The 72,089-nt window shown below is 36.1% G+C and overlaps 2 protein-coding genes and 1 long non-coding RNA gene across 5 annotated transcripts; 1 reads left to right on the top strand and 2 right to left on the bottom strand.

Annotated features, from left to right (window-relative positions):
• Window positions 1-8,495: 8,495 nt before the first annotated feature.
• LOC135153719 (uncharacterized) lies at window positions 8,496-13,686 on the bottom strand. Its single transcript, XR_010293232.1, has 3 exons — window positions 13,613-13,686; window positions 11,168-11,279; window positions 8,496-9,049 (listed from the first exon to the last, which is right to left on the bottom strand). It is a non-coding gene; the product is annotated as an uncharacterized LOC135153719 (long non-coding RNA).
• A 9,547-nt stretch (window positions 13,687-23,233) lies between these two features.
• Window positions 23,234-43,783, top strand: LOC135153495 (dihydrolipoyl dehydrogenase, mitochondrial-like). Of its 2 annotated transcripts, none has more exons than XM_064096160.1 (12): window positions 23,234-23,482; window positions 26,700-26,867; window positions 28,562-28,700; window positions 29,815-29,915; window positions 30,711-30,857; window positions 31,689-31,790; window positions 32,689-32,777; window positions 34,469-34,670; window positions 35,021-35,091; window positions 35,890-36,140; window positions 36,661-36,827; window positions 41,566-43,783. In XM_064096160.1, exons 1-12 carry the CDS (start codon window positions 23,435-23,437, stop codon window positions 41,629-41,631), a joined length of 1,551 nt encoding a protein of 516 aa, XP_063952230.1. In that variant the 5' UTR covers window positions 23,234-23,434; the 3' UTR covers window positions 41,632-43,783. The 2 variants fall into 2 exon arrangements, 1 of the variants encoding a protein (XP_063952230.1); XR_010292870.1 differs by having other exon boundaries at window positions 23,408-23,482; window positions 36,661-37,008; window positions 40,796-43,783.
• Window positions 43,784-45,334: 1,551 nt separating this feature from the next.
• LOC135153494 (probable serine/threonine-protein kinase drkD) lies at window positions 45,335-69,592 on the bottom strand. 2 transcript variants are annotated; one of them, XM_064096158.1, is made up of 13 exons: window positions 69,310-69,592; window positions 64,109-64,294; window positions 62,487-62,624; window positions 61,449-61,946; window positions 60,783-60,934; window positions 58,072-58,142; window positions 56,561-56,675; window positions 55,531-55,649; window positions 54,056-54,257; window positions 53,349-53,420; window positions 51,533-51,706; window positions 50,447-50,519; window positions 45,335-50,186 (listed from the first exon to the last, which is right to left on the bottom strand). In XM_064096158.1, exons 1-13 carry the CDS (start codon window positions 69,428-69,430, stop codon window positions 48,973-48,975), a joined length of 3,135 nt encoding a protein of 1,044 aa, XP_063952228.1. In that variant the 5' UTR covers window positions 69,431-69,592; the 3' UTR covers window positions 45,335-48,972. The 2 variants fall into 2 exon arrangements, with proteins under 2 accessions (XP_063952228.1, XP_063952229.1); XM_064096159.1 differs by lacking the exon at window positions 69,310-69,592 and adding an exon at window positions 68,129-68,341.
• Between the last annotated feature and the right edge of the window lie 2,497 nt (window positions 69,593-72,089).

Raw genomic sequence — 72,089 nt, 5'->3', positions numbered from 1 at the left:
TGAAGGGTGACAATGAGGGCTACTGATGCTGATGAAGATAGTCTAAGTGGGCAGCTGATGAAGGGAGGCAATAAGGGCAACTGATGAAGGGTGACAATGAGGGCTACTGATGCTGATGAAGTGAGTCAATGAGGGTAGCTGATGGAGGGAGCCAATGAGGGCAGCTGATGAAGGGAGTAAATGAGGGTAGCTGATGGAGGGAGTCAATGGGGTCAGCTGATGAAGGGAGTCAATGAGGCTAGCTGATGAAGGGAGTCAGGAGGATTGCTGATGAAGGGAGTCGATGAGGGCAACTGGTCGAGGGAGCATGTGAGGGCAACTGATGAAGGGTGACAATGAGGGCTACTGATGCTGATGAAGTGAGTCAATGAGGGTAGCTGATGGAGGGAGCCAATGAGGGCAGCTGATGAAGGGAGTAAATGAGGGTAGCTGATGGAGGGAGTCAATGAGGCTAGCTGATGAAGGGAGTCAGGAGGATTGCTGATGAAGGGAGTCGATGAGGGCAACTGGTCGAGGGAGCATGTGAGGGCAACTGATGAAGGGAGTCGATGAGGGCAGCTGATGATGATGAAGGGAGCCAATGAGGGCAGCTGATGAAGGGAGTAAATATGGGTAGCTGATGGAGGGAGTCAATGGGGTCAGCTGATGAAGAGAGTCAATGAGGGTAGCTGATGAAGGTGGTCAATGAGGATAGCTGATGAAGGAAGTCAATGAGGGTAGCATATGAGAGTCAATGAGGTCAACTGATGAAGGGATCTAAGGGCAGCTAATGAATGGAATCAATGAGGGCATCTGATGAACATGATGAAGGGAGATAGGGAGGGCGGCTGATGGAGTCAATAAGGTCAACTGATGAAGGGAGTAAATGGAGGAGTGCGGGTGAATTAAGAGAGATTATGAGAAAAACTGAGGAAGGGAGCCTCTAAGGCAACTGTTGAAGGCAGACAAGAGGGAAGATGAAGAGAGGCAATAAGAGCAACTGACGAAGGGAGGCAATGACAGCAACTGATGAAGGGAGTCAATTAGGTCAGCTGATGAAGAGAGTCAACGAGTAAAGCTGATGAACGGAGTCAAGGTGGGCAATTGATGAACGGAGTCAAGGTGGGCAATTGATAAAGGGAGTCAATGAGGACAGGTGATGAAGAGAGTCAATAAGGGCAGTTTATACTGATGAAGTGTGTCAATGAGGGTAGCTGGTGGAGGGAGCCAATGTGGTCAGCTAATGAAGGGAGTCGATAACGTCAGTTGATGAAGGGAGTCGACAACGTCAGTTGATGAAGGGAGCCAATGAGGGCAGCTGATGAACGGAGTCAAAAGATTGCAAATAATGTTAATGCTGATGAAGGGAGGCAACGACGACGGCAGCTGATGGTATCGATGACATCAACTGATGAAGGGTGACAACGACGGCAGCTGATGAAGGGAGACAACGACGGCAGCTGATGAAGGGAGTCAACGAGTTTAGCTGATGAAGAGAGTCAATGAGGGCAGTTGATACTGATGAAGGGAGTCCGATGAAGGGAGTCAATGTGGTCAGCTGATGAAGGGAGTCAATGAGGGCAGTTGATACTGATGAAATGAGTCAATGAGGGCACCTGATGAAGAGAGTCAATGAGGGCTGCCGGTGAAGGGAGTCAATGAGCGCTTCTGAGGAAGGAAGTCAAGGAGGGCAGTTGATGAAGGAAGACGTTTGCACAGCGGCAAGCAGTCAGCAGGATCTGGTTGCGGGCATCTCTTGAGTGCGTCCCGTGTACTGGGGCCTGCTTTGTAGATCAGCAGGGCTTTCCTTTTTGGCCTCAGTGACTCGCTGCATCTCTTCCCAGTGAACTTCATATCAGTCCGGACTCCGATGCTCTTTCTTCCTAAAAGCAGCAAGAGCAGAGTAGATGCCGTCACGTAGGTGGTACCACTTGCTGTCAATACTTCATGGGTGCTCTGGTTTTGGCATGGTTTACCTTCTTATTCTCAGTCTCATCTTATGATGATGAGGAAGTGCTATGTGTCACATTCAGCACTGTAAAAGCCAGGACGCTTCACAGCTCTGCACTCCTAGTAACAAGGTCCAGCTGGTGCCAGTCTTGACATAAAGATTGTTTTCAGGAGGCGTGACAGATAGTGGACGAAGTCGGTGAGGGCATTTTGATGAAAGGAGTCAAAGGAATCTTGACAGACATCAGCATAATCATTTATAATGATCGTAGTCGAATTCGATTGACGATGTGAGCAGTTGATGAAGGGGGTCAAAATAATCTTGGTATAGACACCAGCATCATTAATATTGATGATAGACGAAGTTGATTTCCAGTGAGGGCAAATGATCTATAGGAGTCAAAAGAATCTTGAAAGACATAATTAAAGATGGTATACAACGGTAGGCGATTGCCAATGAGGGCAACCAACAGAATCGTGATCGGATAAAAAAAAATAATGAGTATCAACTATCATTTAGGCAATGCAGCTATTTTCTTAACATCAAAAAGTTAATTTTACCAACACAGATTAAGATGAAGCTTAAGCCAGACGTCTAACCGGGGTGCAAATGTATTGATACATTAAACTCAGCTTCGTAAGCCATCTCAATTGAATTCATAGTTTCAGACAGATCATGAAGTGACATTGCTGATTTGCTGTGCCGTGCTGAATTTCGTTAATTTCATGCGTGGTTTTCTGGTCTGCAGGCCGATAGCAGATTTTTTTTTTCAACCGTATCAAGCGAGTGTAAATATTTGGGGCATTCCATACCTGAAACATAAACAAGAATGATAATGAAAAATTGTTGGTTTTGAAATTTGATAAATCAAATTGGTCAATAGATCTATGACGTAAAATTAATGAATTATCGTTTTCACCTTATCATAACCAGTCACCGTCCTGGATTTTTTTTTCATGATGTTAGGCCTATCTGTATTTGTCCGACTTTCAATAGAAAATTATTAATATACCTAAGTTGCTGCTTGCCTGTTAAATGATTGCTTGCATCTAGAATCCTCGGAAATTTGAGTCAAATCAATGTCTCGGCCTATTACTGTATTACGTTATGGGACTGTATTCAAAATCACAATATTCATACAAGTTCACCTCACTGCAATGTTGGAAACCAACATAAAGTTCTTTGATACATAGTATAGGCCTAATAAATATGCTTACAGAAATTTTCAAAACAAATGAAAATAAACTTACCACCATAATCAAAACGAAAGAGACGATGTATGATGACGAAGCACAGGAAAACAATACGATAATTATGCTTTTTTTTTAATTCAGTTTTATTTAATCAGGGTGGCCTCATCAGTTACCAAACTGCTGTCCTTGAGGGCCCTGAGAAAGCGACTCGATGAATTCGATAAAGATGATTCGAAAAAGTCGAATACTCGCAGCATTCCTACCTTTTATACCAGCCAAATGCTTATCTTCAAACGACAGAATTCTTAACGATAGCAAATAAGGCGCAGTATCAAACGTTTTTTTTTATCGAAAATTTCAGACTAAAAATTGAGTAGCGTTTACGTAACAACGCAGCAATCTTCGTGACATGAAGTAATAAATTTTACCGACATAGGTTAAGATCAAGCTTAAGGCAGGCGCCTAACAGGGACCCTAAATGTAAGAATATTTCATACGATTCCTGACATTAAACTTGACCTCACAACCCATCTCAATAAAATTCATAGTTTCACTAATATCACGAAATGATATTGCTGTATTGTTCAACATGCAATTGACTCGCGCAGATTTTTGTTCATTTTCATGCGGGTTTTACCTATAGTTTATAGGCCGATAAAGAATTCCATCTCAACCGTGTGTAGATATTCGGGCATTCCATACCTGAAACACAACAAAAGAAATTATGTTGGCATTAATGTCTCTGAACCTTGATAAATAGAAATGGTCACTTGGTCTAAGTAATGACGTAATATTCATCAATTATCGTTTTCACCTCATCATAACCATAATCATCCTGCAATTTCTCTGTTAGTACGCCTACTTGTGAAAGAGATTATCAATACGAAAATATTAGTAGGCCTATGTTGCTGATAGTCTTATTAATGATTAACATTTTCCCCTTTGTATTTTATTTTGCCTACAGCCTCAAAGATCCACGCCATATTACTGCATTACGTGCATGGGACTTGGTTCTGTATAAATAATGTTGTCGAACAACCTTCAAAAAAATTCATACAAGTTCACTACAATATTGAAAAAGCATATAAAGCGATACGTAATTGGAATGATGTAGGACTATTTATTAATAAAAAGTAATAAAACTAAACTTACCACTATAATCAAAACGAACGAAACGGTGCATGATCATTGACTGAACGCCGAAAACGATATATTGATCGTGCGAGTGAATAGCGAACGATTCGATAGCCGAAAAGCTTCAAACTTGACTTTTTTTACCAGTCAAATATTTATCATCAGAAGGCGGATTGCAAATATGGCGCAACACAAACCCTTTTTTTCGAAAGAGTCTAGAAGTGCACCATTTAAGTAACAACGCAGCAGTCTTCGTGATGTGAAGTAATAAATTTTACCGACATAGGTTAAGATCAAGCTTAAGCCAGGCGCCTAACGGGGACCCTATACATATATGAATTTTCCTACGAATCCTGGCATTAAACATGACCTCACAACCAATCTCAATAAAATTCATAGTTTCACAAATATCACGAAATGATATTGCTGTATTGTTCCTCATGCAATAATGGACTCTCGCAGATTTTTGTTCATTTTCACGCGGGTTTTACCTATAGTTTATAGGCCGATAAAGAATTCCATCCCAGATATTAGGGGCATTCCATACCTGAAACACAAGAGAAACCATGTTAATGAATTTTGTTGACATTGATGATGGCTCTGAACTTTGATAAATAGAAATAGTCACTAGATCTAACTAATGACGTAATATTAATGATATTTTTCACTTGATCATAACCATAATCATCCTGCAATTTCTCTTTTGGTATGCCTACTTGTGAAATAGATCTATCAATAAGAATATATTAGACTATTAGTAGGCCTATGTTGCTGCATAGTCTTATTAATTATTATCTTTTTCGTTTGTATTTTATATGTCTACAACTTCTTTCATATGTAGGATGGAAGATAATTTAAACTAGCTCTCGTCATATCACTGCATTACATGCATGGGACTTTGGTTTTGTATAAAAATATTGTCGATCGAACTTAGAAAAAAATAATACAAGTTCACTACAATGTTAGAAACTAATATAGAGTTAATTATCCATAAGGTAGGTCTAATCAATGGAAAGTAATAAAATTGAACTTACCACTATAATTAAAACGAACGAAACGGTACAAGATCATTGACTGAACGGTGAAAACGATAGAACGATTGTGCGAGTGAATAGCGAATGAACGATTCGAGAGCCGAAAAGCTTCAAACTTGACTTTTTACTATCAGAAGGCCGAATGCAAATATAGCGCGACACAACTCTTTTTCGAAAGAGTCTAAAAAGTGTAACATTTAAGTAACAACGCAGCAATCTTCGTGACATGAAGTAATAAATTTTACCGACACAGGTTAAGATCAAGCTTAAGGCAGCTAGTGCCTAACAGGGACCCTAGATGTATGATTTTTTCCTATCCTGGTATTAAACTTAACCTCACAACCCATATCAATAAAATTCATAGTTTCATAAATATCATGAAGTGATATTGCTGTATTGTTTCACATGCAACTGACGATAGCGCAGAGCTTTGTTCATTTTCGTGCCGGTTTTTTTTAGTCTACAAGCCGAGATTCTATCTAAACGATTCGATAGCCGAAAAACTTCAAACTTGACTTTTTTACCAGTCAAATATTTATCATCAGAAGTCGGATTGCAAATATGGCGCAACACAAACCCTTTTTTCGAAAGAGTCTGAAAAGTGTGACATTTAAGTAACAACGCAGCAATCTTCGTGATGTGAAGTAATAAATTTTACTGACATAGGTTTAAGATCAAGCTTAAGCCAGGCGCCTAACAGTGACCCTAAATGTATGATTTTTTCCTACGAATCCTGGCATTAAACTTAACCTCACAACCCATATCAATAAAATTCATAGTTTCATGAATATCATGAAGTGGTATTGCTACAATTTTCCTTTTTGTCAATTGTCTCTCCTGTATTTTTTAATCAGATTGTGGAAATAAACTTGAATTGAAGTGAAGAATATAATCGACACTTGGCAGAATTTTCTCCATTTTCATGCGAGTTTTTTCCAATTACAGTCTCGAGTCCAAAGACTTCCGTCTCAATGTGTCTACATACTTTGGGCATTCCAAACCTGAAACATAAACAAGAAACCATGTTAATGAAATTCGTTGGCTTTGATACTGATAAAATATAAAGCTACACATGTCTTATTAATGTAACGGCATTGTTAAATCATAATTGATACACTCATTAGATCTATTTTCACGAGATAACAACCATATCATCTTGCCATCTTTGATAATGTTAGACCTATATTTGCTGCAAGCTATTGAAAATAGCGGTATAATGATCATCGTTGCTAAGATTATTTGCTTTTCTACTTTTTACTGTTTCAGCACGGTGTATTAAAATAAAATTAGACCTATTCTAATGCAAGACAATTCGATGTATTGGTAGGCTGATATGTAATTGCAGTGAACTATCAATAGATCTATGTTTCTGCTAGTCTGATGATTATCATTTTCCCTTACGGTATTTCGTTTGTCTCAAGACTTCCTATCTAGAATCTACGGTTATTTGAGTAATTACCCTGTAATGTCACAATACTGTATTACGTGTATGGGACTTTGTGGTTCCGCTAAAAAAACATATTGTCTAAACAAAATCACAAAATTGATTCACTGCAATGTTGGAATAATTGAATGATAAAATGTAAAGCTACAATAGATCTCATTAATGTGGTAACAAACATTGTCAAACAATTAATATACTATGCTCATTAGGTCTAAGATATGAACCTGAATGAATGGTAATTCCATTTCACCAGATAACTATAATCATCATCTTGCAACCTTTTATGATGTTAGGCCAATATTTCCTGTGAGCTATAAAATATGGAACGAAATTCATTTCCTATTCACTTGACAACACTCATCATTAAATCACTATCATGATAAATTCATCCTTAAGATCTTTGCTTTTCTATTTTTTAATGTTTTATCGAGGTGTATTAACATAAGTAGACCTATTCTGATGATGCAAGATAGTCAAAGATTTATCATTGTTCGTAAACATCTATGACCCCTTCCTATTTAGGACATAATTAACGATATCTATATCGTTATCTCTTCAACATGTTCAATAATATATTAACACAAAAAAATTACGATAGTTATATCCACATTTATCATATTTGTATGATAAGATATCCTAAGGTGTTCAATACTACACTATATTCATCCACCTTTTATCTTAACATATTGGTTCTTTTCGACTCACTGTAGCTACACTACAATCTGACAATACTCATCATGAGCCATCTAGTCGCACTCATACTTGAGTGGATAAATAATCACGGGCTTAGAAACTGTGGGACCGTGTGCCGAGGCTAGAAATGTACCGCAATTATATAGAAAAATAAACGATTATATAATAATCAAACCTGTTAACTGCAAAAAAAAAATCATTGGAATTAAACTCACCTTGTTTAAGCGTACGAACAGAACGAACGGATATTTCGATAAGGACAACGAGATGTCCAGATGCGAAAATGATTAACGTCTGAATTATCGATTATGGAATCGATAATAAAAATAATAGTAATAGGCATTTATATAGCGCCAACTATCTAGATCAGAGGCGCCATATTACTATTACCCCGGCTTTAGCTCGAGCGGCCGTTTCCAGCGCTCTGCCTTCTAGAAATTAATCCTGCCGGGTACCCATTCACCTCACCTGGGTCGAGTGCAGCTCAATTTGGGTAAATTTCTTGCTGAATGAAAACACGCCATGGCTGGGATTCGGACCCACGACATTTTTATTGAAAGACGAGAGTCTGAACCACAAGACCACGACGCCCCCACTCTCGTTAAGGTGATTTCGTCTGCCGAATCTTGGCGTTGGAAATCATCTTAACTTAGTGTTTCGAAAAGAAAACCGAACGATTCGAGATATGTCGGGAAAAAAGCCTTACAACCTTTTTTTTTTGAAAAAAAAGTTGTAAAGCTTTCGGCAAACAAACATTATTTTCAAATAACTTGATTACCCGCAGGTGAAAACACAGCAATCTTCTTGATATGACACCTAACATTTTACTGAGATGGGTTAAGATCAGGCTTAAATACAGGCGCCTACAGGGGAGGGGGTCCTATCAATCCTACATAACTTACTCTACGATCCTGGCAATAAACCTAAACTTACGACCCATCTCAATAAATTTCAAAGTTTCATTAAAATCATTAAGTGATATTGCTGTATTGGTCTGCGGGTAAAAGGACTCACTCATACAGGAACTTTTGTTCAGTCTCAGCATTCCCATCTGTATCCATGTCCAAATCAACATCAGCACAAAAATAAATTTCCATTTCAAGATCCAGTGAAAAAGTCTCTTTCCAAAGGTCCACAAACATGTCTGTCAGCAAATGTTCACCAAATTAGTGAGTTCAAATCGACAGATGAATGGTAGAACAACCGACCAGAGACCCATCAACAAACCTCGCGTGAGATTCGGATTAGTCTTGGCGAAGTTCTCCCGTGAAAATACGGTCTCTCAGGCAAACGATAAGTGAAGAGTTTTTCTGTCGAATAAAAATAAGTTAAGCGATTCAGCATCTCAAGTCCTTGATGATAATATTAAATCTCAGTAAATAGTCACGAAGATTAGCTAACTGCTGTAAAAAAGTTTTCTGAAGCACATTGAGGCACTGTCGGTTTTGCTGAAGCGTATTTTGCCTCTCATGCAGACACCTTTACAGAGATGGATTTGGGCGAGGAGTGTGTAGTTGAGATTGTAGTGTGGTTCAAAATAGGCAGAAACAAAGTTCTTTGTAGGAATGTCGCTTGTATTCACTTGAATCTTTACTCCTTCATTCCTCCATTTCAATGAAAACTGTAAACAAGAACATAGTAAAATGCGATTACTATAACTAATAAAAGACTAAAAGTAATGTATGGTGTAAAGGTCCTTAATATTTGTTACCCATAAGACCAAAATGTATAGATTAAGTGGCACGAAATCATATGTAGCCGAAATGGTAATTAGGCTAAATTAAACCTAGACTTATTGGCAATAGGAGTGGTTAGAGACTAATCGGGTGTTGGACCACATGATAAGCTGTAGACCAAATTATGATCAGACGAATCACATATCGAACATAATAGACAAACTATCCACAATTAATTATTATTTTATTTTATAGAGACACTTTCCACATCAACGTTGGTAAAATACCAGTTGCATTATTATGAAGTAAGGTTTATTTTTGCGTCCAAATGGGCACTTTGGAGAACTTATTCATCCCTGGCAACATAGGGCCTTTTCCATTCAAACAGTCTTAAAATTTGTAATTATTGATAGACATTTCAAATCAATAGACACAATGCAGACACACACACCCACATCCCCCACACACGTTTGGTGATTTTCAATTCTTTCATAACTTTTTCAACCAACATGACCAGGATCAGATAAAAAAAACAGTTATAACTAGGATAAAGGATACTCTGGCGTTTCACCAATTAATAGCCCCCCCCCCATCCCAGATATTTAAGCCTTTTGTCTTGTGTACCTATACCTGTTAAAATATGGTCCTAACTTTTCTTCTTATTCCCGATTATGTCTAAAAGCCTGGCAAAAGCTTTGATAAGTGATCAATAGTGTAATGAGGATTTTTTTTTAAAGATGAAAATATTCAAAATCTGAGATATCTGGCACCCTCTCTCAGCAATGCTTTTAGTTTCCTTTTTAAACTCCCCCCCCCAAAAAAAAAAAAAAAAAACATTCGAGCAGTTATCTCACAAATTCAGTGGTTGAATATCAAAAAGCTATAGAAAAAGATCATCTGAAATTTTCAGTCAATTCCATGCTCTGGAATAGGTTTAACATCAAAAAGGGGAAAAAACATGAAGATATTTTATTTTGATCGGGCAGTTGATAAAGATAGAATTTGACTTAAAATTGCAAAATTTATCCTGTAAAACATACTTTCGTTTCATATCCTTCACACCATAACTATTAAAGGGCATGCACATTCGTATAATCTAGTCATGAATTAGAGTAGAGACAGCAGCACTTTTATGGGGGTGGGGCATTTGCCAAAGCTAAATACATGCTTGCAGCACAATAGTGGTCACCCTCTCCCTGTCTCAACTAGAGATTTAATAAGTGGGTTCTTACATGTAGGCTACTTATGGATTTTTTTTGGGGGGCGGGTAGGATTGTGCTTCCCCCTCCCCCTATTAACGGAGGTGCTCCAGGATGAAAATGTGATTTTTTTAACAGATGAATAAAAATCAAACAAATCACTGAAATGCGATAAAAATCGAACAAGGAACAATGAAGACATTTTAAAGGTTTGCGTTATTTCGGTGGAATAGTTCTCTGCATGTCATGAACAAATTGTTGTCATATCCACAATTGTTCTTTCGTATTTTTATTTCAGATTTTGTTCAAGAAGCTTTTAAAAATGATTGACAAACGATTTAATGCATGGAATATTCATTGTTGCAACTTATTTCATTATAAGGAAGACATATATACACACATGTATAAAAATATGAAATAGTTATGATTCAAAGTATAATAACATAAGAAAAAAAAGAGTGGTGACATTTACGTCAGTTCACCTAATGAATAGTCATGAAGACGTGCAGATATCTGTCCTTACAAAATATAGCTAAACTTGAAAATTCAATAACTTGTCTTCATTATTTGTTATCTGATCTTTGTGAATTTTTCAGCATTTTGCTTGGTGGACTTTACACTATTTTAGACAATCATTTTCAACCCAGAGTACCGCCCCCCCCCCCTTCACAGCAATATGAGGATACGCCCTTTAGAGTCAGTATAACACAATCTCTATGGTTGGGGATCAAAGTTTTCATCTGATCATCATTTCCACACCCATATGCTTGGATTTGTTGATTATTACAAGAACAAAAACGGACAGACTTAATTGACTCCAAAATGTGTTTTTAATAGATCAGTGGTTAAAATAAAGGTACTTACTTTAGGGTGACTCTCATGACCAATCTTAACTTCTGTCTTTCTTTGACGAAACTGTCAAGCTTTTCAGAGTCGATTTCCCCTCTCTGTGTTTCTCGAGATTACTTATTTGAACCTGCAGAAATAAGGAGAAAAAATTAGAAAAATATAACGTAAATGCTTATCACTAATCATGCTCAACCATCCTCATAAAATAAACCTCATGAACATAAACTTTATAGACTCCAAGCGTCAATTAAAAACAAATAATGGCGATGATGATGATGATGATGACGACGATGATGATGATGATGATGATGATGATGATGACGATGATGACAATGATGACGATGGTGACGATGATGATGATGATAATGATGATGATGATAATGATAATGAAGTTAGAGAGGTTTAATCTACTTCGACCGGATTTTGAATCCAGGATTTTCCGATGGGGGCGTCATTTAAAAACATGTAATGGCGATGATGATGATGATGATGAAGTTAGAAAGGATTTTGAATCCATGATTTTCGGAAGGGGGAGGGGCATTTCTTATAAAATAATTTAGACAACCAAAAAAGGGGTCCTCACTACCGAATTGAGGTCATTTTGTTCCATGAACAATTTGAAACGCAAAAAAGGCCCCCGCTTGCCTATGCATGACGAATTACACTAAAAATATTTTTGGGGCTCTCAAGAGGGGGTGGGAGGAGCACGGGCGGGATGTGCCCCACCTGGTTCCGCCACTGAAGCAGTCAAACCACCAATGTACAATTTCCAAAGAGCCGAAACAAATGACTACCGAAAGTTTGCTCATGATTCTAGCTGAGAAAGGCAACAATGTACATTGCTTTAAATCAGTTTTGAATATCTTTTAGTTGCTTTATGCCGCGAAGAATAAAATTGCATACCAAGAAAATCCCCCCTGGATTTTAAGACCGAATTAGCACCCCTAAGTTGAGATGAATTTGGCGCCCATAAGCTTTAAAATCAATTTGGCACCTCTTATTTTCCCTGTCAGCTATAATTTTGACAACCAAATCGAGGTCATTTTGTTCCATGGGGGGGGGGGGGGGGGCGGCCGGATGTGAAGACTATTTGGAACCTCTCCCCTATATACTTGGAATAGAACTGGCACCCCTCAAAGCTTGAGATAAAAATTCTGCCCCTTAGTTAAGATCAATTTGGTCCCCCTGTTTAACATCAATTGTACCCTCCCCATCCCCTATCCGAGTTCAAAACCGATTTGGCAGCCCTTACTTTCGCGTCAAATACCCCCAGCACACCCCTCTCAGGATCATGGGGAAACGCGCATGATTCAGGGTGTGTTAAAATAAAGGCAATCCAAATTTCGGCGGCTAGTATGAAAACAATATTAGTTTTTACTCTCTGAAGTACAGTATTTTTTAAAATCCCGATTGTGACTGCATGAAATTCAACAAGCTCTAGAACGTCATTCAAATCATTCTTCCTATTATTTATCCTCGACAGCCCGGTCGTATCCATCCATCCATCTATCCAATTTCAGTTTTTCTCCTAGCCCATTCTTATTACATTCTATTTCCATTTCCTATCTTCACCCTTTCCCTTCTATTTTGTCATCCCTTTATTTCCCTTTTCTCATAATCATTTAGTATTATTCCGATGTGATCAGTTACCACTTGTTCTTCTTTACTTCCCCCTGACTTTATTTCTTCCTTTCCTTTTCTTCCTTTTCTTTTCCCTTTCTCCCCCTTTCCTTATTTTTTTATTTTCCCAAGAAAGGGATGGGGGACTGCCCCTCCCCCGCTTTTTACGCCATTGGTCACGTGTGGTACTGATTGAAATGTTTAGTTTCAAATCTAATATTCAATCATCTGTGAATAGTTGCTCTAAACTTGTATCATTTTTATGCCCCCCTGTTTTTTTAAGTATAGAAGGGTAAAATAATAAGCACATTTTATATTGCCATAATATAACGTTGCAGTCCCTTGCTCTCATGTGAATTAACCCAATACGGTGACATGACATTACTTTTGCTCCGGCGACAATTGCTCCAGTCTTAAAGGGATGGCGATGTGCATATAACCGTTTTAACAAAAATATTGATAAACTTTAAAATGCAATAACTTCGTTATTTGTTATCAAATTTTGATAAAATTTTCAGCATTTTGCTTTGTGAATTTTCCTCTATTTCGATATAAATATTTGTAACCCGGACCATCCCTTTAATATCTCAGAACTTAGGGTTAGAGTTAGAATCGAAATATAAATTTTGATTCAGAATAAGTAAAGTAAAAATGAAGGTTTATTTAATTTTGGAGAATATGAATAGGTTACCAACTGCACCACATCTTCTCAGCAACTGTTTGCTAGAAGCATGGTTCACACACAATCTTATACGAACTCATGGTTTTTTCTTACAATAAATAAATTACAATTTTTCGTGTTATGATAAAAAAAATAATAGGCTCAAATCTACAACTAACCTCTTTTCATCCCTATTCAGCTTCTTCAGATACAAACTATCATTGGATGCAATTTCTGTGAGAAGATTTTTCTCCGCAAACGACGATACACGTTTCGTCGCTGAATCCACCATCTTGCTTCTCCACCATCTAGCCTATGTTATTCTACACACTGTATGATATGTCAGGCAATAGGTGGAACGCACACACACACCCACACAAAGACCTATTCATTGAAATTGAATGACACCCAGGCCCACGCATGGTCAAGCCTAGATAGTCTTTGACTTCAGACACAATTTTTACATGAAGTGAATATATGGTATACAAGAACTTCCTCATTTTAGCAAAATTCATAACGGAGTGTATCGCACAGAATGTTACTAAACGCCGTTAAGAATTGATTTCACATTTTAAAACATACAGGTTTGCGTGATTTACAATTTTTTATTGATTTATTTACTGAATGCTTATTTGCTACCCCAATCGCTTGCCAAGAAACAGCAATACGGTATTGCTTTCCCCGTCACTTCTCTTATACAATATCCCCAAAAGGTTTTATTAACAGAATATATTTGGGTTAAGTTATAATGATGTGTTTCTCATCCATGACTCCACTGTAATTCACATTGCTATAAGATTTTATTAATTTCCATTATCTATCTCTTACATATTCGTTTCGACCCCAAACCTTTGAAGGTTAACAAAATTTTAAAGAATTCACATTTCGTAAAAGAGAGATTCTACATTAATGAAGAAAGATTTATGCTCAAAAATTGAGAATGGATAAACAATGGCGTACATTATTTCATGGGAAAATAATATATAGATAATGAGTTGAATCGTCTCATGCCCTGTGTCTGGCTGCTCCTAAGGTCTGTGCTTGGAGACTAGTCCAGAAATTTTCTGACCCATCACCGAGCTTGACGCAGGTGCGTAACATTCTTGTGTTCTTTGCTCGTGTCACAATCAAAGTTATGTGGTGAGCATTTCTTTAGGATTTCACGGACAAAATGACAAATGAACTTGAAATTCCTGCGCAGTGGCCTAAATTCAGTCCAAGAACGGGGTCGGGGGAAGGGGGAGGGGGACGCGGGGACGAGGGGATGAACTGATTATGTCCAAATATGGGGGTACTAAAAGTCATGTGTCTGAAGGAGTATCTAAAATGGATAATCCTGCAAACCTCACTTTTGGTGATGGATTTTGAGGTCTATCACGAAATGTGTTTTTCGATGGCTGTTATTAATTACAGTTTTCTGATGACCACGTGTGAGCGAGCAAATTTTTAAAATTACAAATTACAAGTTACAATACTCAATTGTGTCTTACAAGGGAGGGGTCTAAGTATATTAGAGACGGAATGCCTTCAAATAATAGGTCTAATATTGCGAAGCAAGCATTCTCAATCATGGAATGGGCTGAAAATTTCAGAATATAATCTTTGTCTAAAGTTTGTTAACATCTAATCTAATCACTAAATTATGTAAAACAATTAGTGCTCTAAGGGCTATCTTTAAACAAATCAAATAAAAATACCGAACGAGGGCGCGAGATTAAAGAAATTTAATCCTAACAGCTGAGAAATGCAGAGAATTGACTTCTAACGGCTACAATATACTTTTGTGATACTATTGAAATATTAGATGATACTCGAGTATAATTCACATTATTGAGTCTTTGATAGAGCTTTGGATGGGCTGTAAAATGTGTATTCTAAGTCGCCTACAAAATGGAGAAAATCTTAAAGATGCGGGAAATATTCATTGCCTACATATCCTACGTCTTCTAATCGTATTGATTTGATCACTGCCATTAATCATTACTCATGATACAATTTCCTTACAGCAAGGGTTATTTATAGCTTAATATATTCATGAAATTTATACAAGCTATCCCCCACCCCCCCCCCTCCAAGTGCCCCCCCCCCCCCCTGTAAAGGATGTATTGATTGGTTTATGATCAAGTTTACAATCATATTGAACCACATTCTCGCCTCTCCATACCTCACAACAACAAAGTTTAATTGCAAAAATTTAATTATCCATAATTCAAGCATGGTTGTTTAAGATTTTAAACACTTGTTTAAACTGTTTAAACAAATACTGTGCGATTCACATAGTAAACAGCATTGTTTAAATTATGTTAACAGTGCTCTTTTTCAACATTGTCACCATCATCCTAATAATATCATCTCCATCGCTATTATTGAAATTATGAACAAATATTACCATTTTGCTTTATAAATGTATTAATTAATTTAATTAGTTTTGATCCAGGGAAGCCATTCTTTTCAAGCAATCTGCTTATAATGGCAATCATTCTCCTGCACTTGTAAATGTTACAATTATTTGGTAGATCTCTTAAAATAGTTGGGCAAAAAATGCCCAACTTTTAACCAACCCTAGACAACATACTGTCCACACAACTATTGGTTAAAATCTGCCCAAATTGGGTAATAAAAACTAATAATTGGGTAATAAATTTGCTAAATTTGATAATAATTGCCCAGAATATACATATATACATTTTTTACCAACATACATTACCCAACACAGTGGACAGTATGTTGCCAAACATTTTAAGTAGGCCTATTTGTTTAGAATGAATTTTTTAGTCAATTTTTTTCTTTAATTCATGCCAAAAACAGTAACCATTATATTGTGTTAATTTTTATGTAATGAAAAACGTAGTAACGAATGCTAGGAGTGCAGAAGAAAACATAAAAATTTAGTCCTTCTATATAGGACAAGGACTACATATAGTGGACCGTTTCGGCAAAACCACATTGCGACTTATGGTGAGCATCATGAGTTGATGAGTTGCTATATCATAGAGATAGATAAGAACCAAACTGGCATACATGTTCCATTGATTTTTATAAGGTGATATTTCAACAATGATAATCCTACGTGCAGAAATTTTGGAATGAAGATTATCTCCTCACTGTAGTAAATTTCTCAAGCCAAGGGATGATCGATTGACAATCCGTGATCGATTAAAATAATTTTGTTAACGAAGTTGTGAAAAAATGGTAAGCTTAAAGTTTGTGCACACAAAACTAAATTCTTTCAAGCAAAACTTAAGAGAAAGTTAAGTCTTGATATTGCACAGTGAATTTTTTAAACGAGAAAGGCTAAGGCCAGGCTACAGTTTCATGGTCCTAATCCTTTCGACTCTAACGTTAGATCTAACGTTCATGTCGCTGACCTAAAGCCCAAGGCATTAAAACCTTATTACTTTTATTAGGACCAATGTCCAAAAGGTTTCATAATCTCATTAAGATTAGAAATATTGCTATATTGTTATACGGATAAAATTACTCACTCAGTCATACGGCCACTTTTGTTCAGTCTTGGTATTGTTATCTGTTCCCTTTGATGGCCTTGCCCTTGGCCCCGATGTCTCCGGACTCATTGCCAGGCAATGCAGGCATCCATGCTCGCTGAGTCAAACACTGGTATAATCAGTTCCAAAACAGTTCTTCATTTCTGATCTATTAAAAAACATCCACAAATATTCATCCATCCAAATGTTCGCGAATAATCAAGTTCACATTGATAAGCCGTAGATCTACAGCTATCAAAAAGTGTTCAGAGATCTATCTCCCGTGAGTACGGTGGGGTTCGGATTAGCCTCCCCGGTGATGATGCGGCACTGCGTGGTCAAGGTCTGGCGTAAACATTTCTCCGAGTCCGCTGACCAAGAAGAATAAGACCAGTCAGAATTTCTGTCCATAAAATCTCTTCAAACTGATTCAGATCAAGTTCTCCATGTAAACGATTCCAGCACTGATCAAAATAAATCATCTGATTTGGGAATGCTGTCTGGGGCACAAATTATTCACGGTTAGTTTTACCAGATTTATTGGGCATCCATCTTCAATCTCGGCCTTGGGGGAAAAAGGATGCAATAATACGCTCGCTCTTTGTGACGTATTAATTTTGTCACAAATCTCGTCGTCTGCAACGTTCAGTGGCGCGAATTTACATAATATTATGATAGAATGTATCTGAACGAAGAATGTATCATAAAAAAGTTGAAAGGACATGATACCATGAAATAATGAATATAATTTTCGGATAAACATTGGGCGAAGATCCAGGGGCGATCTGGCCGTGCCTTAACCCCCGGCTTTACCCATCCCAGCAAACTTAAAAAAAAAAAGGCTTATAGATGTAGGGAAAGGAGATATACATGTATAACAGAAGAAAACAAAAGTAAGAAAATGAAAACGGGATGGATGGGGCCAATAACAAATCTTAGGATTGGTTGAAAATATATGATCGTTAGAGTTTCGTTTGCGACTCTCCTTGATTTGCCTTAAAGAGGAAATTCACCCTGACTTGAAGATGGTTTTAATTAAAAAAAAGTATGAGAAGCACAGGTGGATCCACGGGGGGGGGGGGGGGGGGGACAGCCGGCTCGTGGCTCCTCCGTTTGTGAGGCACAATTAAAGCTTGTAATGTAAACATGTCGTCAAAACACACGTGTGCCCCCCCCCCCCCCCCCCCCTTTGAAAGTGAGGACCTTTTTTTTGGCTTGTCAATTTTTTTATATTTAATTGTACTTAATTTTTCCTCGGGAAAATGAGCCCCTCCCTTCTGGAAAATCCCGGATCCGCCCCTGATAAGAAGAGACAAACTTATTGACATTCCCTAAAAGAATAATAACCTTCTGGCTTACTTCTGTAATGTGATATGAATTTCACATTTTGTTTTGATCATTTTTTTATAGAAAATCTAAACTTTAGAATTATGTTATGTGATACACAGTATGATGTACGTTCAATTATCATCAGATTTATTTTATACTCGCTACATTGAAAAAAATGAAGTCATCGTAAAGAGTAGAATATTGAATTAATGGGATGTATATCACTTGACACTACTAGACATTGACAATTTAATAAAGTACTGTCATTATCTCTTAGCGCTTACATAATTTATTGTGTCCTGAAAAGGCGTTTTTTACATAAATATTCGACGTAATATTTATGTGTTACGCAGGGTTAACGGTAGATTTTGCTGTCATGCAAAATTCGATTTAAATGCCTCTTTAAAACTTGTTTTCTTCAATTAAAAAAGGATTGGGAGATAAAAAGAAGATGAATTGAAAATAGAAAGTCAGTATGCGAAAGGACATTCGTCAGGCCTGGATCTAGGGGATATGAATGGGCCTTGCCCCACCCCAAGACCCTGTTGACGATTGACCCTGTTTCCGAAGGCGAAAAAAAAAAAAAAAGGAGTCCGGGTCCGATACGGTCTCGTTCCCACACTGCTGGCTCACCCCTTTACAAAATTATGGATGTACAGAGAGCATAGAGGAAAATAGAAGAAAGCAATACAACCACCCCTCCCAAAAAAAAAATAGGGGAAAAAGGGGATGGAAAGAAATAGGAAAAGAAAGAAATGAGAGGATGAAGAAAAGAATTTTCAAAAATAGAGTAAGAGCAGTGGCGTAAGTACGGGGGGCACGTGCCTCCCTTATCGGCTGGCAAAAAAATCAAAACGGGAGAAAAGGAGAAAAAGAGGGAGAAAGAAACGTATTGGGGGAAGAAGAAATTAGTGTATATCATATTATATTATAATTAATACATGTTATGTTATATAAGAAATATTTTTTCATAACTTTATGAAACATAATTTGCTTAGGGCCTATGTATTCTTTATTCCTGGTGCTCGCATTATCTGTTTAATGAGATATAATTATACTAGTAATCCTGTTGTACTAAAACATCCCGTTTCAAGTCAATATACACCAAATATATTTCCTCGCACTTCGAGTTATTATTGTTTTATGTAGTCACATTCTTTTCATGACTACTTAAAGTGATTGCCCCTTTTTAAGGTCTAAATATAGAACATTTCCAGTCCGTGCTTACGTTCGGATTAGTAGATTGGTGAGATATGTCTGCTATTCATGAATTCCTATAAACAGTCCTTAAAATGTCCCTTTTTCTGGTCTGAATATCAAAAATGTTTAGCTCGCGCTTCGCGTTCGCATCATTTCGTTCGTGAAATACGTATGGTCTTAGTGAATTCCTACAAATAAGTCTTAGATTACCCCTCTTCAGGTCTAAATTTAAAAAAAATTCAGTTCGCGCTCCGCGCTTGCATTTTGATTAGTGAGATAAGTATCATGTTCATGATTACAATGACTACAAGACGTGCTTCATGTGTTTAGGTGTAATTCTAATAAAATCAGCAAGCACTTAGTTTGGATCAATATTATGTATACAAATTCTAGCTCGCGCTTTGCACTTGCATTGTTTATTTAGTGAGACAGGCACGTATCATGATTTTCAAAGATTGCGTATGATGTATCCTTTTTAGGCCTGATTATTAAAAAAATGGCACCTCGCGCTTCGCGCTATCATTATTTGATGAATGGGAAACATATCCGTTTGATGGCACAGTCCTTAACATGTCTTTATTAGGTCAGTATACGTGGCAATTGAGCGCGCTTCGCGCTCCCACTAAGTGACTCAAATTTTTTGCTGGTGCCCTCATGCCTTGACCAACGGTACGCCACTGAGTCAGAGGGTGTAAGGGAAGATCATTTGTTCATTCTTTTATATAAAAAGGTAAATTTAAGAGCATAAAAGCCACTGCCTCCTCCTGCACAAAATAAATGATGGAGGAAATGAAATGGGAGAATGTAGCCGAATCCAGGGACCAAAGCGGCCGCGGCTCCCTATGCATGCTATAGGATGCGCATAAAAAAAGTAAAAAAGGTGAGAAAAAAGAGAAAAAGAAGAAAATTAAAAATGGAAGGATGGAGAAAATATAGAAGAGAAAGTAGACAAATTAATAGGAGGAAGAATGATAGAGGAGGGGGGAACTGGCACCCGTTACTCGTTTTAAAGTCAATATATGGAACAAGTGAAGTTCGCGCTTTGCTCTTTCTTTATAATTAGTTTTGTAAAAGATAATGATGTGCGTGTTCTGGGGGCCCCGGGTAGGCGAAAAGGGGGCGCCAAAGAGAGAAAGGAATTAGAGAAAAAGAGAAGGGGAGAAAAAAGAGGAAAAGAAGAAGAGAAAGAGAAAAAAAAACGGGAAAGAAAGAGAGAAAAAAAAAGAGGAAAGGGGGCGCAAAATTGATGTTCCACCTAGGGGGGGCGAAATAAATGATGTTTTACTTACCTAGGGGCGCCGTATTGATGCTCAACATGGGGGGGGCACCGAATTGATGATCGACATTAGGGGGGGGGCGCCGAATAGATGTTCGACATAGGGGGCGCCGAATCGTTGTTCGACATAGGGGGATGCAAAATTGAGGTTTTACCTAGAGGCGCCGAATTGATGTTTAACCTAGGGGGGGGGGGGGAGGGGCGCCGAATTGATGTTTTACATAGGATGCCGGATTGATGTTCAATCTAGAGGGGAGCCGAATTGATGTTATACATAGGGTGCCAAATTGATGTTCAATCTAGAGGGGAGCGTAATTGATGTTCGACATGGGGGGGGGGGCGCAAAATTGAGGTTTTGCCGAGGGGCGCCGAATTGATGTTTGACATTTTATTTATTTATTTATTCATTTATTTGTTTATTTATTTATTTATTTATATATGAAGAGTTTAGTTGCAAAAGGGCTTAGGTCCACTTTGGACCATTCTGAGAAAAACCGTGTTTTTTATTCTCACTTACTGCAATATTCTTATGAGAAACTAAATTGTCAAGATGTACTACCCTATCATGTGAACATAAAATTGGGTATAAAAGAAATCTGTCTCCAATTTTTTCCTATAAATTGTTTTAAAAATTATTATTGTGGACCTAAGCCCTTTTGCAAGTAAACTAAAATGAATCCAATCTATTTTGATTAAAAAAGTGATTTTTCTTTGCCACTTTTTTCACGTTTTCATGTAAATTTCAAATTGTCTTTGTTTTCATCAAAGCGACTAAAAATTTAGAGGTTTTGAGTCAGAAAACAATAAAATTTATGAACAATGGTCCTAACCCCTTTTGACAAATGAGCTCTTCAGAAGAGTTTGTTTGCAAAAGGGGTTAGGTCCACTCCAAGAAAATTATTTTGTTTAATTCTCCTATATTGCATATTCTTATGCGAAACTAAATTTTCAAGATTCCCTACCATGACATCATAAAATTGTGTAGAAAAGAAATCTACCTTTATTCATATTTTTTTAAATATTATTTTCCAAAAAAATTCGGGGTGGACCTAATCCCTTTTGCAACTAAACTGAAATGGACCTAACCCCTTTTGAAAAAAAAAAGTGATTTTTCTTTGCCATTTTTGATCAATTTTAAATAGGAATTTCAACTTTTCTTTGGTATCATCTTATAGAGCTACTAAAAATCTATACATTGAGACCAAATAATCAAATTTGATGAAAAATTGACCAAACCCCTTTTGCAAGTGAGCTCTTCATATATATATATATTTTTAATTTATTAATTTATTACACATATTTAAAAAGGGTAGCCCAATCAGCAGAAACACTTGTTTTCATTGGGGCCCTTTATAAAAATACAATGTAAAATATACATGAAAATAACCACAAAGATGTATATCAGCCCAGTACAAACAGACAAAGATGACAAAACAAGACTTAAACTATATACATAGTGTACAGCAATATGTTACAAAGTAAAAATAAATGTGAACATGTAGTAATCTTAGGAAATTGAGCAAAACCAAAAAGGTGAATAAATAAAATGCATGACAAACAACAATAAATACATACATGGAAATACTGCTCGATTCTTTAACAGAATATATTAAACAAAAGAATATAGAAAATGTAAAATTGAATTTGGCTAAGCGAATTAAACTAAATGTGTAAACATTCGCACTCAGTACTTATGCATCCATAGATACAGATATAAAATATAAAATACATTTGTGTGTTCTCAAATAGACATCAACATTATCTGACATAATCTACTATACATGCCCATCAACATCAAATCAAGAAATGGCGGGGGCGCCGAATTGATGTCCGACATAGGGAGTATACCGAATTAATGTTCGACATAATATGGGGGGGGCGGAATTGATGTTTGACCTAGGGGCACCGAATTGATGTTTGTCATAGAGGGTGCTGATGTTTAACCGAGGGGGAGCCGAATTGATGTTCGATATAGGGGGCACCGAATTGATGTTCCACATAGGGTCGCCGAATTGATGTTCGACACAGATATGCCGGTATCCTATTCATAAATCACTAAATGCAGTCCTTAACAAGTTCCTTTTCTGGTCACTAGTACATTAAAAAAAAATCAGCTCGTGCTTGGCGCTCACGTTAATTCTTTAGTTGGATACACATCTTTTTCATGATTACAAAAACTGCTCGGAATGTATAATTTTCATGTCTATTACATGAAATGTCTAAAAGTTTTTAGCTCGCGATTCGCTCTCGCAACATCTCGCAGGATATCCTTTAAACAACAATAGCGCCATTATTGACCACTGAAAAAGCGAGTTCTAAAAATTCAGATTTGATTTTTTTTTCCCAAACCGACCGCTATCTCGCGGAAAAAGATAAAACCTATTAATATAATAGGATATATCTTATCAATCAGAAATCACTTCAAGTGACGGATTTGCTCAACTCAAACACACAACTACTTCACTCAGATGATAATCTCATGGTGAAAATATCCGTTTGTACCAAATGCCCATTTTGACATTGTATAGGCATGTTAAGTGCAGACCCCCACTTTTAACATATTTCAAATATTAAAAAAGACCTTCCAAATTAATTTCATGTTGTACATGAAACTTTGAATCCCATCCATATCCAGTGTCATCCCATTTTTGCAAACAGATTCAGCGCGCGCGCCATCTAGAGGTAAAATCCTTACATGTGCTAATGACAAGATGTCGCTCTTACCTGTCGTAACCCGAGCTGGACGCTGTCTTTCGACTGTAAGTTATCTGTTTTCACACGATTTCGTGTCAGAAAAACTCAACTAACTCCCCGAGAGCTGAATGTATGATCGATATTGTTATGTTGAATTATTATAATTATGTATTACATGGCAAGAGGGGGTGGTGTCGGCTGCTAAAACAAGCAAAGCTTCGATTGTATTGTGATCAATGATGGTGTGTAATTTCTTGTGCACACAAGTGAATTCGTGATTAACACGATTCAGTGATATATGTGTTCGAATAGTAAATGAGTGAATTCACCTGCTACACTGCAGCACTAAATTTATGGCATGGGCTACTACATTGGTGTACAAACTTAGTCTGCACAGCTCAATGCCCCTTGTCTATGTTGTCTGCACTCAACCAAAAAATTACACGGGGGCGGCGGGCGAATTCGCCCCGGAAAGTCCAAAAAGAGCCCCGGAAAAGGGCTAAAAACATTCACACAAGGGCGACTGCAAAACTCATAATCGCCCCCGTCAACTAGGCTTGGGAGCCAGCGCCGGGTAATCGAGTCTACCCGATTCTCTATGCCAGAGTCGGGGAGTCGACCCTGATCTCTGGAGACTCGAGTACCAAGCGGCGGCGGTTCTGAGATAAAGGGACTCAAGTCCTTGCCATGCTCTCTCATTCATGGACGAAAATCGGCCCCAGCGCTAGTCTAGTTCTAGACGATTTTAAACGAATCTGCACCGCGATACATACGTTCTATTCCGTGCGTACGCCCAGCCGAGTGTGCGCGCAAAACCGAGAACCTGTACTCCGAGGAAAAATCTACCCCAGCGCCGACTCCAAGCACTGAGATAAAATAAATGTAGAATTTGGAGCCGAGGAGTCATATACTTCGAGCAGAACGTTTCTCTGCTTGTGTGCTTTAGGCTCAGTGTGACTGCATGTGGTATGGGGATGCATCGTGTGCATTGTGTGTAGTGTGTATTTCTGTGTGTGTGACTGTAAAATGCCAGTAGAGACCACGTGCGCATGTGTTGAGCGACACTTGTGATTGTATCATGAACTGGGATTTGTGTGTGGATTGTGTGAGAAGTTTGGTGAAGGTGTAAGATTTTGGGCGACTTGATAGATGATTGCTCCCCCCCCTCCCATTTATCTAGCCCCATGTCGAGCTGCAGCCACCCATCTTGATCCTTCCCCCCAAAGCTTGTCTCTCCTCATTCCTTCTTTTCTTCCAAACTTTATTTCCCTATTATTCTTGCTAATTTCTCCTTTTACAAGTTGTAATTCACTACGAACTTCATTATAATTTTAATGAAGTGTTTATCACCTCTTGTTTGTTTTTAAATATTTTTATATCTCTGTTCAAAACAAGAGTCTCGTCTATCCCTTTAAAAAAAATCATGCTTTGATTTTTTTTCTTTCATTCTAGTCTTAAATGGGAGTCTTGCCTTATTGGAATATTGGCAAGAAGTTAATAAAAAAATGATGTTATTGTTCTGTCAGTAATAAAAGTAGAGATTCAACTATGGATATTTTTCAGTCATATTTCATTTAATCTTCGTTATTTTAATCCAAACATTCATTTTTTTTTCAATGATGTATTTCACCTTTGGCCAGTTCGCCATTTTCTTAAGTGACTGAAAACGTAGACTAGCCCCTTAATTCAGGGACATCAACCCTCGGCAATTTGTTTACATAACTTTCTTTGTCTCCGTCATGTATTGCACAATCTTGAGAAGCACATGTTTGGAAATCTGATATTCTTGTGGTGGTGGTGGGGGGGGGGGGGGTACGAGATTGCCGCCCTTTTCATTCTGTTTTGGTTTGGCTGCCACATGGCCTCTCTCACTGTGTGGAGAAATTAGGTCAGGTAAAATTTGCAAAGACGTGGATAAGTTCATTCCAATTAGAGGCTGTGCAAGGCTAGGCATTCATGATGGATGATGGAAATTGCCAGTTTACGTTCTGGTAGGCCTTTTTGTCATGAATCTGTGTAACTGATACGAACGCTTAACAATTCAATGACCTTTATGACTTATATCATTATTTTGTATGAATAATTTTAAGTCTTTTTTAAAAAGTGTCATTTAAATAACTTTCAGTCAAATATGTACGAAGGATATTTGTTCAACTTCATAACATTTGCAGGTACCTATATTGTATGATAAAATAAATTACCTCAGAATTGTACAAATTCAGAACTTTCTTTTTCTTTTACATTGTCTTTAGACACGAATACAGATCTTTCTAGATTAATTTGACAAATGGGCTATAACACTAAATAGTAAACACGCAAAGCTCACGTCAACCAAGTATCAAACATTCAAACTTGGATTAATTCATGGAGGTTCTACCTCCATGATTTAATCTGAATAGGTCTGTATTAGGTCCATGAATCAACTCAGATATCGTTCAAGCATCAAAATCCATCTATCATCACAACACTAAAATCATAAACAATCACTTCGAAGAAACAATGCGAAGGTCAAACCAGGGAAGTGTTATACTTCCCTGGTATATGCTAGCTACCGTGTATATATATACACACACACACACACAAACGCAAAAAAGCCGCGAAATAGCTCCAGAAATTGTAGCCCTGGAAAGTAGAAATTGTAGCCCTGGAAAGTGGAAAAAGAGCCCTGGAAAATGAAAAAGTAGCCCTGGAAAATTTTTAAGTTTCTCCAAAAAGAGCCCTGGAAAGAAAAAAAGTAATTTTTTGGTTGTCTGCACTTATGCATAAGTCAGATGCAGAAAAAGTTTGATTTAACAACATGTCAAACTAAAATGTCATTGATTGTCGTGTCATTGACATTGCTAATAATGGTAATGCTAGGTCACATTGCGTTTGATTTGCACACCATGCCCACTCATTCAATGAACAAATTTACAAAGGTCACAATTTTGAGGGTTAAACACATTTCTAACGTGAATGTGATATTGACAGGATCACATACAGTGACTATGAAAGGTGCCTGTTAAAGCATTACAAAAAAAGACTAGACCCTATGTCATAGGCTATGTAGAATCTAAATTGCTAAATACAGATTTACAATTTCCACAGAATTGATTGATGGATATGATCTAAAGATGTGCTAGATCGACACTTATTAAGAATGAAATGCTTGATGATACCTTTTTATAATAAATTTCCTTTGGATTTTAAGATATGAATGTTATTGTGAAAGGGGAGAAATGTTTTTAGATTTGATTTTTGGAATAAATATATAAATCCTAACATTTAATGTTTTAATTTTAGGTAAACCACGTTCACAAGCTTTCAAGATGTACCACACCCGCACTTTGGAGGGGCCAGAGGCGGCACATGTCACAGTCTGAAGCTGTAGAGGAACAGGACTTGGTAGTCATTGGGTCTGGACCAGGGGGCTATGTAGCAGCTATCAAGGCTGCACAACTAGGACTAAAGGTATGGATCTAGGACTACTCAAGTCAGATCAGCCATATTCACGATCCCAGTGCTACAATAGCTCAAGCACTAGTAATTACCCTCTCACTGAGGATATTTTTTGGTACATTATGGAACTTGGTGAAGTTTCCAGGATTAAATGCATGGAAATTTGACCTATAGTTCTGAGCTATTAGTTATCTTATTTGTCTTATGTTGATTGACTTTATATTCATACATGAGCATATTGGGAATAATGGACGATAGATAATATACCTTTAACTTTGGATTTGATTTGACAAAATTACACTCGAGATATGTTTTTGTTATTTGATTATATCCTGTAGTGTAAATAGTCAACTCAGCTCACGGTGATTGAATAACATATATTTAACACCCCACCATTATTAGGAACATACAACTAATTAATTATCTAATGAGAAAAAAAGTACTGTATGTAGGCTTAACACTCTCCAAATAACAAAATTGAATATGAATGATTTAAAGGAAGTCTAAAGAAATTTCCCTGAAAGAAAGAAACAATTAACTTAACATTTACCATCTCGCCTTCCTGCAGGTTGTGGATCATGTTATTATTAAAATGCACTATAATGCTTATCTAATTAATCACAACTATACTGTACGTCTAATTAAAGAGAAATGCCAGTTATGATAACAAAATGAGTTCGAACAGAATCCAATAAAATGACCACCCAAGTGTTAAGGTACATGTATAAATAAAATATATGTGCCAAATGGCTCTGGAAGAAAGTGTGTAAAATGAGCAAAATAAACATGGAACTCTATCAAATGTGGGGTATTTTCCCAAGCAATATTAATACACTGTCCCACATATACTTTTCTGTGTAGGTGATCATAAGTGTTGTCAGTTTTCAACTAAGATTTAATGATTTCACAAAGACAAGTTTATGCTAGTGTACCAGATCTACATGTAGATCTATTATAATAGGGTGACAATCAATCTTGATTTTAAAGACTTTTTCATGAAATATTCATGAAATAATTGTTTGCTGAAACTACATTCTTTAACCTTTACAATTTGTTAACTATGGTGAAAGAGATCGCGCCGTCGACCACACAACATGGACACCAGGGCTTAGGTTTCTTGTTCTTTTATTGGGCGTCATCAAAAACAAAACAGCCTCGGTTAGAACACTAATTCACCATTTTCTTCAGCTTCTTCAGCTACTGTATAATGAACATGTTACTTGACGTTAGGGAGTCCTTGGAAAAGTCCTCTACAACTCAAATTTGAACTTCTTCTGCAGGCATCGTCCTCTAACAACATACAGTCTGAAGAATCCCCCTGCTAGTGCCATTGTCATGAGTCACTGGACACTCTCCCTAGCTAATAACAAAAGAAAAAGTACAAAGCAATCCCCAAAAGGGGTACCTGAATTAAGCATTAGTGACACACCTGAAAAGGTGGGAAATAATTGACCAATGAACAAAGAGATTGGCCAATGGCAGAGAGGAAAAAAAGTTATAAGACAAAGTTGACATAAGTAGAGTGAAATATGAAGTTATACTCCATAGACATTATATTTTGTACATGTAAATGCAAGACATATAACTGGGAATTGAGTATTAAAAATAAGCATCATTTAGATTAGATTTTGAGCTACGACATTATATAAGAAAAATCCAATTTACCAGATCTAGACAAATTAATTTATCTCTATTATTCTCCCCAGACAACATGTGTAGAAAAGAATGATACCTTAGGAGGTACCTGCCTCAATGTTGGTTGTATCCCATCCAAGGCTCTTCTTAATAACTCCCATCTCTACCACATGGCCACATCCAAGGACTTCAAGAACAGAGGCATTGATGGTATGTAATCAATGACATTGCCTGTAGAAAAAAAATTATGTATGCTATGAATATGTGTTTGGATTAGAAAGTTGAACATAATTCTTTGTCTGTGGTGTTAGGGGTAGTGGTGGCATTAAATTCAGTCAAATTACTGCCACACTCATAGATTGGGGAGAGGCAAAATACTCAAAGTGCCTCTTTTTTTCTTCCATTTCTTAAAGCCTTGTAATTATGGTAACTGCAATGGAAATCTTGATTATTCTTGGCTTGTGAGCTCTGTTACTATGGTAGTTACAGAAATGGCAAAGTTAAAATGATTGTATTTTTTACTGTGTCGTTCGCTGTCTTTACGTTCAAGTCTTGTGCAACTTTTGAGACCAAAATTGCGTCACCCGGGTACGCGGTTCTGAAATAACGCAACATTTTGTAAGTGCATGCAGACCCAAAATTGCTTGAAAACATGAATTTGTGTACAAATCCAATGCATATAGTGTTTTTAGCCAAAATTCTTAAATGTGTCCTTATTTTTCCTTTTAGTGATTAAAATCAATTAATTTTATGTTGTTTATGATCAAAATAAAGCCCTCGACAATTTCCATTGAAAAGACAATAAAAGACAGAAAGTAAAAAAACAGAGAAATACATAAGAAATTCAGAAAACAATAAAATACCTAAGAAAATATATGTGATTTTGAAACTTTTTTTAAGTACATTTGATAAGATTTTATAAAGAGTCTGTGAACCCAAAATTAGCATTTTAGGGGCATTATTTAGTTATTAGAGCAAACTTATGATTTTACGCATAAATTAGCATAATTAATTAGCAATGATATTTTTCACAGAATTTGGTCGTCTAGTTTTGTAGATTATGACATGGGTAACATGCGCCAATTTTCGTCTCGATCGCGCGATCGAGGGCCGAGATATAGCCCCCCTCCCAGCCAAGTCTATTTAGGGATAAAAATTTACAAATTTTCGGTTTCCCCAAATTTTTGCCCAAAGTTATACCACGGCTGAGGTTAAATGGACTTCAGTATACAAGCTTTAGAGATTAATATCATGTTGAGTGTAAATTCCTTGTTTGATATGATCAAAATGATTTTTTTTTCTCTCTCTTCATTTATAATTCTAGTTGGTGAAGTAAAGCTGAATTTGCCTCAGATGATGGGACAGAAATCCGATGCAGTCAAAGCACTAACAAATGGTATTGGGCATCTCTTCAAACAAAACTCAGTAAGTTACTTTTTTAGAAATAATATTCTGACAGAATCTGAAACAGATTCTCTAACATGAGTATCTAGAAGAAGTTCTTATTTTATTCATCAACAGTTTGCTCACCTTAGTTTAGATGTAGGATGTACGGCCTAAAAGTGTAAAGTGGAAGCTTTGTACATTTAGATATGTTGATATCATTCTCTTTATGGATATTATACATGTAGATTATTTGACATTGGGTGAACAATAATGTCACAAAATGATACAGTTCTGTCTTTACAGTTATTTTACTCATTGTAAGTAGACATGAGAATTCAGCTATTGACTCTTCTTAACATATCGAGTCTTCTTTCCTTGTACTCCATCCCTGTGGTAAAATCAAAGAAGTCGTCAAGACTAAGAACATCTCATTTCTTTCTTTCATTGGTATCGATAACCAGGATTCAGGGACATGGTAAAATCACTGGACCTAATGAGGTCGCTGTACTCCATCCTGATGGTAAAATCAAAGAAGTCGCCAAGACTAAGAACATCTCAATTCTTTCTTTCATTGGTATAGGTAACCAGGATTCAGGGACATGGTAAAATCACTGGACCTAATGAGGTCGCTGTACTCCATCCTGATGGTAAAATCAAAGAAGTCGTCAAGACTAAGAACATCTCAATTCTTTCTTTCATTGTGATAGGTAACCAGGATTCAGGGACATGGTAAAATCACTGGACCTAATGAGGTCGCTGTACTCCATCCTGATGGTAAAATCAAAGAAGTCGTCAAGACTAAGAACATCTCAATTCTTTCTTTCATTGTGATAGGTAACCAGGATTCAGGGACATGGTAAAATCACTGGACCTAATGAGGTCGCTGTACTCCATCCTGATGGTAAAATCAAAGAAGTCGTCAAGACTAAGAACATCCTCATAGCAACAGGGTCAGAGGTCATGCCATTCCCCGGAATTGAGGTATGTTCTTTTATCCATCCCACCTCCACTGTCCCCGACATATAATGCAAGCACACGTTAGCTTTGGAGATGTAGATGTCATTAGTATGATCATCAGAAATAAAGTATTAACGTTTTGTACAGTGCATGTGATGTTTTGTTCATGTAAAAAAAATGTAAAGGATAATCCTAAAATTTGAGGTTATTGGATCAATAAATATGTGATTTTGATTTAGTTTTTGTCCTTTTTCAATAAAGTTTCTTGGCTTACTTTTGGTTTTCATAGTGATATTATCATCGAATGACAGCTTCAATGAATTTTACAGACATGGATTTGAAGTAATGCTCTTCTGTTTTTCCTGATTTTCATGGATTCCAATTTTTTTTGTTTTTTGTTTTTGTCTGATTGATTAATTGGTGAAAAACTGCAAATTTTCAACATCTCATTAATTCATACATTCGTATTTTGTATATATGATTCCAAAAGATCTCCCCCCTTTGTAAATTCTCCCTGAGAGGTGAATATTAAAATTGGCAGCTTTAGGCCCCCTCTTACAAAGAGTTGTGATTGATCCAATCAATCACAACCATGGAAATCCAGCAACGTCAACATCTAAAATGCATGTTCAAACTATTTCCTAGATATGATGTATATTTATACATCATGTTTTTTTTTAATTTAGTGTGTTTCTCTTTGTTTGCAAAGGACTTTGTGCAAATTTTCTGAACAAGAAATTATGACATTGATAGATTTCCATACAGTTGAAGTTGAGTGGATCAATCATAACTCTTTGTAAGACGTATGAGGGGCCCAATGTATGTATCTGTTGTTGTTTTGAATTCTCTGTGTAGGTTGATGAGAAGTCTGTGGTGTCATCAACAGGAGCCTTATCTCTCGAGAGAGTCCCTGATCACATGGTTCTCATTGGAGGGGGCGTTATCGGCTTAGAATTGGTGAGAACCCTTCTTCAGGGGCCTGTTTCACAAAACTTATTTTAATAAGAAATTTGCAATAACAGTTAAATGCTACTGAAATCCTTCTTTCTGATTGGCTGATAGTAAATTTGCTGTAGAAATTATGCATTTGCTACTAATGTATAACAAGTCTTTATGATATGGGACCATGTAGTCTTGCATTGGACAATAAATAGTTAATTGAATTGCATTGAATGTACCTTTAAAACAAACTTATTCTGACTTTCTACCATAGTAGCCAAAGCAATTCTTAAATTTACTGATGCCACATATAGTATTGTACCATATTCATTATTAATGGGGAGTGTCTCATGAGCTTGATGTATGAGAGGGGCTTAGTTATCATCCTAGATTTTGTGATAATCTCCAATTGCTATCGATAAATTCTTATTCTAATTGACTTTCACATCAAAGGCTTATTGATTCTGAATTCCAAAACTTAAAGCTAAACTTGGTTTCATATTCAGTGTGAGAGTGCTTTTTTTTAGTTGTTTTTTTTAAGCGTTGAAGAGATGTTTTTGGCCAAGGGTTTGTCAGATCTGTATCAGAAATGTGTATTAATAAAATTATCTCTGACTCTTCATTATAAAAAATTATCACTTCTTTTTAAGATTTTGAGAGTGTTGAACTGAGAGGGTTTGCATCCCAGCCATTTATGTGTTCATTTTTTGCTGCATTGACTCGGGTAAGATGAATTGGGTACCTGGCAGGATTGATTCCTTAATGCACTTGAGTGCTGGAATTAAGTCGCAGCTCTAGCTAAAGCCGGGATAATGTAATTGCACTTTCTATCATCTGGGAATTCGCCACGCAATATAAATCCAGCTATTATTAATATTATTATTATATTACTTTTTGAATTCTCTTCTCTCATCAGGGGTCTGTATGGCAGCGTCTTGGAGCCAAGGTCACAGCCGTTGAGTTCTTGGGTCACATAGGTGGTGTCGGTATTGATATGGAAATGGCGTAAGTAGATGGTGGTGATTTTTTACCTGATTGCTAAGAAAGCATGAATGCTTGTAAGCAAGTTTGGTTTTTATTTCATGGAAAAAATGGTTTTATGCATTCGTGTCTCGCTTTGTAGAGACATTTGATGCATGGGACTAGAGTCTGCACATTTCTTGAGATTGTGTGTTGTGAATCTGTTGACGGGAACCATTGGATTGGACGTTGGTTGGTTAAAGGAGAATGAAACCCTTGAAACCAGCTGAATCCATATCAAAGAGAGAAATCAAAGAAACATATTGTTGAAAGTTTGAGGAAGATTGAATGAATAATAAGAAAGTTATGAGCATTTGAATAATGAGATCACTAGTGCCATGTAGATCCTCCCATCGGCAATGCGACCAAGATCTGTGATGTCACACACGTACAACTCCCTCATTACTCTAGTACTTATTTCACTTATATTCTCACTTTTATCGAGTCCATCACATGGTGAGGTGTTCTCTTTATGAGATGACAAGAACAGAGGTTTCACAACATTATATCATTGATGAATCGTTTGTCATATGATTAGAATGAGCAAAAAGAGATGTTTTGGGGTATATTTTCAGTGTCCAAATGGGAGAGTTGTACGTGTGTGACATCACATATCTTGGTCGCATTGCCAATAGGAGGATCTCCATAGCATTAGTGATCTCAACATTCAAATGCTCATAACTCTTTTATTGCTAGTCCTATTTTACTCAAACTTTTGTTGATCTTATTCTTTGATTTTTCTGCTTTCACAAAAGCTAACTTGCTCCAAGAGTTTCATTCTCCTTTAATATCACAGTGATGTTGGGAAGTCGTTGTGGTGTGCCTCTGTATTGCAGCTACTTTGAAACCTACAAACTGAATCAGCTGATCATAGTTGGAAGTTAATCACGTATATCAAAGTGTGATGTTACAGTTTGGTGCCAGGTGTATATGCCCATAACTGGGCACCGATTCATGAATGTTGCCAGCATGAACCAAGTTTTTATCTAACAGCCAAAGGGGAAATTACACCCATCTGGGCATTCGACCCATTGTCTCTGAGCAGTGTAGAGTTGTGGTTTACGGAAAGTTAATCATGACACAAGTCTCAAGGAACTGTGTGAGAATAATTCCTTTAATAGTTTTCTTTACCATTCATGCATAAAGAAAGAACTCAATTCAATAAACATATTAAAGAAGCGTACATTGCAAACAGAATCTTTTATTTTTGGCTTCTCATAATTTCAGCACTGACTTTAATAGACTATGGTCTAACTTAAAACTGACTTCGGAATACGGGCCAATGACAGTTAGACCACTTGAATACAGTATTAAACCTATTAAACCAAGTCATGGTTGGACCATACGGTAATTAGACCAAGTTGCTAGAGAAATAAAAGGGTTTAGCCATGATGGTGTAATAGCCAATCTGAAAATCAGGCCATCAGGGCCTGTAGACAAAGGTTTAATAGGGATTAATCGCTAATTTGAAAGAACAATTCTGATCGGTTCCTTTCAGTCTACTGAGCAAAATGCGCATCCAACGATGATCTTGATAGGCCACTTCATTTAGCAATTAATCGCTAATCTTTGTGTTGAGGGGTCCTGTTCGTCGATCAAGTGGATGATATATAAACCACCAAGAGTATTTGTGATATTGATATTAAAGAATTCTTTTTATTTGTATTTATTTGTAGGAAGAACTTCCAAAGGATCCTCACCAAGCAAGGGATCAAGTTCATGCTGAACACCAAGGTGACCGGTGCTACCAGGTCAGGAGACGACATCAGCGTGTCTGTAGAATCAGTTAAAGATCCCAACAAGAAAGAAGAACTTCCGTGTGACACGCTGCTCGTCTGCGTCGGACGCAGGCCCTACACGAATAACCTAGGCTTAGAGGTGGGTGTTTCATTTAGATATCTTATGGGCAAGGTCAAGTGTTGTAAAAGGCACATTTTTATGTTACCATACAAAGGGGGAAAAAAGGGCACCAAAAATTGTCAAGGCCACTGAGATGGGCATTGAGACCATTCAATTGGGCATTCATGATTAAGGTTGTCAATTGATTTGCCCTGGTATTTGAAAGACACAAGGCAGTGTTTTTTACAGCATCATCATCATTTAATTAGAAATGTACCATTGTTATATTTTTAAATATTTGTTTGCTTACAAGATGCATGAGATGGTTATTGAAGAAGAATTTGTTGATTGTATTATTATCGTGATTATATTTCAAACTTCAATCTTAGGAGCTTGGAATTTCCCTGGATGAGAGAGGGAGGATACCTGTAGACAATCGCTTTGCAACATCTGTACCAAAGTGAGTAATTTTCTGTTATTATTGAATCAATAAATAAATTCATGCATTAATAGTACAGTCTGGGATGGGAAATATGAAAACCAGTAGGATGTGAAAGCCTATGTAGTATGCCTCGCAATTGAGTCTTGGAACTCTGTTGGAATGCTCCCCAGGGAGTGGAGAAAGTGCATACGTAGTATGCAGGCATGCCAGGATCCAACGATCGGGGTAATAATATATCTCAAAGCGTTTAAAGACGTTCCGATGTAATAAGCGCTAAATTAAAGCGGATTATTATCATTATTATTATCACCAGGGGCATTTCATGAGTGATGCAAATCTTTACCATGACTGGTGACCTCTTATGCTAAATGAGATTTTACTCTAAAACGTAATGGATATGCATTACAAGAACTCTGATCAAATGGTTTGTTTAGGTGATTATTTACAAAGATTTTAATATACCGGTACAAAGATTAGATACCGGTAGATAGCTGAAGAGAATAAAAATGATTAAGAATCTCATTTAGCTCCCAAGAAAGGGTCAACAGTCATGCATATAGAGGTGTGTAACAGCCTTATGAAACACTACCCTTGTATAACCCTCAAGTTTGCCGGAGAAGGGTACTTCATAGAGGTGTACTGTATGTTGAACTGTTGGGTAGTCTAGACTATCACATCGATTTTTTTTCCAAATAAATATGATGTGAGATGATCACTTTTGTCATGTGGAAATGTCCATTAGTGTTCCTCCTAACAATGTCCCACTGTGTTTGATAACACTCGTCTATTTGCCCATATCCCTTTGTCCATTCTCAGTGTGTTTGCCATTGGAGATTGCATTCATGGGCCCATGCTGGCACACAAGGCCGAGGACGAAGGTATCATCGCTGTAGAAGGAATGGCCGGTGGGCCTGTTCACATTGACTATAATTGTGTTCCCTCTGTGATCTACACACATCCCGAGGTAGCATGGGTAGGCAAGACAGAGGAACAGCTGAAGGAAGAAGGAATCAAGTACAAAGTGGGAAAGTTCCCCTTCGCAGCCAACAGCAGGGCTAAGACCAATGGTGAGAGCAGAGGCGGAATAGTTTAAAATCTCTATTTGATAATTTGATGTAGTATTTCTCAATGTTCTATGTAAGAAATTTCACACTATTGTCCAAATCCATAGAATTATAAAGATTTTGTAAAAACCTGCTTTAATCAATGTGTTAAGATTAAACATCAAATTGTGTTATACCCAGACTCTTTATGGTACTATACTCATTCTTCTGAGAGCAAATAAAAGGCACTATTTAGTTACAAGTTTGCACTGTCTTTGTATTTTTCACAAATTAACTCTGCTTTCAGAATCCAGCCCCATCCACGAAAGGGTACCCATTTTACAATGTCATCGCAATGTTCCTATGTTTTCTCATCTCTCCTTTAGCTGTTACAAATGGTTTAGTGAAGATGTTAGTTATCATGATATATTTGCGTTGTCCCTATTTTTTCATCTCTCCTTATCTGATACCTATGGTATAGTGAAGATGCTGTTAGTTACCATGATTTAATTTTATTGTCCCTATGTTTTCCATCTCTCTTTAGCTGATACCGATGGTTTAGTGAAGATGTTGAGTGATGCAGCTACCGATAGAATTCTTGGAGCACACATCATTGGGTCAGGAGCGGGAGAAATTATCAACGAAGCAGCATTAGCAATGGAGTATGGAGCTTCCTGCGAAGATGTAGCCAGAGTTTGCCATGCACATCCGGTAAGTCTACCAATGTAATTGAAGAATGTTTTACGGTGTGGAACTTTCACACGTTTGGGCCGATTTACAAAATGTGTTTGTAGTGGAATCTTTCTGATTCATTTTTAAACTCAAGTTTTGCAATCGAAATAAAAAGTGGAGATGTGAATGCAATCTATTCGATAAGTTGGCTTAGCTGCAAGTTTATCTGTCTGTTTTGTAAGACTAATAGGCCCGTATTCTAAAGACAGGTTTAACTTAGACCATGGTCTAACTCTGCTAAAATTATGGGAAGCCAAAAATTTCAATTTTTTTTATTAAGTTGTATGTTTCTTATATTAAAGGGGTGGTCCAGGCCAGGTTTAATTTATATCCACTAGATAGACAAAAACCTTCTCTTTCCTATACTATATTTTTTTTAAGAAATAAGAGGCACAGTTATTTTTTATTGAATTTTCAATTTTGCCAAAATCATATTCTGGCACGAGTCTGTATGATCCCAGAATGCAATGCGCAGCTTTTTCTGTGACGTAGCATCTCCACTTTGGCTTCGCTGGCTGCTGCTACGAGCGCTAGCGAGCTAGCTAGCTAGCTAGCTATCGCTCGCACGTACATATGCGTATAGATCATCAGCGCCGGCCGCTTACGTACGGTATTAGCTACATGTAGTTTTCGACTTGCATTGATTGCAGCCACCGTCGACCCTGTAATTCACAATTTGTTTGTTTCTCGCCGTTTATTTCATAATTTGAACAATTAATATGTCGGGTCCTGCGGGATATGCATTCCAACTAAGGTGGAATGCGGAAGAGTTGGAGAACCGTCGAAGAATAGAAGAAGAAGAGGTGGAGGAAGATCCGATCGTACCGCAGCCAGCGGCCGATCGAGTGGGGAGAAATGACTGGTGTCGGTGCGGGAACTGCCCGGTGATGCCGACGGCCAGAGAGAGCATTTGGTCCTCGCAAACGACTCTACTCGCGTTATATTTGTATGTTTTTATGTCAAACTTGTCAGTCCCAATATTGTGAAGCCACTGGGCACATCTCTCTCGATCTCGGATCGGATTTGGTATAGAAAACGCACTTTTATGGTTATTTTCTCCCGGCCGAACCGAGCAGCCGTATGCCTGACACATAGGCATATTGCAGCTGTGAGACGTCGCGCGCTGGATTGTTGCGAAACCAAAGTGGAGATGGTACGTCACAGTCACGTGACCGATCTCGCTACATGTGCGCGAAATTTAATTCTTTTTGCCCCAAATAACCATTACAAGAAATGCTCTTAAAAATCTCCAAAGTCGAGTAAGGAGATAATACTTTTTGAAATGGCTCCTGTAATTATTTACTACGGGCTAAATATTTTTTGGAGCTGGCCTGGACCACCCCTTTAAATGTGCTCTTTCCTGATTATTCAATGGTGAAGACAATCATCTATTTATATTTCCTAGACAATTATGAATGATTTGAGAGCCAAATGAGCTGAAATATGATATCTCTACTGTAGGTGACTTATGTAACAATTGGCTATCCATACTTAAACCACAACCTTAACCCTATCCAGGCCGGGGGGGGGGGGGGGGGCCTCAGAGGCCCCCCTCAACGATTCGCGCAATATTTTCGCCACGCGAAATTTTTTTACCACGCCTCTTGCTGACTTTTTACTTTCAAGTCTTGCGCAACTTTTGAGACCAGTTTTGCGTCACCCGGGTAAGCAGTTTACGAAATTACGCAACATTATGTAAGTGCATGTCAGACCAAAAATTGCTCAAAAACGTGATTTCGTGTACAAAGTCAATGCAAATTGTGTTTTCAACCAAATATAAATGTATGATTATTTTTAGTTTTGCTGGTCTAAATGTATTTATTTTATGTTGTTTATGATCTCAGAAGAGTCCCCAACAAATTTCAGTAAAAAAACAATGAAAAACAAAAGGTCCAAAAAACAAATAAATACATAAGAAATTGCAAAAAACAATAAAATACATTTAAAGGAGAAATATATTGATTATGAATATGGCCTTATTATATATCAGTGGAGAGGTAATGATGTGAGGATAACCATTAGGTCATTCAAAAATAACGAAAATAATACATAAGGTGGAAATCGCCAATTAAAAAGCGCTAAAATGCCTCTCCGAAATATGCCTCGCATCGGTCTCTGAATTGACTCGAATTTGATGACGTCACTGTCTGTACGAGAGGCGTGATTGGCTCTCCCACGTCAAGCTCCACTTGCATGCAAAACCTGTTGCGAGGGTACGTTTTCTCCACACTGACACTGAATACTTCGATCATGAAATGAAAGAAAACCCAGAAGTTTATCTAGATTTGGATTTTCAAATTGATGATTATGCAGATGAAGAGAATGATGATAAAGTTTCTAACTCTAGAAAAACAAAGTGACGTGGATGGTGGTAAATTAAGGGAATTACGCCGGTGATGATGAGTAGGACAATTCAACTTGCAAGCCGATTCGCTACCAACGCATGCAGCTGCAAGCTGCACCGCGGGTCAAATCCATGAAAATGAATTCCATGCAGCATGACCACATCCAGACAGAGTCTCTTTCCTCTATCAACAACATAATGAGAAGGAAAATAATAAAATAACTGTACTTACAAATAAGTGAATATATCCGAACCTAGGCTGAAGGTAAATCAACTCAAGGAATAGCAGCAGACGATATGCACCGACGATGAATTTCACGTGGCTGGAATAGATTGTCACTCGTTCTGTTAGATAAAATGTATATCTCATTATTTTGACTAAATTACGAAACTCGGAGAATTAGTATTCTACATAAAAATTAACTAACACCTGGTACTATTTTTTGAATTACGATAAAATATTTTTGAAGCAAAGAAATTGAGGTAAATTAAAATAAGATATAAAGGATCATCCACTTAGCCGCATGCGATTGTAAACAAACAATCAAAAGCACATGGCCAGCTTGCTCCACTGAACTGAAAATACGTATTTTCAGTTCAGTGGCTTGCTCGCCCATAGAGTTGGATAAAGCGTAGCTTTATCCAACTTTATGTGCTCGCCTTGCTGATTGTTTACAATCGAATGCGAGCTAGGCGGATGATCTTTTATATCTAATTTTAATTTACCTCATTTTCTTTACTTCAAAAAGGTTTTATCGTAATTCAAAAAATATAGTACCAGGTGTTACTTAATTTTTATGTAGAATACTAATTCTCCGAGTTTCATAATTTAGTCAAAATAATGAGATAGAAATTTTATCTAACAGAACGAGTGACAATCTCCCAGCCACGTGAAATTCATCGTCGGTGCATATCGTCTGCTGTTATTCCTTGAGTTGATTTACCTTCAGCCTAGGTTCGGATATATTCACTTGTTTGTAAGTACAGTTGAGTTATATCATTATTTTCATTCTCATTATGTTGTTGATGGAAGAAAGAGACTCTGTCTGGATGTGGTCGTGATGGAATTCATTTTCATGGATTTGACCCGCGGAGCAGCTATCAGCTGCATGTGTTGGTAGCGAATCATCATGCAAGTTGAATTGTCCGACTCATAATCACCGGCGTAATTCCCCTAATGTATACCTCTATCCACGTCACTTTGTTTTTCTAGAGCTAGAAACTTCATCATCATTCTCTTCATCTTCATAAACATCAATTTGAAACCCAAATCTAGATAAACTTCTGGGTTTTCTTTCATTTCAGGATCGAAGTATTCAGTGACAATGTAGAGAAAACGTACCCTCGCAACAGGTTTTGCATGCAAGTGGAGCTTCACGTTGGAGAGCCAATCACGCCTCTCGTACAGAAAGTGACGTCATAAAAAATCCCCAATTTCGCGGACGTAATTCTGCGTGTTTGAAGCATTCAGAGAGAGAACTTTAAACTATCAATTAACTGAGTTCCATCGGTCTCCACGATAAATGATTTACACCGTCGTGTTCTCCTTATTTTCTCCTTTAATTTGATATATGATTCTCCATTTTTACGATTTTCAATATAGTTCTACTTTAAGAAATTGATCTGATATCGCAATTTTTTTCATGCACACTCGCTAGGAAACACCAAAAAGAGTTTTCATACTGAAAATTAGACCATTTGGAGCTTTATTTAGGGAGTTAGAGGGAAAAGTATGATTTTGCATACTAATTATGCATAAATTAGCATAATTGCTTAATAGCAATTTGCATGAAATAAATTACTACACAGTTTTGTAGATTATGTCCAAGACAACCTGCGTGCCAATTTTTCGGGGCGCGATCGCGCGGCAAACGGAAGAGATCTTAAGGGGGGGCCTGGAAGGCCCCCCCCCTGGCCATATGAACTCCAAAAATACCCAGGCCTAGATAGGGTTAAACCTGGGTTAAAGTTAAACCCGACTTCAGAATACGGGCTGTAATATACTTGTGCGTGATGAAATTGAGCTGTGCAGTTGTTTGGAGAATGCAATGAAAGATATGGTATTTTCTCAATACTTTAAATTTGTATTTTTCTTGACTCCTTCAAAAAAGTATTAAACATATATTTCCGATAAATGAAACTTCCAACATTTTAACATTGAATGTTAATCAAGAAGATATGAACTGCATCTGTTTTATGAAAATTAAAATGAAACTTTGTAGGTATTACAAGCTGGTTGATATTTGCACCATTTTTTTTTTTTGGGGGGGGCATTCCAATGCATTCCAATAGTTTCCAATGTGATTGGAGCTTTTATGCCGAAGGGAATGCATCTTACATGCCAATTTTTGTTTCTTGTTTTTTTTCTTTCAGACCGTATCCGAAGCATTCAGAGAAGCCAACATGGCAGCATACATCGGGAAAGCTATCAACTTTTAATAATGCACTTTCATCGGAATACAATTTGAATAGATCCTCTGTGCTTTAATATCTTTATTCTACATGTATAGTTTTAACTATTTGCTGCCCTGTGAGTAACCGTAGTGGTTTTGGGGAAGATAGGTATATTGTATGTGTTGTGCCATAGTTATTTATATACTTTCAGATAAGAATTACTCTGTGAACACTGCTTTGAAAGCATGACCCATGTATGTAGAGCCTCAAAGTATTCTATAAGAATTGGCATTTTCACCTTTTTAAATGACAAACCCTGACCATATGATGGGGTGTCAGTTGTTGCAGACCTCCATTGTACCTTTTGAAATGCATAGCATGTACATAATACTGATAGATTTAAATATATTAACACTCCTGTATTTATGCTAATGAAATGTTTTCCAAGGACAGTTCATATTCGTTCACTGTGCTGGTTAATGGTACTAAACAATGAATCATCCACATAGGGTGCTTGGCAGAACCATTTTAATTAATTGATAATTTCATAAAGACTTGTTATAATAACAAATGCATAGTTTTCCTGACAAGTTTATGATCAGCCAATGAAATTGAAGGATTGAAGTATACAGTTATGTAAAGTTTAATGAAACTGGGCCCAAGTCGTGATAGTTTGTCATTCAATGGCGAATTCAGTGATTCTTTTTGGTTTGTTTTGATTGGATGAGAAGTACTGTTTCTACGGTTACTGTGGATGCCAGCATGTCAGCGATGAAAACCGTCACAAAGCAATGACAATGGCCTTGTAACACAGAGCTTAGTGCTTGTTCTTACGACCGATATTTATTCGTGACATAAACTTGATCATTATGTGCAATCAAGCATACAAATTATCTGTATCATCAATTGCTAAGCTTTGTGTTCCAGGTCCAAGAAGTTTTGCTATGGACACATTCATTAGGAAACCCAATCTAAGACAGACTGCATGATATCACATTACATGTATTGGCAATATCGTATGAATAATGTTTCTCACACATCACTGCATGAACAGAGCTTTTAAAGCCTAAAGTTCTGTTGTTATATTCATTCTATTTCTGTGTACATGACATACCACAGATGTATGTACATGTGTCAAGATTTGTCAAGGACTTGATACATGCCTTTATAGCTCTTAATTGCATTGCATGATTGGACTGAATTTTTGTACATCACAAGCCAGCATGACGATCCAAACATGGAGAGTCCTACTTCAAGTAGGTTCGCTCTTTGCACATTATTTTTCCCTGGAAACTACAGAAATTAAAAAATCAACTCTTTCACAGAAATGATCGTACAAATGAAAACTCTGGTGTTAATTTGATAAATGCAATCAGAAGAATGCAGTGTTCTGAGGAATACCCTTTCACCATTCAACAATCCTGTCCCATAATGTATTGCGATGCAAGAACTGTAAATGCACATATTGAAATCAACACTGCTTTGCCCTTATGTATCATTTGATGAAAATTACATGCATGTGTGATATGACCAAGGAATATCAATCAAGCACAATGATCATTAGATATCTATCTTTGTCGACTTTTTGAAATTTCCTCAGTGTTTTAAGCTGATTTCCAACACATTGGCTCTAACAAATATTTCATTATTTTTTTTTGCTTTTTAAAAAACAAATATAAGATTGCATACCGGACATTATTTTCATCCTGATGTGTTTCTTTTAAGTCTTTTTTTATATTTTAAAGAGAGAATCAAAGACGGGGAGATGGAACTATGAGAAACTCAATCTTTTTAGTCATGGCATTTATTCAAATATGTATGCTATGGTGGATTGGTGACATTGCCCTTAAATTCACGGGAAGAATATCTGACAAGTGGGCTTCTGAAGCCATTAAAAATCACAGTTCAATGACTATAGATCTGAACTTATCCATAAGCAAAGGCTTAACTATACATAATTTAATTTAAAATTCATTCATTCTTATTTTTTGTCTCAGCTGTGAGCAAGCTGATAAACAGATTGGAAATGAAAATACTTGATATTGTATTTTGTTTTACCATGTGTTGTATTTAATTATGGTGACCTTAAAGATTTGGGTTTTTTATGCCAGGTGTTGGGAGTTGTGTCCCAATCGAAAGCTGTATTTGGAGAAAAGGTTTACTTTAAGAAATAAAGATTTGAAATTATCCTGTAAAATATATGTGTTTGTATTTTCTTATGTGTGTGCCGAAATTACTTAACATAATATACACCCAATGTTTAAAGGGGTCATAGTACTCCGGGATGAAAATAATTATATCTAAATAAATAAAGTGAAGTTCACAAAGCAAAATGCTGAAAGTTTCATTAAAATTGATTACAACAAAGTTATTGAAATTTTAAAGTTTGGCAATATTTTGTGAAAACACTTAAATGCATGTTGCCATGAATATTCATGAGGTGGGCTGGTGTCACTCCCCACTTTCCTTTTGCTGATGTTATTATATGAAATCATAATTAATTTGTATTTTGGTACATGTGTGTATGATATGTCCCCCTAATAACAAAGTAAATTGCAGCAATGAATATCTAATGCATTAAATCAGTAGTCAATCCAATTTTCTTTGTTCTTGGAGGACAAAATTTGAATAAACATAATTTCATATAATAAAATACATGTACAAATGAACAAGTGCGGATATGACATCACTTTGCTCTTTAAAATATTCATGAAGACACGCATAGAATTGTTCACCGAAATAATGCAAATTTTTGTAATGTCATAATTTTGTTGTTTCCTGTCCGATTTTGATGGAATTTTAAGTGTTTTGTTTGATTTTTCTTTATCTTTTCCAATATTATTTCCGCCTGGATTACCATATATAATCATATATTTTTATTCATTTTTGTGTCACCTGCATAGCAGAGCGAGACTAAACACTGAGGAATAAGATATCAGCAAACAATAGGGGGATCAATTCCCGAAAACGATAAGGTTGTTGATCAAAGATCTATGAGATATTATATAAAAGAAAAACGTTTAACAAAAGGGGTTAACGTTTTAATAAGTTTTTCGGCACTTCGAATTCTCAGTGTACCAAGCATCATTTGTGATAAATTCAGCAATTTTTTTTTATAGATGAGTTAAAATTCCAATAATCTCAGTGGCCTAAGATATATTTTCTGGGGTTATATTGACCCGTAAAGTTGTTTTCAAAGTCAGCACTGCTGCTATATTGAATCGCATAATGCAGGCAAGACTGCCAGAGGTGCTCTACTTGTTTATTTTTAATTTGGATTTATCTTAAGATCACCTTGTACCTAGTGTGTTCACCACTTATGAATTGTCCTCTAGGTAGTATAACTGGAAGTAAATGCTACTCTGCCTAAATCAAATCTCTTTGGACCACATAGTAACAAAATTTGAAGTCATCAATAATTAGCCCCATTGAAGTCAATGTATTATTGGCCTGGTTCTAAATGTTAGGAACCAGGGCAAGAATTCAATGGGGCTAATTATGTATTCATGAGGTCATATCTTGTGGCCCCATGGACCGATTCCCACTGAATTTTGGTAGTGGGGGTTTTTCATCATGCTCTACCAAAATATGGTATAAAAAATGCTGAAATGCAAAAAAAGTTTTTATGACGTACTGACGTCATTACTTCGGTACTCTATTGTTTTCATATTCTTGTATAAAATATTGAACAAAGAAATAATATTTTTATTTCATGACATTAACAAAAGAACACATGCACACACCTGCATATTATTATGATCTTTATTTTGTTCTTTAGTAACTCTGTTATCCCATGATCACAGTCATAATACTCAAGCCAATTCATAATACAGATACATGTGAAATTTGCAGTTAGCTTTGATGTACGTTTGAAAATAAAGGCATATTGGTAAGGAAAAGAAAATTATTCAAGACATGATATATTCTCATTCTCAGAATAAAATATCTTAAATATTAAAATGTTTGTTGGTTAATATTCGCTGCATATGTGCAGTAATCACAAGAATCGAATCAAATTATGAAAGAATTTGATAATAATTCAGTCTCTTGTATTAGCATTTACATGAATAACAATGAAGGCATTTTTTATCATAAAAAGAAAAATATTTGATATATTCTCATTTTTTGACAAAAAGAATGGTATCTAAAATTCTGAATGTATAAAAATAATTCATTTTTGGTTCAACGTTCACTGTCCATGAATATGTACAACAATCACAAGAATTCATTAAAGTAAAGAAAAGAAAAAGAGAGAACTTATAATTGAGAATATACATTTGTATTAATGTACATGTATGATAATGAAGGCATGTTGAGTTATGAAAAGAAAAATACTCAAACATAATATATTCTCATTGTGGACAAATGCATCTGAATTATAAAAAATAATCATTTTGGGGTACCAACATTGAATATACTTTCTAATTTTTGACAAATTTTTCTACAATATATAAAACATTCATATTTAGTTCAACATCAATTGTATGTACAATAATAGCAAAAAGTTAGTAACTTTTGCAAAAGAATGTTCATTATATAGCTGCAATTCATATATAATTTAACATAATTTAAAAAAAAAATAAAAAAAGTAAAAATAAGGAGTTGAATAGCTTCTGCTAATACATGTACACTGCTAAAGGTAAATAGACTTTTTCCATTGTATACAACCAAAGGCCTTAACATACACAACATTTACTTTATATACAGGTCTAAAATGTGTCAAATACAATTTATAGTCACATACAATAGCAAGTTAGCTACAAATACTTTTATCCATAAATGTATTTATTTATTTGTTTTTCATCCATTAGAAGCTACAACTCGTCAAATGCATAACAAATATAATTCTTTTTTTAAGTCAGTACTTTTTTATAAACTTACAAAATCAAGGGATGTTTCATAAAAATTTAATTCACCCTTGAATACCCAGTTGTGTGTGATACATATACAGAATGACGACATTGGTCAGATCATGCTTGGGATGGACCCAACCGTGGTCATCAATACACATTTAATGTCATGTAAATGTTAAAGCATAATAGTTGGGTTTAAATCTTTGTGAAGCACCCCTTAGGAATATGAGTTGTGCATGTTTTCAATGTTTAATGTAAGCCCAAATCAGTACCATACATTCCATGTACAGAGTTAGAAATAACAGTTATATTCAATTCACAAACAATCCTAATTCAATCCTCAACTCAAATAAGAAATGTACATGTGTTATAACTCTATCGAATGATAAAATGGTCTGAATCCTTAAGTATGGGAATGGTTGGCAAATTGGCAGCTCTGTGCTTAGCATACCAAAAGGCTACTCACAGAGACCTTGTTTGGTAACAAAGAAATCACTCAGATGAGGCATCAGTGAAGGTTTCATCACAGCTTTACTTGTAAAACCTTGAGAAATATTGAGTTGACTCCTGGTTTTTTTTTTTTACATTGACTTATTGGCCCATATTCTGAAGTCGGGTTTAATTTAAACTCTGGTCTAAAGATGTGGTTTAACTATGGAAAGCCAATTGTGACATAAATCTCCAACAATAGAGGTTCAAAGTATCAGCTAATTTAACTCTTAAATCATTCTTCACTGTCTAGGAAAGATTAGTAAGATAATTGTCTTCACCTTTTGAATTAAGGAAGAGCACAGTAAACACAAGAAATATGCAGTGTAAACAAATTTTTGAAATTTTTAGCTTCCCATAATTTTAGCACAAAAGTATGCAGTAATAATATAAACTGTATTAAAAACTCTAAAGATTTTGTATATCATCATCATCATCATAATTAATAACCTATGAATCTGAGACTTTCTAAATATAAATCACCCTTTTTATAGGTATTTATACATAGGAAACAGTATTGCACTTTAATAATCATATCAACTCAAAGATATAACTTTTTATAAAATTAATATCATAATTCCTTAATTGTGAACATGAACTACTACATATATTTTAGGTTGTTCTTGGTGTCATTTGAAAGCATTTTTCCCCCCCTTTTTAATAGGTGCAGCTGCTAAGAAAATGAAACAGAACGTGATCCTCTATTCCCAACTCCCCCCCCCCCCTCTCCCAAAATGGTGGCAAGGTTATCTCTGATAAAACAAAACAGGCATTTGGTCATAAAGTTCTAAAAGGTGACATATTCCCTTGACCCATCATCAAAGTATGAAGTCGTGAAATTCAACCACAAAATGAGACATTTTCTTTCAGATCATCTTTTATCAAATAGCTGGGAATTTCAGTTTCTAGTCTTACATGTTTTCCTCATCTGATGCTTATGTAAATTCATACTCCAAACCCTGTTATTATTTTATTCTTCTAATCTCTCACTGAAATACTTTTATTGTTCATCATATCATATCATATATCATATCACATATCATATCAAAGAGCTTGTCGAATAATTATTGGATCAAACTACAGTTGATATGATGATGCATTGGTAGAGCTAGGTTTATCAACTCTATTATCCCGAAGAGACAAACTTACTCAAGATTTTGCTACTTCTTTTGAAAAAAACAATTTGTCAGTCTTGGTTACCTCCTCTAAGAAATAATAATTTTCTTCAAAATGCAAACAAATATAATGAATTCAAATGCAAGATAAAAAGATTTAAAGACAGTGCCCTCCCTAATCTTGTACATGTGCTTAGTAAATATTACAAATCTTAACTGAAATAAATTGAAAATTCTTGAACGTTTAATCTACATCATTAGCAATTGTGATTTTTTTTTATTACCCTTATTTGATTGTGTTTTAAGAGTTTTTTTCAGGAATAATTTTATCAATTAATTGTATGCATTCTTCTGGTATGAATTCATCTATATCAAATAATTTACTGAGCAAATTTTAAGTATGTGAACAATTTTAATTGTATCTGTATTTTTTTAACCATTTATGTTGCAATACCCTGTAAAACGTGTAATTCAGGTTGTTTTACTGCGATGCATGTCTATTGAATAAACCATTAATCATATCATATCATATCATAGCATAGCATAGCATAGCATAGCATAGCATAGCATAGCATAGCATAGCATAGCATAGCATAGCATAGCATAGCATAGCATAGCATAGCATAGCATAGCATAGCATAGCATAGCATAGCATAGCATAGCATAGCATAGCATATCATATAGTACCACAGGATTAGGTTGATCCATTTTGGCAAGTTATATATCTTTTTTTTAAGATTTTTAACAATTGTTTAAATTACATAATATATATATATAGAAAAAAAACCTTCATTTTTTTAAAATTAATAGTGAGTTCTGAGCCACACAGCTGAAGCCAGGGTACTAATAATAGAGTAAACCCAGAAAGAATTATTTTTAGATAGATGCCGCTATAAAAACAGTTATTATTACCATTTGATGACATCACCTCAATGGCATGGCTGTGTTTGTGGTTCTGTGTTCTCTCCAGGTTCTCTTTGGTGTCCATCACTATGCTGCTTAATGCCTTCTTCTCTTCCACTCTGTAACATTCCAATGTGCTCTCTTTGACCATTAGTCTCTGTGCTACCATCAGAACCATTCTGAGGGAGCTCTTTGCTTGATCCAGAGAGGGATGTGTCCTCAGTGAGGTCAGAACTATCGCTTGATTGGATGGATATAGGCTCCAGATTCAAAGTACGCATCTTGGGGTATACCAAGCCTTTGGGTGATTCAGATGAAGAAGATGAGGAGGCTGTAGCAGAGTTAGAGGAAGGGGAGGCGGAGGCTGGGGGGTTGTGTGCAACCAGGTTCCCATCCTGAGTGGATCCTGCAACTCCCTCTCTGTTCAAGTGCTCGAGTCTCTGCTGGCCCTGTTCTCTGATATCGGGCCTTTGGTGATAGCCATCAACCTGTAGTCTTGGATTTCCCATTGGAGGTCCAAAGCCTGGATGCTGTCCGTAGTACTCATACTGACCATCCACCATATAGTTGGATTCCGGCATTACTTGCTGAGGCATGTTCAATGGATGCCTAAGACGAGGATCCATGTGATCTCCGTACCGTCCCTGAGGTATTCCTTGAGGATGTCCCATGTACGTCCCCTGGAAGCGTGCCCCCGATGCATCTGATGAAGATGTAATACTGGACGATTGTAAATAGCTCGGATAGGATGATCCAGGAGAAGGGGACATGCTACTTTGAGATGAGGCAGCGTTCCTGTCCATATGGGGGTTACCTGCTCCTGGAACTGCAGGAGACAGGTACCGATGCCCATACATCTGTTGATTGTACAATTCTTGTTGTTGCATCTGATACTGATACTGTCTCTCCCTTTCACACATGTCATCCCGTCCAAGGTCTTCCCTCATCCGACTACGATCGTGGATCTGGTCCAATCTTCTTTCTGGCAAGTTATGAACTGTCTCAGCTGAACGTGGTCTCTCGGCAGCATTCACATCACCCTGTACTTTAGGGCCGTTGGCCAAGGCCCGGAAGCCACCATAGTGTTCATACTTTGCGGGATCCTCCTTGATTTCACCCTCCCACCGATGGAAACCAGGCCTCCCGCTGGCACCATACTGGCCTTGGTCTTCAGTTATCTGATCTGATGATTCAACTGCCTTGCCATGCTCCAGAGGGTCTGAGCTTTCAACTGGATAATCTGTATTGAGAGAAATATGAGAAAATGATGAATCTTTGAAAAAATAATATTAAAGTAAAATACTGTAGTTGCGATGTTGCTACTGAATGTCAGAACAATGTATAGCTATATTAATTGATCAAAAATAAAATTAAGACCCCCTTCCTATGATTACATGTAGATAGATGTAGATAAAGTTCACATAAAACTTTGTCAGAAAAAAAGTCAGTTTTGATGGTACAGACAACTTAGTTACATTGCAAAACGTGGTAATGACTTACTTTGAGTCCTTGAAGACTTATGTCTATCTTCCTCTTCAATCCTTCCTACCATTTCTGATAACGCTTGACAAACCTAGAAGATAAAACACCAGTAATCATCCATAAAAATCACTTTTGATTCTTCTACATATTGATTCATTCTGCAGGGCATTCAGTGAGCCAGTTTGAAAAAGAATTGTGCCTTATTTACGTCAACTACGGACGACCAGTAACGTCATAATTCATTATCCACATGAAATAGTCCGGTTTTTTTTTTAATGACATATCACGGTGTTGAAGGCTTTTGTATGAAGCTTCCTTTGGGGAAAAAAAAGCTTCATGTCCATAATAAATGAGGTATCCCGTCATCTGTTATCCTCTATTCTTTTATTATAGCTCGAACTCACAATATTTGGGTGAAGAGCTACACTGAACAGTTCGAGACCATATTCTATCTTTCTACGAACGACCTTTCATTCAATGGTAAAATGTTTAGAAGAAAATACCATTAAAATTTCTTACAATAATTGACATGTCAACATCACTGTTTTTTCCACACAAATTGACAAATTGTAACTGCTAAAAATATCTATCATCAAACTCTATTTATTTCTGATACATATAATAAATAATTTAATGCAGCAATTAAGAAAAGCTACCAATTTGAATAACATCTGATTGACCAAGGCTTTAAATAATTTAATAGCCTTCAAGGTTAAAATGGATAATAATGATAATTATGCTTTCTTATATAGTACTATTCACTTACTTCATCAGAAGTCTCTAGGCACTATACAACAATGCACAATTATCCTGGCTATGGGTCCTGGGGGGTGTTTCACAAAGATTTTAGTATGACTAGGAGTCGCACTTAAATGTCTAATTGTGTGCAGTATAAAAGGCATGACTGCATTGGTCAGATCATGCCAAGAGGATGCGCACTACTACATATTGATCAATAAGATTGTGCATTGCATATCATGTACGTGTCGTATTCTATTTCTTTATTCCTTCATGTATTTTAGTGCGACTTAAGTCATACTTAAATCTTTGTGAAACACCCCCCTGGTGAATCAAAATATTACTGAACATGTCTCGTCAACTTACCTGTTCTGTTTCTGGTCTGTGTTTGAATACCTTGAGACAGTCCATGGCCAGGTTAACCAGGCCCATCATGTACCTGGTGGGCCATGCTGGACACAACGGATCCTGGAGGATCTCGGCTACCACAGCTTGGGGTCTCCCTTCATTGGCCTCCATGATTCTCTCAACACATCTCCACTGTAAATCATCAATCAAAGGAGATTATACAATGCCTGCTTAGGTTGTTGTATGCAAGCAAATGGAAGGCTGAATGTCAACGTACCATCCAAAATGTACCATTGCACAGCCTTGACGTCATAATATGATTAAACTTTAAAGTAGTAAATAAATGCAGGTGCAATATGCATAGGGCTTTACTGGCTTTATGCACACTGCTGCTGCAGATCAGATGCATGCTTGAGGGATTTTGCTTTTTATTTTCAAGAATCCTTTCTCATTTCCATAGATAATACTAAAAAAGTGGTATGACATTTCAAATTCGGTGAAAGAAATACTCTATTCGACTCTGCTATATAAAATTATACACATGATTGAAAACAAAGTTGATGTTGTAATCAATCAGACAAATATTCAAGTCATACTTTCATAGCATTTGACTGGAATGCAAACTACATACAGTGGTACTCAAAGTTTAGTGAACCCCACCAGAAAATAAACATATTTAAAGTGTTTAATTTCTGTCATGTTTTCAGATATGTTATTGTGAATTCAGGTGATCAAATATTACATTCAATAAAGTTTGTCTCTCTGGGCTCACCGAACATTGAAGTGTTGTTGTCTACATTCAACACTCAGCATGAAGGAGTGCATTTTGTGGTGAGGTTCACTTACTTTGGAGCACAAATGTACATGTAGGTGTCATACCCACTACATTTCCTTGAACTATTCACAAAACCCAACTTACTTTTAATCTTCATGGATAATTTTTTGCAAAAAAAATAAGATGAAGAGTCGAAGTAAACCTTTGAACTTAACTGCGTCATGGATGCTCGTCTAAAATCTCATGCATCGCTAGTTTGAACTTTGCATCAGTGAAGCAGGATCTTTATGAATTCATCATTTAACCTGTTGAAGACTGAATTATTTCACAATAACAAGTTTTCCATAGACTCCCATCCACAAACAGTTGAGGCCAGAAGTTTACATACACCCAGGAAATTAAAACAAAAGTTGACACTTGCCAAGCATCTTAAAATGTAAAATATTTGTGATATCATGACGAATTTGTTATCAAAGAAATTAGTATGTCATGCCCCTTCATCACATTCCTTTGTCATCAGGAGCTGAAAAATATTTAGGTGTCGTTTTTCCCCCAAAGTTCTTCATATTTTAGACAAATTAAAAATAAAAACTTGACAAAAAACATTTCATAATTGTGCTAGTTACTTCTCAACACAGACATTTCAGATTACACTTTTTTGTTCAGTGGTGACATATCATGATAAAAAATCTAATATCAATCATAGATTTGACATTTATATATCTCTATGAAACAATGTTTGAAAATATAATAACAAACAATAGAATACATTTGGCATGAATGCTACTTTTTTTTTCTTCAAAGAAATTCCACCTGAAATATACTTTAATCCCAACAGCATACCAATCATGTGAAAGAGCTTAATGCGCTCTTTCATTTGATACCAAATTAGTTGTGATAGTATATTTCTGAAGATATAGTAAATTATAGGATGTTTGGCAAGCGAACAAATTTTACTGAAATTCATGGGTGTGTGTAAACTTTTGGCCTCAACTGTATTATGCAGGCTCAGTCTGCAATGGGTCAACATCACAATGTATGAGATTTAAATGTCCTTACCAGAAGATCATTGGCCTGAAACCGCCTCTTGGCTTGTCCTGCTTTCTCCCCAGTAACCAACTCAAGAAGGACCTATTAATCAAATGAAAACAATATTAATATTACATTACAAGAAGAGTAAACTATACAAATTTTTTTGAGAGGCTGAAATAAGCATTGTAATTAATGAGAGAATCCAAATTAAAACTTAATTAGGCTGCCATGGTGCATGCCAACGAGAAATAAAAAATTTACTTTTACCCATTTGTTTGGAGTATGCTCGATTCGTATTTCTAACTTAAACTATGACTTGACTAAATAATTACATTGAAAAAAAAATCCAATCACCATTCATCTGAAACAACAAACAACTGATTAAAATCCTTTATGCTTTTGCTCAGTGATTTCTATTTCTGTATTTATGATTTGTATGTTAGAAATTGAAAAGAACTTAATTTCAACTCAAACTTTGTAAAGGCTTTTTCAATGTACATTGCATTCCTCCTTGTTTACAAATTACTGCAGGGAAATTAACCCTGGTTCATTTCTTGTAGATTTCTCCAGATGGAGAAATCTACAAGCAATCTGGAGAAATCTACAAGCTGGCCACCTGTGCCATGTATGTTTCACTGGAGAATTTCCTGTGTAATGTACATGAAATACATGACCTCTTTATTATGTAATTAGGAGTGCTATCAAACTTTCCAATCATGACAAGCTGAACTTACAACACCAAAGCTGTAGACATCCAGTTTCTTTGACAGCTTTCTGTTTGGATCCCGGATAAACTCCGGAGCCAGGTAGGCCTTGGTACCGAACACGACACTAGTCTTGAGAGTGGTGTACTCCTTGCCCTTCGTAGGTCCTGGTCTAGCTAGACCAAAGTCTGCAATCTTAGGCACAAAATTCTCATCAAGGAGGATGTTTGAGCTGTAAAAATAACACAAAATGCATCCAAAATATATAAAGCTATATAAAGAACAAGATGGATTCTTGATTGCATGTAGTCAAAATTTATGCCTCAACTTCATTTATAACATTTGTCTGTAATTTTTTGTTTACGTTTACAAAATTACTTCTTTCTTTATTTTCATTTACTTTTTATTTCTATGTTTTGTTATTCTATCAATTATATCTTACATGTTTACATGTATTCAATCTCTGATTTGATTTATTACCTTTAAACAATTATAATAAGAATTATGCAGATATGGATGTATAAAGTTATAAATCATCAAAAGTTCTTTTTACTTGGAAATGAGTTTTGTTTCTCAGCAGTAAACATGTGGGAGCATTTGTTAAGTAAAAAATATGAAGACATAAACCAACATTTTTATTTGTTTACAATACACTCATCGAAAGCATGTTTTTTATACTGAAAATTAAATGAAATTATCGTGAATACAATAAAGTTTTGAAAAATATAAAATTACTTGGCACAATATATAGCAAATTCATATCAAGTTTACTGTTACAGGGAATAATTTTCCTGGTATAGCATCGCAATATGCTCCAGATTTTTTTTTTTTTTCTGTTTTTATTATAACAAATTGAAATAAATCACAAAATTTACAAATGATTATTAGGTGATTGCAAATCACATAAACACAAGTTAGTTACACAAAAAAGACAAAATAACAACCATAATGATAAAAAAAACCTACCCACTTATCCTCCCCCAGCCCCCAAAAAAGGAATGTGGCAAAGTGATGACTTAATATCAGTGTTATCTAAACAAAGATAGGTGATTTGGTAAATAAAGTAGACAAAACAAAATATACAAGCTATGATTATAAAATGGTTTCCCAACAACTATTGATAGGATTAAAAAACACAACTGGTTATCCAAGACGACATAATTATGGAGGTTTTTAAACGGACAAGTATATCAAGGAAACTGAGATACAAGTTGCATAAAAAATGGGATCTGATGTCTACAACCATATAACCAATACAGTGCAGTATTATTTTTAAAAATGGGGCACTAAGCCTGTTATACAAAATTTGCTCCAGATTTTTGAAAGACTGTTATGCATGAAGTCTTTTGTATCGAGCATATATTTACATAGGACTGTACATTACTCAGTTGAGAGCTTTTCTCTTATGACCAAAAATGCTATTCAAATTTGTAAAGCAAAATTATTCCCTGCTGTTATACGGATAGACTTAAGGATGGTGTTAGGAAAGATTCCTGTGAGATTACCTCTTGATATCTTGATGTATGAGTGGTGGATTTTGTATTGAATGAAGGTACTGTATCCCCATAGCTGCTCCTTCAGCTATCATATGCCTTCTCTTCCACTCCAATGGACCTTGAGGTGCCTGTAACAGAGAGAAAGATTGAGGTCACAAGGTCAAGAGAGGTCAGCAATGGTCATTATAACGCACTATATTATACCCACAATCTAAGCTCCACCCAGTTTAATATAACCAATGGTAATACAATAAGTTACAAGTCTTTCAGATGTTATGGCGGCTTGTTATTCACAGCACAAATGTGGTCGCAAATTAGTCTGCAGGCACAGACCCTGATAGAAACTTTGATCAACAAGTGGGCCTTCACAAAAGACTAACACATTTAAAACTTGCATTGTAGTTTGTGTATTCAGACCACTTAACTTGAGTGAAGGGTTTGCACAGCAGACTTGTCGCGAGTGGTGATTAGTTTTCGATTGGCAATCAGACATACCTCAAGATAGCGGAGCATGCAGATGTGTGATCTAACTGGTGATTGCTGGTGCTATCATGGAGAACCCATTTTTTTCTTTTTCTAAAATGCCAATTCTTGTTCTTTGATTGTTCATCACATTCCATGTTTGATTTTGATACAATCTAAATTGGTTTACTTTATTCTTCATAAAAAACATGTACCGGTATACAAGTGTAAAAATGATGAACATATAGTTATGGAAAACCACATTTAAAGGGTAATAAGATATACCGGTAACTTAACATAAAGCATGATCAAGAAAAAAAAATTATGTCGAAGAGCAATTAGTCTTGTTTAGTGATGATCCTCCCCCCCCCAAAAAAAAAAAACATAATAATATGCATGATTCAAATTTTTTAGCCTAAAAATTGTTGTTTTCTGTGAAATTCAGTGTTCATCCTGAATTCTGTGAAATTCAGTGTTCATCCTGAATTATGTGATTTTTTTTTTTCTGTTTTCCATATAGCATGACACTAGAAACTATGCTATCCATCTGAAAGGAGAAGGTGGATTCATATCTTACCCTGCCCTCTAACTGATATTCCAATGAACCGTTCTTCATGTAGTCAAATATCAGGCAAATACAGTCATCTCCAACAGAATAGGATGCCAAGCAAACAATGTTTTTACATCGGTACCTGCAAAAATAAAACAAATTAAGTAAATAATAAGTAATTATTATCATTTCTTATACTGTGCTTTTCCTCTAGGCTAAGAGTGCTCACATTGAAATCTTAACCCTAACTAGGCCGGGCTTTTTTGGCTGTTCTGTGGCCGGGGGGGGGGGTTGATTCAACCCCTCCTGAGATCTCGGCCGCCGATCGCGCGAGCGCCGCAAAAATTTGCACACTGGTACTGTGCGATGTAATCTACAAGGCTGTATGGTAAAATTTTCCAAAATAATGAGATTTTATTTTATATGAGTTAATTATGCTAATTTATGCATAAATCATACTTTTTGCTCTAATTCACTAAATAAAGCTCCTAGAATGCTAATTTTTGGTAAAAATATTCTTTGTAGCATTCTTAAGAATCGCAATCGAAAAAAAACTTCGGTTTGGAAATCAATTTCTTATGTATTTTATTGTTTTATGAATTTCTTATGTATTTCTTTGTTTTTCAACCTTTTGTTTTTCTTTGTTTTTTTCACCAGATTTATTGCACAACCTTTTTTAAGCATAATCATGCTAAAATCAATTGATTTCAGCTGTTTAAAGCAAAAATAATCATATCTTTATGAATAAGATGAGAAAACGAAATTTGCATTGACTTTGTACACAAAATCACGTTTTGGAACAATTTTTGGTCTGACATGCACTTACAAAATGTTGCGTAATTTTTGAACCGCGTACCCGGGCGTCGCAAATTTGGTCTCAAAAGATGCGCGAGACTTGAAAGTATAAACTCTGTGAGTGGCGCGTTCAAAAAATTTCGCACGGCGGAATAATCGCAGAAAATGTTGAGGGGGGGGGTTGATTCAACCCCCCCCCCGGTCAGTTTAGGGTTAAAAACTACAAACACTGCCAAACCAATGGGTTTTAAGGTCAATTGTTGTTCTTTTTGCCTTGTACTTGTAGATGGTGTTCACATTTTAGTCACAGTTTAAAAGACTAATCTGAATGTCATAAGCTGTATAATTCATGACAATTACTTTCAAGGAGAGAAAACCTGAAAAAAATGTTTGAAAACGATATAAAAAATACCAACATTGATTCTTCCAATGGACACATCTACATGTAATCTTATGTCACTGTGAAAAAATATTCCTAACATCGCTCTTTGTAACCTATGCAAACACATTTCAATACATTTTTTATTGTTGGTTTCACAGTTTGAAATAATTCATTGTTGTAACTTGGATATTTTTTTAATAATTATATGCTCACAATGTTGTTTAATGCCTAAACAATGTGTCATACACCTTCCATTCAGCTCATATCAATTATAAATACAATCGAGATAATGTTTTACAATCTACAGTACACAGATTCTATACATGCAACGGTTATATATGCAGTATACATATATACTCACTTTGTAAGAGCTTCAATTTCTTTGATTTGATCTCCTCTAATGTTGGATTGGTTAAATTTGACATTATCATTCTGTGAATATTTAGGGGGAAAATGAATAACAAAAATATTTTACTATATATTCTTTGTTGTGTCCACATAGTGTAGTGGTGGAGAGGAAATGAAAGAATTGAAAAAAAATATGAAAAAAAAAAATTATGTTGGAGTGGTTTAATTTGACATTCTCATTCTGTAAATATTCAAGGGAAAAAAGGAACAAAACATCTTGTTATATTCTTTACTGTGTCCTCATGGGGAAGAAGAAAAAAATCTTCTTATGAGGACTTAAATTTGACATTCTGTGAATATTCAGATAGTCTCTTTCTGTGCATATTCAGACAAGAAATTGTATTGTATTCTTTGTAGTATCTACATGGGCGAGGAAATGAAAGAATCAAGAAATATGAGGGGGAGAAGAAAAAAAAAACACAGGACAAGGTACAGGAAACAAAGTATTGGAAGGACAAAAATATCACATGATTCAAATTACAGACTAAAATTATACAAGTCACATGACAACATCCTTCCTTCCTGGCATCTATCACAGAAAAGGGAAGTCACTCTATATTGCCTTGAGGTTTCACGGGCCTAATTACAAGTGGCAGGCAAAAGATATTCATTCGAGCCAACCCATTCTCAATTTTTAAATTTGATATTGCTGATTGACAAAAATGAATATGACTGACAATCTAATACTGATTCCAAGGAGGGTACCAACGGAACTTCCTTTTTCCAAATTGGAAAGATATACCACCACTTTGGAACTATTTTTCTACTGGCGGAAGAATTGGGGCCATTTTACTCTCTCAAGTGATGAATTTGATCCTGTCAGGTGTAGTCTTCATAAATGCCAATTCATTTTTAAAATGAGCCGGTCGAGGTACCCTTTTCTGGTCAGATATGGAATGTCAGACATATATCCTATCCACTGGTAGTAAACATTCAACCCTCGAATTTCCTCCTTATTTTTAAAGAATTTTTTTAAAGTGCCACTTTAACACACGAGTCTATGGGAAATTATTTAGGCCTGTGATACCTTGATAGGAAAACAAAGAAGAAGGAAAAATAAGATCTGAAAAACAGAGAAGAAACAACATTTTGAAGGAGAAATCTGGTTCAAATTGGCAGTTCTAGACCTATCTAGGACACTTTGTATCCATAAAAGATGCCAATATTGCAGGATGAAATTTGCTCTTGGACAATCTAACCATGCCATTTCAGTTGCTTATAACAGTACATGTAGCTCATACTTTCCATCAAGTTTGAAAAGTGCCCTGCAATATTTCTGGTGAGATATATTTACTTGTTTCACTTGTTAATACAAATTATGAATAATATTTGTTTTCCCAAAATAAAAATTAACCATTCATGCCACTATTTAAAGTATCAGTTTGAATATTAACAATTTAATCAATTAGAAAGTCAAAAGGGGCCTAAGCAATTTAAAGGAGAATGAAACCCTTGAAACCAGCTGAATCCATATCAAAGAGAAAAATCAAAGAAACATATTGTTGAAAGTTTGAGGAAGATTGAATGAATAATAAGAAAGTTATGAGCATTTGAATATTGAGATCACTAATGCCATGTAGATCCTCCCATTGGCAATGCGACCAAGGTCTGTGATGTCACACACGTACAACTCCCTCATTACTTTAGTACTTATTTCACTTATATTCTCACTTTTATAGAGTCTATCACAGGATGAGGTGTTCTCTTTATGAGAGGACAAGTACAGAGGTTTCACAACATTATATCATTGATGAATCGTTTGTCATATGATTAGAATGAGCAAAAAGAGATGTTTTGGGGTATATTTTCAGTGTCCAAAAGGGGAGAGTTGTTCATCTGTGACATCATAGATCTTGGTCGCATTGCCAATGGGAGGATCTCCATAGCATTAGTGATCTCGACATTCAAATGCTCATAACTCTTCTATTGCTAGTCACATTTTACTCAAACTTTTGTTGATCTTATTCTTTGATTTTTCTGCTCTCACAAAAGCTAACTTGCTCCAAGAGTTTCATTCTCCTTTAATCAATTGAAAGAAAATATATATGAATAAATGTTATCATTAATAACAAAAGTTATTTGTATCTTAACATTATATTTCAGAGGTCAACTGATTAACTTATTGCCTCCTGAGACTGGATGGTCATTGTACAAGTCCTATGATTCAGTGGTCAACATGTTAACACATTGGCTTCTTGAACCTGGTGGTTCCTGGACAATGTCTATGGATATCACAGAAATCAGTAGGCAACATGTTCGCTCATTGCCTTCTGGAAGTGGGTGGTACGCTTGCAAAGCCTATGGAGATTATGGAATGAAGCAGTCAGCTTGTAAACCCTTTATCCAATATCCCTGTACAATAATAATAATAGCTGGATTTATAAAGCGCTTTTTGCCTGAGGATACAAAGCGCTGCTATTATTACCCCGGCTTTAGTTCAAGCTACCATCACCGGCGCTCAGTGCATGTAAGGATTAATACTGCCGGGTACCCATTCACCTCACCTGGGTCGAGTGCAGCACAGTGTGGATAAATCTCTTGCTGAAGGAAAACACACCATGGCTAGGATTCGAACCCACGACCCTCTGTTTGAAAGGTGAGAGTCAGAGCCACTAGACCAAGACGTGCCCACAATGCTTATAAGAATGACAGAATTCAGTCTACCTTGATGATCCTCTTGATAGCCACATCTATCATATCAAGTTGAGCATGAAACACTTCCCCAAACGCTCCTGAACCAAGCTTGCGTGCAGCACTGAAGTTCTCTGTAGCCTTGCACAGCTTTTCATACGGCACTTGGATTGTTGCCTCAAGATCTACCATTATGAAATGAAACAAAAATATTGTAATTTACAGTATACTCTATCAAACAATGTCATAAAAGAAATTCAAATCACCAGGGAAACCTACACGTACATGTATTGTAAACAATGTACTTTTTTATCTATATCGGGACTGCAGCAAATGATTTGGTATATTGCAAGCATAATTCTTATTCATGAACTATCATGTTATTTTTTTCTCATTAGATACCTATGTAACTGTAAAACATTACTGATTGCGATATAGGCAAACTGCATAAAAGTTTTACATGTTTACATATACATTTATACAAACAAAAGAACATTAAAATACAAGAGAAGATTCTACCGCTCTGTATCATGCCTAGATACTAGTAATAATAAAATAAACAGTGTTAGATAGATAGATACTTTTTAAATGGTTATGATAGTGGAGCCAAAACTTAAGAACTTGTTCTGCCACTTCAATTTATCATGTTAAGGAAACCACTTGATATAACAAAACTATTTTTTTAATTACTGAACTTACACTTATCAACACTGCTTGGGGCTGTTGTGTTAGACTGCTTCACACTGGGATCTGAATGGGGGATTGACTGAAAGTCAGGCTGTCTGGACATTGGAAGACACTCTGATGACACTGGAGGTGGCATGGCCATATTATCATCATTAGAGAAGTGCGACTGGTAGCGCATCGGACCACCTAGAGGATGTTCCGATGGTGTCCTCATCAGGTCGTTGCCTGGGTGCCTAGATCCTTGGTAATCCTGCCGGTAGTTCGGATGCTGAAAGGCGTTGTAATCGACTTGCTGCGGCCTTGTGGCCATCATCATGCGTGGATCGGCAGGTTGCAATGGAATGTTGGCGTTGCTGCTGTGGTAGCTGGCTGTTGAAGGAGTTCTGACACTACTCTGTTGCTGGTTATGGTTGTGGGTCTGAGGAAGATATTGGGGACTTGGCTGGCCTAGTGGATGGGCATGAGGCATATGAGGAGGCATTGGAGACATGCTTCTTGGAAATTGGTTTTCTATAAAATGAAAATAGTATGAGGGTTTAAAAGCTGGCAAAATATACGAGTGATCTCTATTCCAAAAAGGGGACATGGCAGTGAGTCATGCTGGAGTCCCCTAAAAGACCCATGTGTCATATAAAGGGATTGTATTATCCCTAATAACTGTTTTATAATCAGTGTTTTGGCAAAATTGAATTCTGAAAAATTATCTCAACTTCTCTCTTTTATTTTCATATTGTTGTATCTCCCCAACACTGACCTTATGTGATGTCAGAGCTACAAGTACAACCCATAAACCTGAAAAAGGGCATATAAAATGTATCCTAGTATTAATATCTTTGTATGCTAAAGATAATATCTTGGCAAGATATGCATTCTGAAAATAGTCTCTTGTCACCATAACTTCCTGAACTCTCACAACATTAACAAGAGGTATGGGGCTGTTGTATTTCAATGTTGATTATGATTTTCTCCCTTTTCTTTTCCTTCAGACTTTTGTTTGAGTGAAAACTCTATACCTAAAATAAACATCCTAACACCATAGCAACGGCTTACCATGGCCAGGTGGAATATTACTGGCCATTCCTTGTTGAAATTGGTTGATAGGTTGACCTACATTGACAGCAGGCTGTTCTGGGACCACTGGATCATTGTTTGTGACCTTCTGAATCAAATAATGCAATTCTGGTTTCACTGAATACAAACAAAAATAGATAAATAGAAAACATACATTTATGTAATAATCCCTAATTCAAACAGGCAGTACAGGAAACTTATTGTTAAATCAATTCAAGGTCCCAAAATCAATAATAAATCTTTCAATAATTTCTCAATTTGTATTAACTAACTGCTGGTCTAATATTCTTGACAGATGTTGATTTGCAGCACTAATTCAACAGTTAAATTGGATTAAAATTTTGTAAACATGCATTGAAATTTTGTAATTGATGACAAATTAGTTTCTAGCAAAAATATTACTGGCAAACTTGCACTTTATCATTTTGATATGTAGAGCTGCATAAAAATATTCATCAGACGAGTGTTTCACTGCTTATTCAGGGTTGACACCTTATGTTCTATTTTCAGAAGTGTGGGACCCAAATTTCAAAGAAGATGTACGGAATAAGTTTCCTACTCAATTACATCAGTCAATTAATTGAAAGAATTTCTGATGAGCTGAAACATTAAATCAACAGCCTCATAATACAAGGTCAGCTAAGAAAAGGAAGTTGAAACATCAAGTCAGCTGATATTTAGGTACCAGCATATTATCCTACTGTATCAGATTACCATTCAACCTTTCACATACTCTTATCAATAAAATATGATACTTCTGTACAGCAAGATATAAGATGATAAACTATATAGTGTGAAAATATTAGAAGCAAGGAGGTGCACAATGTGGGCCCTACATGTATGAGGTTGACATAGCATACATGTAGTTTACTCAAAAGCTATCAAGATTTTTTTTTTAAATCTTGGTCACTTACTGAATTGGAATGTGCATTCCAGTTGGGGCGATTCCTTAAGTTTTATATTATATACAGGAGCCTACAAAACAAGGATGTAGCAAAATTTACTTAACATTGTTAACCATGGAATAGCCCATTAGGAGCTATTCACACTAAATAAACAAAGACATACCTATCTTCTATGCTGGTACTAACTACTGGACAAATCTGAGTAGTTTTTGCCCTAGACAAGATTATTCTTTAGCTACAAGGCCTAAATAGAAGCTACAAGTGAATAATAGTATAAAAATATATTTATAAGTTCAACTTCCTGAAAAGGAAATGAGTGTACATGTATAATCTAAGAATAAACTATTGGAAATAAGCCTACATGTTCCATGATGATGAAAAATGTCTCTTCTGTTTTATTATATGAAATATCATGTCAGTTTTTTGTGTATAGTGACAAAGAAGCTCTTGAATGACAATTTGAAAAATTCAAGAAGTCAAATCATGCTCACAATTATTATTGGAGGAAAAATTGAAATATTTCATATACATCCTAGATAGAAACCAGCACATTGCAAGGTCACATTCCAACATGGTTTCCAAGACCGAAATTAAGATCGCTCCCAAGACCATTTGGAGCACCCCCATTACACGTTTAACCGCTTTCCACTAAAATGATCTAAGGATGAAGATGAGAACTGGGTCTTATTCTCTCACCATAATCCTTAAGGAGCGTCATGCACCTTGCATGTTTCATCTCATACAGCTTCAGGTACAGCTCTTCTATGGTGTGGTTCTCATAGTCCCACGTAGTCAACATCACGTCACTTGGACTACCCCCTGGCCGATGCAAGTTGAGCTGGAATGCTGCTATGTCATTGTGGCTGAATCCCATCAATCCAGCTGTTTTGTGATCATGAAAAAATAAGGCCAAAAAAAAATCTAATTTCTACTTAGATATGATCTATGGAGGACAATAAAAACTTTTAAGACCAAGACCGGACCCAAAAGTGAAACCAACAAATCATGCACTGGTCAATCAGAAGTTTACAAACTTTTACAATCTTGTGCTTCTCATCAGCCTAAAGATCGTGATGTCATGTTGTGTTACAAATGTTGTGATTCCATACGTTTGTACACAGAAAAACAGGCTGCTTTGGGGGCATTTCATATGGCTTATTATATTCACTCGCGTCGCGTTGGTAAACACACGCGTTTTTGATTTTTGGCGATTTTTTTTTTTCATTTCGGTGCGATTTTTTTTCTAACGGTGTCTTCAATGGGACAAACACGCTGGGAAAATAAAATGAAATTGAAATTCGAGTTTCGTTTTAAGCCGGCAAGTGCCTTAAATAAGATGTACTCGACTTACTGTTTTAACATAACAAACAAGCAAATCAGCCATGTGGCTCATCAACTAACTTCGAATAGATCCGGACTTCTACTGTGTCTTATACGAGGACTCCGAGTCGGAACTTGCCATATCTGCCACATCGATATTACATCGTATCATTCCCATATGCGGACATGCCTGCATGCAATGGCCCCAAGGCGGCTGGACCCGGCCGCGGTCGGACACGACGTGCATCAGTAGCATGGAGCAAGCTAACGTGAGTCGAGCTGAGTTAGATCCCACGTTACATATGAGGCGCCGATTGTACCAATATTATATAGAACAATTATTTGTTACATAATCATTATTCATTAAATAATAACTATTATTTATATATAATTTACATTCTATTTGTAAATAATTACTATTATATAAAATAACATTTCTAATTATTTATATATAATTCCAAGTAATACTTCATTATTTGTAAATGATAATAGTTCGACATTCTATTATTTATAAATAATGATTATTTATAAATAATGGGATATTCAAACAAAAATGTTATTTATAAATAATGAAACACGATGAATTTTCATTATTTATAAATAATGGGAAACTCAACAAATTATTTATAAATAAAGAAATGTGCACTGGCATTGTTAATAGATAATTATCATTTACAAATAATAGAAAACTCAACAAACTTATTTATAAATAATAAAAAAACGAATTGCAATTATTCATAAATAATGAAGTATGCGGTGTCATTATTTATAAATAATGAAACACAAAAATTATTATTTATAGATAATGAAAAACAAATAATCATTATTTATAAATAATGGAATGTCGAACTATTATTATTTACAAGTAATGAAGTATTACTTGGAATTATATATAAATAATTAGAAATGTTATTTTATATAATAGTAATTATTTACAAATAGAATGTAAATTATATATAAATAATTATATAATATTGACTGGTCTTGAGGGGAACATTAAATATATTGCCAGCAAAAGAATCATATTGGCCCGAGTCTTTAGACGAGGGCAATATGGGTCTTTTAAGGGCAATATATTTGATGTTCCCCGAAAGAAGGGCAGTCAATATTTTTATTATCATCCAAATCAGATATCTAGAGCAAAAATCATGATAACAGTGATATCTTTTAAGAATAGAGTTCTGTTGTGTCATGATAATATCAGTGTCTAGGCTCTGCACTTTACCATTATGACGTACTTGCAAGCGCCCAGATCCAGCGTTGTCTTTATTATGACGTAGATCGTTGGTGCGCGGAACATTATGAAGCGTATCACTTCATTCGCATCCTCAAAGGCACGGATGTGAGACCAGGGAAAATACAAAGGTATATTTTGCGTCGTCTCTGCATGCAAAGTCAATACGCGCATTGAGACCGAGGAAAATACAAACAATATACCTATCCCTTCCTGATAATAATAAAATACAGGGAAATACGGTTTTGTAAATGACCAGCTCAGATGTCTGATACGGGTGATAATAGTTATCATTTAATGAATAATGATTATATAACAAATAATTGTTCTATATAATATTGGTACAATCGGCGCCTCATATATAACGTGGGATCTAACTCAGCTCGACTCACGTTAGCTTGCTCCATGCTACCGATGCACGTCGTATCCGACCGCGGCCGGGTCCGGCCGCCTTGGGGCCATTGCATGCAGGCATGTCCGCATATGGGAATGATACGATGTAATATCGATGTGGCAGATATGGCAAGTTCCGACTCGGAGTCCTCGTATAAGACACAGTAGAAGTCCGGATCTATTCTAAGTTAGTTGAGCCACATGGCTGATTTGCTTGTTTGTTATGTTAAAACAGAAGTCGAGTACATTTTATTTTAAGGCACTTAATTGCCGGCTTAAAACGAAACTCGAATTTCAATTTCATTTTATTTTCCCTGCATGTCTGTCCCATTGGAGACACCGTTAAAAAAAATCGCACCGAAATAAAAAAAATCACCCAAAATTCAAAACGCGAGTGATTACGAACCCGCATGCGACGCGAGTGATTATAAACTGCCTTTCATATTACGCATCTTATTTTCCTCACTTCTATCACACATCATAAAGTTGCTTTCAAGCTTGAATTGATGAAATCTACATGTTAAGCAGCAATTGGAAGAATCGTAAACAATATAATTCATTCAGGGGCAGATCCAGGATTTTTCAAAAGGGGGGGGGGGGCACATTTTGCCAAGGAAAATTTTTACTAGCATAAAAAAAAAGGTTTTCAACCAAAAATTAAGGATATTTTGTCCTAAAAAAAAAAATTTGACAAGCAAAAAAAAAAAAGGTTTCACAGCATTTGTACATTACAAATTTTAATTTTGCTTCTCAAAGGGGGGGGGGGGGGCACGAGCCGGCTGTGCCCCTCCCCCAGATCCGCCAGTGAATTCATATATCTCTTACAAATATGGCAATATCAGGCCTACCAAGTACCCAAAAATGTTTGTCATGACCTACATATGCTATTTTACAATTTCCAATCTTTTGTCAAATGTTGGCTAATGCTCAGGCAAAGGTGTCTAAGCACATGATTCTCTTTCCACGAGCTAAGCTCCTACTGAGACTACTGTGTGCCTACATACATGTAACAATCAGACTTTCAATTAATAAAAACAAAATAATTCAAATGGTGTCTAACTCTAATTATTTGATAAACATTTGAAAATGATAGAGGGAGTAAAATTCTATGTTAATTATTCTTGCTCACCACCAAAAGTTCATTTCCAGATAATAAAATTTTGAAGTCATTGTTTAGTGGATTTTTGGCAAGAGAGCTCTTGGGAAAACAATATTTATCAGTAGGTCTTTTTTTTCAAGATAATTATGAAAAAAAAGTGTGATACACATACACATTTTGCTGGGGAATGATACAAGTTTGTGTATACATGCAAAATTAATATACTCAAACAAACATTTTTTAAACACTTTAGTAGGGATAACTTTTTTTGTGACAATTAAGTGATCTTAAAATTGAATGAATCACAATCTCTTTATGCCATCAAATTTCAAGAGTTGTTCAAGTGAATGTTTGGAAACTAATTTCCATCTTTATATATAAAGCAACTTGCATGCAATCATACTGATTCATGCAAGTAAAAATACATTAAAAAAATATCTTGCCTTTTAATTAAAAAGAATAACAGGAACCACCAACTTAAAATACATGAATCTTTCAAAAGGAAATAAGAGCCCTGGTGTAAAAAAAATAAAAAGTTTCCCCAAAATGAATATGAACACTGAACAAGGGGATTTTTAAGGATATATTTAGCAGATTAGACCTGAGAGCATGGTACCATATACAACAGAACTTAATCCAACTCCAATCAGACCTTTTTTTATGAACTTACCAAGTTGCATCCAGTCTTTATTTTGTAGATACGGATCTAAAATACTGCATAATTCTTGTTTGACTCTAGCAGATTTTACATCCTTTAAAAACACAGGCAGTTCCTTTGAATCCATAGTAGTAATGGACAACAACTACTACCCACCAAAAAATCAACCTGTTTCGAGTTCTCAACCATAAAATCTACTGAATGACAAACTTTGTATGCAATCATGGTGTAATTTGGTTCAATTTTCTCAACAAACCAGGATGTTTATTTGTTTGATTTACATTCTTTTATGTGAAGACTGAATAAAGAGGATGTGAAGATTACAGCAGGCCAATATAGAGTTGTGACCCCCCCAACAAATAAAAAAAAAGATAACCTAGTTATACACAAATATACCAGTCACTCTTGTTTTAGTACTGTAGGCCTACTACAGATAATGAAAAGGAACTTGTAATACCAAGGAGCTTCCTTGGTAATACAAGGCCAAAGCACACCACATGACCACACACAAAGTTCCAGTGCAGTGCTTGATTATCTTGATATGATATCACATCCTGTTTCATGCTTTTAACCAAATTCATTGATTTTGTACCGTGACTTATTCAGTTGGAAACTACCATTGACTACTGAATCTTTATTTAGAATAGTACCGAGCTTGGTTGGGACTCCGGTTGTGAATCTTTCTTTTCTATGATTACCTGGCTAACTTGAGTATGATTACCAAATTTGAACATGCTTGTACTTGTTGTGGTGTAGACCTAGACCTAAGCCTAAGGCTAAGCTATGTAGTATTTTAATTCAATTCAAAGTATTAAAAAAAGTTCACACTAAACAACTAAGATTAGATCTCCGTCCATGTCCATGATGTAGTCTAAATCTAGTATTCTAGTCTAGGCCTAGATCTAACTTTTTTATACAAATGAAAATAAAAAATAACTGCCCAGATTTTTTAATACAACTTAAAGTTGTTTGTAGCAACAAAAAAAAAGAAGCCAAAATGCAGATGCCCAGACCAAAGACATACCGTTAGTAGTAGTAGGCTACCGGTACGGTACCTTTGTTTTATTTAACTGTACGTCATTGTCAATGCCATGCAAAGTCATCAATGTAAATAACAGTCAGAATTATTAAAATTAAGTCGTGTCTACTTTGCTGGATATGGATACCGAATGAAAGGTGAATAAAATTCATACCTAAATGTCTCCAGTTCCTCAAGCCGGATAAATCGTCCAAATAATCACATAGCCTTTGTCTAGTAGGGACAGGAATATCACGAATATATTTCATTCGATTGGAAGCCATTGTTACAGGCATTCTAATTCTTTATTCTTCACTGCAATCATGCATGCAACGCAACGCGTAACGCACATGCACAGCTACTAGTACCGTACAGTACATGCAGCAGCTAGCTAGCGCTCGCAGTTCTTCGTAGCTAGCTGTATACACGATATCGAGAGCTAGAGAGAACTGTGTGTCCTTCACGAATTTTGTTTTTGATCCGCGATTGTGGCAACAAAAGGTGACGTCATTAGGGAAAACCCCTATCTCTATGATATCGATGGACAGTGTGGACGGCCGGGGAAACCTAAATAACCACAAAGTCAATTGACATGAAAAATGCCCTGCATTCCATGATTAAGATTCCAAGAATCTATGTATGTTGCTTTTCATGATATCACCATTTGGTCGATGTCTCGCCCAATAACCAAATTATGTATCACTTTTCATTTTGATAGATTGTGGGAAAGACCGTGGCGGGGGTGGCGGGGCGCGCGGGGAGGGGAGTAGTGAAAAGAAATTAAAATCACTCTACACGGTATTCAAATTTTCATCAATATATCATTGATCAGTACCATCTACATGATTTGAAAAGTTGTTTTATTTCATCAGGAGTGGTCAGATAAAGAAAAAAAGAACTTGAAGGAGAAAAAGAGAAGAAATAAACAAGGAAGAAAGATGTGACAAAGGATCCCGGCAATTTTTGTGGGAAAAAAAATGTAATTTCAGGTCACCTTGCCTCCAGCTCCCATCTCCCTATAAAATACCCTGGGTCTCATGTTTGATAAATCAATTAATCAATCAATCCATCCATCCACCAGTCCCTCCATCCATCCACCAATCAATAAACCAACCAATCAAAAATCAATAGATCAATTTGTATTTTTTGTTGCATCTAAATATGCAAGCCATTTTATCATAAGCCATTACCTCCTTCTATGCCATATGTCCCTTGTCTCTATTACATAAAATATTTAGAAAATAAAAAGTTTATATTATGAAGGCCAGGCTTATTTTGTTGCATATCTATATTATTAAGTTGTGTATGTTTCTCAGGTGCACAACTCTTATACAGTGCGTATCAAAAAAAAAGTTTACACTTAGAAAAGTCCTGTAAAATTATACATTTGTAATATCCTGAAGATTTTTCCACATTTTTACATTGGTACAGATCCATTTAAGCAAATGACGATATAACTGTCGAAAAATATTTCCACTTGAGTGAGCACCACTTGCTGTTGAAAAGTTAGTGAAAAATGATTTGCGCAGAACTTTGAAATAGTTATGCGAATAAAAGTAGACCTTAATCACAAAGAACACGTGTAATTTAGCTGGTAAAATTGATTTGAAGATATCTTTTACCTTTTTAACTTGTTTTTTTGCCAAAAACACTTCGAAGGGTGCATTGCGCCCCATCCCACTCCCCCACACACCGAGGCCATCGTGACGATATTTGCTTTACACTGAACTGTGATTTACATGAAATGGCTTAGGCTTGATTTTCATTTTGTTAATCATTGTCAAGCTTGGAAAAAGTGTGGAGAAACAAGTATTAAATGAAAAATGAAATGTAAACCCACTTTAAATGATAAAAACTTTTTTTAGTGAAAAAATGCTGGAGATGTCTGATATAAACTTTTGTTCAGATTCAGTTATGTCCTCAGATCCAGCTGGCACAAAAAGGGTAAAGGTTGTGCTTACTAAGTGTTGAAATTTCAATTTGGGTGGCAAAATTGTTACAAAATTTTTGAATGTATCCGTTTTATTTCAATAGACTAAAAGTGCAAGGGAAATGTATGAGAAATGTTTCGCAGGGTAAGTTTGATTTCTCCCTTTTCCCTTGACACAGCGTGAAAACGAGCATTTCTGCGCAAACAGATTTCTGTGAGCTTTACAAAAATGGACAGTGCTCACTCAAGTGTAACATTCTGTCAAAACTTTTACTTTCATTGGATAGATGAGACCCAAACCCAAGATTATATGTAAAATAATTACCCACATGTTGTACATTTTTTTAATTCCCGGGGCTTTTTCAAAGTGTAAACTTTTTTTTGATACGCACTGTATAAGTCAGCATTTCCTCTCTGATATAACAAATAATTATGGCCAATGTGGTACTATGTATTTTCTAACATTGTTTAACAAAAAATGGCATCATGTTTGGGTTAGAGGTTTACATACACCTTGGCATTCCACAAAAAAGTGAACACTATCCAAAATTATATATCCTTAATTACTATAGAGCTTTCAAGTGGCATAGCTTTTTTTAATTCGATATATATTGTATTTCAATATGTTTATCTTTTGTCCAAAACCTAAATATCAGGCAAAATATGTGTATAGCACACATATCCATCTTGTTAGGTGCTAAATGTTACTCCAGCTAAGATAGTCTACTGATTCTGGTGCTCACAGCTTTTTAAGGAATCAATTTCTGTCGGTACCAATTTACCTCACCTGGAACTTGAGTGCAGCACATTGTACTTCAAATTTTTGCTGAAGGAAATCATCTATTCCTGGGATTCAAACCCACAACCCCCTGTTTCAAAGTCTGGAGACTAATCCACTGGGCCACAACACTCCACAATGTAAATTATCACTTTTCCTCACCAAAAGCTTTTGTGGAAATACCTACAGGTGTATGTACACTTCTACATGATGCATAAACAAATGAACTTTGATCAATTCAAATCAT

This window comes from Lytechinus pictus, chromosome 3 (genome assembly GCF_037042905.1).
Source record: "Lytechinus pictus isolate F3 Inbred chromosome 3, Lp3.0, whole genome shotgun sequence".
NCBI lineage: Eukaryota > Metazoa > Echinodermata > Echinoidea > Temnopleuroida > Toxopneustidae > Lytechinus > Lytechinus pictus.
The sequence above is the reverse complement of the archived record's forward strand: the minus strand, read 5'-3'. Positions and strand labels throughout refer to the sequence as shown.

Bases quoted from the DNA above. Each gene is read 5' to 3' on its own strand.
- LOC135153494 (XM_064096158.1), bottom strand. From the start codon at position 69,430: ATGCCTGTAACAATGGCTTCCAATCGAATGAAATATATTCGTGATATT. The intron at 58,143-60,782 runs GTAGACTGAATT...AAATATTCACAG, and splicing joins CTATCAAGAGGATCATCAAG to AATGATAATGTCAAATTTAA. The intron at 54,258-55,530 runs GTAATCTCACAG...TTATTTTTACAG, and splicing joins ATACATCAAGATATCAAGAG to CTCAAACATCCTCCTTGATG.
- LOC135153495 (XM_064096160.1), top strand. From the start codon at position 23,435: ATGTCGCTCTTACCTGTCGTAACCCGAGCTGGACGCTGTCTTTCGACT. The intron at 30,858-31,688 runs GTATGTTCTTTT...TTCTCTGTGTAG, and splicing joins TGCCATTCCCCGGAATTGAG to GTTGATGAGAAGTCTGTGGT. The intron at 36,828-41,565 runs GTAAGTCTACCA...TTTTTCTTTCAG, and splicing joins GAGTTTGCCATGCACATCCG to ACCGTATCCGAAGCATTCAG.